Source organism: Lygodium microphyllum, chromosome 16 (genome assembly GCF_053477565.2).
Source record: "Lygodium microphyllum isolate KBCC chromosome 16, Lygodium_microphyllum_v1.1.10, whole genome shotgun sequence".
In the NCBI taxonomy this organism is placed as follows: Eukaryota; Viridiplantae; Streptophyta; class Polypodiopsida; order Schizaeales; family Lygodiaceae; genus Lygodium; species Lygodium microphyllum.
The window spans coordinates 53767150-53839238 of record NC_141150.1 but is presented as its reverse complement, the minus strand read 5'-3'; the positions used below and the strand labels follow the sequence as shown (position 1 = coordinate 53839238).

Sequence of the window (72089 nt, the reverse complement as noted above, 5' to 3'; positions counted from 1 at the left end):
GGATATGGAAAAAATTAATGTTTTATAAGCTTATCGTTATATTTGGCTTTAAATAATTGTAAATGCATTCTAAAGAAAATACATATGAAGTGCAACTTAGGAAAATGACCTAAGTAATAGAATAATTAGCTATTTAGTGAAAAGACTCTTTCACTTGGAAAAGGATTATATGCGTGTCTTTAAGAAAATATCATAGTTATGATTTATTTCGTGATATTTATTGTTATAATGACACATGTGATCATAATTTAAAAAAAAGTAAATAATGTTAGGAAAGGGAATATTTTATAATTTTTCCCTGAAAGTGACTATCTCTATTTTATTTTACGAATGATAAACATACACATATGAGTTTTATAATAATTTATAGAAATTTATTTAGATAATATCATGAAATAATCGATGCATTAAATGAATAAAATTTTATATAGAAAAATATATACTAGGCGCGCATAAATTAGGTGCGTAGTAATATAATTTGATGTCTTATGATTTTTGCATTGTGTAGAATAAAGTTTTCAAAAAAACAATCAACATTGCACTTATGACATAGCTAAATGAAAATTGATCTTTCTAGATAATGTTGAAAGTTCTGGTCAAACATCGTTGATTAAACCATAGAATATGAGTAGAATACAATAAAAATTATTTTCTTGCTGAAAATACACATAATGTTAATATTAATTATTATATTAGCAAGACTGTCAATGCCATGAATTGACCCATGTATGAATCAACAAGAAAACCTAACCAAAAATATCGAGAATGTTGAAGTGAAAACAACTATAAAATACTTAAAAACCCTGAAACTATCATTATTAGAAAATTAAATAAATATCAAAAGTTTACAAGACTTTTGGACGTTGATAAGAATTTGTCGATACAAATTCTAAAGTCTAAACAGACTTGGAAATGCATTTGAAATCCTATTAAGCACGAGTTAGGGCAGGGCCACGCATGAATTGTCTAAAACAGGTATAAATGTCAATATTATCTTTTAGGGTGGAAATACCAAATTTTTCATAAGGATAAAATAGACTTTAGATTCGCAAAATAACTTGCGGATCCCAAAAAAGAGTTGCAAGTAGGAAGCGAAACCCTAAGAATAAGGTAGGACCTTAAAAGAGAAACCCTAGATTTAGGCGGGGTTACTTCATATGCTAAAAACACTTGGTGTTGTTACTTTTTTATTTGTGCATGCATTGATGGTTGCACATGAAAGATTGATTGTGCTTGCAGCAGTTAGATCTCATTGTAAATATATCATCATGATAATAAGAGAAAAGATCGTGCTATGCCTCCCCCATGGCTAGATGCAAAACCCTACTCTAAAGGGGGATTGTTTTGTACCGCTGCAAGGAGCTTTGGACCGCCGGCCCCGACGGTGAAAGAGGTCGCTTGGTGAGGGATCCTTTAGATAGGAGGAGGCGGGAGTGCCAGGGTGGCTCTGGTCGTAAACCTCTTGATCGCTCTCCTAAGAACTACTTGACACTCACACGAATCAAGATGGGATCCTGGAGTCCTCGTAGGTACTAGTGAAAGGACAGAAATCTTGGAGGGTTTATTTTCTTCTACATAGAAAAATGGATTTTTCAGTGAACGGAGGTTTATCTTCTATGTAGTAGAAGGGGAAAAGCATTGTAAATAACTTTGCAAAATATGTTTTGCCAAAAGACTATTTTCTCTGTCTTTGTGTTGTGTCATGAAATTACGCAAAGGAACATGTGATAACGGGTTAATTAACAAAGTTGCTTTTATATGCCATAACTTAATGTAATAGGTAATTAGAAAACTAAAGAAAGCCATTTGTGGGAAGCAGGTGGGCAAGATGCCTGACGGATCCATTCTATAGATGGGTGGTTCCAATAAGCTGGGAGCTTCTCTCGAGAGATTGAATGAAATGTTAATTAGGAAAAATTAGGTAGAGCCGAGTATTGACTTACCTAGGGTCAGGTCTTAAAACCTTGATCAGAAATTATCTTAGCGGAAAGGTGCGGTAGCGCTATGCCAGAACTTTGTTAAGATTCCCTAAATCCTAACCAGTTACTGGAAAAAAGTGTTGCACTCTGTGAATCAAGGGTAACTACGATCTCTCCAATCGGATGAGAAGCCCTTGTGGGACACCTCCAATGGAGCTAGTTGATGTATCAAGATCTCAGTTGTCAAATTAGGACCCCGAGCTTGCAGGTTGATCCTCATGGGGAGGGCTGCTATCTTCCGTTATGGGGTGGGCTTTGGGAAACCTAGACGATAAATCTCGTGCATTCTCACGAGTGCCGGGCGAAGCCATCTAGGATAGTTCCACGATGGGCCACTAAAGTGTGTTGCCAGGGAATTGTTAGGCAGACACATGGTATCAGAGCATAATTGAAATTAAAAATATCTATGGTTTTTAAGACCAATTGTGCTAAGTAATAATCAGCCTACTAATTATTAAGGGATAAACTTTGGCAAAATAATGAAACCTGGAACCAGTTCCTTGTTTTCCGAGCAATGTACACATCTATGCTGAACTCCACAGATGACGAGTGGAGAAGAGAAATGATGAGGATACTCGATCACCTATACAATCCATCCCCTATGAATTGCAAAAGAAGATGGTTCTAGGATGAGCATTATTGTTACATCAAGCCCGATCGATTCTTCAACCTGCAGACTAATGTGAAATGCCTTGAATGGATGGAAAATTTAAAAGTAGTGGAGGCCTTTATCCTTTGTTCGTCCAGAAGGAATCCACTTATGATTACCAGTGGTTGGCAAATACGTCTAGACTGTTATGTCTATGACAAGGTACTGAAGATAATCCTAGCCGATAGGATTATAATCCAAGGACGTTGCAAGCATCGAGATTACCGTACCCATGGTCTTCCAGATCTGCCATTTCCACAATATAGGTTTCTGGACATAGACAACAATTGGCCTACTTTCTTCTACATGAATGTAACTGATATCTATCCCTGAAAAAGAAAGATATAACGACATCATGTCTTGGAAATTGTACATAGCATCTAGCCTATCCTATCGATGCTAATGTATCTCTACTTGTCAATATCTGTTGTAATGTTATGTTGCTATATCTACGAGAAAGCATTGATGTTCTAATATAATGATTTAATTATCACCTCCCACCTTAATGATTTCAAGATCATATTTAGTCAAATGCAAGCTCAAAGTTGATGTTCGAAGATGAGGTTAAGGCATATTCTGATGTGCTCCTTGCTTGCATAATGGGATACCTTTAGAATAGCCATTAGTAATTTAACTCATGATAGTGAATTGAAGTTTAATGATGGTATGGGTAGTTTATATGGCTAAAGAGATATGTGAAATTCATGGACAATGATAGAAATACTCATGCATTGGCAACTCAAAAAGAAAGAGGTAAACAACAATATAAAGGCAATAACCAAGACCATGGATCAACATGCAGCAAATATAGGTCTAAGAAAGACATTGAGTGCTTTCATTGTGGTAAAACATATCATATCAAGGACTATTACAAATGGATGTGAGAGCAAAAAGATAAGAAGAAGGAGGATAAGGATACTGATAAGAAAGAATGTAAATGAAAGGTAAAGATTGAAGAAAACAATGCAATGACTATGTACAATGATGATGATGAAGTGTTATTTACTTTTACTCTTCTTGCATATATGCTACTTGCATCAGATAGACAATTAGCTCAAGAGTGGATGCTTGATACTAGTGTCTCTTTTCATGTGACTCCTCGTAAGGAGTGGTTCTATTCATATGACAACAACAACATGCATTGTCATGACACTCCGTGTCTTCGAGTTGAAACCTACAAGATCTTTATTCCTATTGAGATTTCATGTGTATGTCTATGGGATGTGTATGTCAATGTTCCTGATAGTTGTACTCAATCAATCAGTGCATATCAAAAGTTTTAAAGTCATTTTACATGTTAGTTGGGATCAAACATGTAATGTATCCCCTTGCCAGACATCCAAGTGGTCATTTCGATGTGCAAGACCAAACATGTAATGTATCCCCTTGCTAGACATCTAAGTGGTCATTTCAATGTCCAAGACCAAAGTTCAAGTGTTGAAGGATGTGTTCATTTTCTTCAAACATGTAATGTATCCCCTTGCCAAACATCTAATTGGTCATTTCGATGTCCAAGACCAAGGTTCAAGTGTTGAAGGATCAAACATGTAATGTATCTCCTTGCCAAACATTTAAGTGGTCATTTCGATGTCCAAGACCAAAGTTGGGATCAAACATGTAATGTAACCCCTTTCCAGACATCTAAGTGGTCATTTCAATGTCCAAGACCAAAGTTCAAGTATTGAAGGATGTGTTCATTTCCTTCAAGATAATCCCCACTCTCTTTAGTGCAATTTATGGGTTGCATGTAGGTGCCTACAAGGCAAGGAAAAGTGGCAAGAAAAGCATGCCTTTTGTTATGCTAAAACTCAAGGAAGAGTAGGTAAAAGTAGGATGAAGACAAGAGAAGACTAGCAAATTCTTGGGGATGCATGTCTATTATAGATCTCGAGAAGATTTGGGACTATTTTACTACATACGAAGATTTGTAGGGCTAAAGTGATGTGATGATTAGAGTTTATAGAGGATTTTATCTTGACTTGAATAATATATCTTGCATATTATGTACCCAAAAAGAGGGTTTTTGTGGACAAATTTGGATCTCTCTTTTCCTATTAGTGAAAATACAAGGATTTTGAAGCCTTTGCTTAGGGCATACATTGTTTTTTGGGTTGATTTGATTCAAGTGTGCCATAGGGTTATACCGAGCATATTTTAAGATCCTACTTGCATTGTTTATGTGGAGATTGATGTATTTCCATCATTAAAGATTTTGGACTAAAGTGTTTGGGCTTGAGCTATCATTCAAAAGTATTACTTGACTAAGATATCATCTTGGTCACAAGATGTTAGTCTTAAAGTGATAGTAAAGTTGTACAAAGATTTAATAAAAGGATCTTTGCATACATGATGACTAATGGAGTGTTGTAGATAAGGTTACTCTGGAGATGAAAAATATTATTTTATTCTTCCAAGCTTTAGATCCACCATTACAAATTGAATTTAAAAAACTTTTGGAAGAGGATACAATAGAGCATGATCTTAAGAAGGAGTGGAATGATGTTTAGGAAGCTCTTTCTAAATTACCAAAACGATAGAAAAGAAGGGAGCATATAACTAGTCCATCACAGACAAAACCAATGCTAAGGCAATCGCAGATAGTGCCTTTTGTTGTTCCATCAAAGGATGATATAATTGATGATCTTGTCAAGAATAAGAAAGATTTATAGATTAACCTTGCAAACCTTGAAGATCTAGGAAGATATGTAGCTTCAAAGACTCTACCTAGGGAAGGATTTATTTGCAGATGTATTTGGTGTGATAGTCTAGATCATGATAGCAAAGATTGTGATTTGTATAGAGAGTTTTTGCACAAGAATCTGATTTTTTGGAAGGAAGGAAAGATTCATGCCAGTGAGATATGATTGGCCATTATTATGAATTTCAAAAAAGGAGGTATGCAAAAAATCCTTGATGTCTTATCTATGCAAATGCCTATGTAGTAGTGGATGTTACAACCTATGGACTCTTGATAGAAGAAGTTCTAGACAGTATTGCTAGTTCAAGCAAGAAATTTGAAAATTGAGCTCATGCCATACAAATTGCAGGCAACAAGAGAAAGATTCCTAAAAGAAAGTTGAATAATATAGGAAGAAATATAAGAAAAAGACTAGATGGTATTTGCATGTGGACTCTGATTTACTTTATGCATATTTGGCAAAGGTACAAAAAACTAATATTATTGTTGAAGAGAAGAGGAAAAGAGAAGACAATAATCTAGGAAATTCCAAGAGGGTATCTTGAGTAGTATATGCCTCCTTTACTAGACCTACACTAGAATATGTCATGGAGGATATTTAGAAAGAGAAAAATGGGAAATAGAAGGATCAAAAGCCAAAAGGGGAAACAACCAAGCTACAAGTTTCTTTCTGTTATAGAGACTACCACATTGTTGGGGGTTAAAGGCCACTTGTGCCTAGCCACCTACATTTACTTTGTATATAGTTATCGCACACTTGTACATTGCAAGTGGTGCCTTGACACCTACATTTACTTTGTATATAGTTCTCGCACACTTGTACATTGCAAGTGGTGCCTACCCATCACTATCACTTTATTCCTTATTATTTCTATGGCAATAGAATAAGGGAAAGTAAGTCACACATTATGACTATTGGAGTTTCCACATACTGACTTGCTCTCTCTTGCTTGAACCTGCATAGCCCTGGCATCCTCTTTCTTCCGCTTGTGCTATTATCTCTTATTCCACCTTTCAATTGATGTTAGAGCAAGCATTTGAGGAGCTTCATCGACATTCACTTTAGGTCGAGAAGAGAGCTTTATTCTTAGATTTCATGGTAGCCAATCATTGAGATATGCATTAGTCTTGTTGCTTCTCCGATCAGCTCCACCCCTTCCAACATTGATCAAGGCCTTTCTATAGAACTTTTGAGCTCTAATAAGTGAGCTTTAAGCTCAATAGCAACTAGTAGTACCCTAGTAGCAGCCAACATGATTTGTGCCTATTTAGGTTGCTCCTATCTCTAATATCCTGCATCTTTTCTAGCTCTTACTGACCTCCAAATCATTGATCACTTGGTAACTTCCTCAACATTGAAGGCTTTGATCTTAAGCATTGTTTTGAGTTTTTCAGTTCAACCATTGACCTACTATTCATGACATATGACAAGCCTACTATTCACTATTTGGGCAATAAATATTTGCTTGATTATTGCTCTATTAATGCTAATAGGGCCCATTTGTTATGCTCAAATGATGTATTGATATATTTTGGATCAATTAGAGCTTGTTCAGCTCAACACATTTGGTAGGTTCTTTGCTAGTGGATAGTAAACATTCACTGTGAAGGCTATTGTATTGAATGCCTATAGATACTTTGGGGATGCTATATGGATGTATTGATGGTTGGCAGTAATTATTATGCTTGGATATGCTTACGTTGAGCTTGAAGCTTTTTATTTGAGCTCTATTGGATATATAATTGCAGTGGCTACTTGCTTTGAAGCTTCATTGGTTACAGGCTTGGTCACTTATGTTACACATATGCTCCCAAATGTACATTTGATGCCTCAAGTTCTTGGATAATAAATTGAAATTTTGGATAACAATAATATTTTTTCTTTCTCTTTTTTTAAAAGATCACTTTCATTTGAGGTCATGTATGACAGTTTCCTATAACCTCCAAAATATCAGAATTTTGGTATCACCTAACTATGCTTTCACCTAGTCATCTAAGAGCCTAAGATATAAATATATTGTATTTGACATTCTTAGAGAGAGAGAGAGAGAGAGAGAGAGAGAGAGAGAGAGAGTGTGTGTGTGTGTGTGTGTGTGTGTGTGTGTGTGAGTATATGTGTATGTGTATTTGAGTGAGTGAATATGTGTGTTTGTGTGTGCGTGTGTATTCATCCCTCTATGCACATTTGAGTAAATTCTTGGATTCTGTCTTATTTTTTAATATTAAGAAGTTTCAAACCTTAATGATTTTGAATGAAAGAACATAAACATGAATTTTCTTTTGTTGCAATGTTAATTCAATGCATGTAGTATGGGTATTAGTATTGATATATGTCTAAGTGGGACCCAACTAATTGATCTACATCAAATTATTGATCCTTGGTTTAGTTGTCAAGTTCATAAGATATATATTCTTTCCCTTGTGCACCTTCTACTTCCTCTTTTGTAATAATAGAAAGGTTTCATGAAATAGGTGGTCTTGGTAAATAAAGGTTATTCTATTACTTAAAACTATATAGGTAAATTGTGCTTATGATCTCATTGTCTATAAAACATTTAAATATCAAATGAATTATTCTTTATGACTCAAGCTTTGATGGATGTAAGCATCCTTTGATGGTTCTTATGTGATACATTATACATAGATATTATTGAATTTTGAGTGAGGTATTCAGACTTGAAAGTCTCTCTCCAATTTACCAATGCATATTGACTTCATCTATTAGCCTTCATGTATACATTGATAAACCTCTTTTGTTGTTTCTCATAATGGCCTTTTAAAAGTATTAATTATATAATCATAACATTGTCATGGGATTTTTGACATATAGTGTGAAAGTGGGATATGCTTTATCTTATGTAAGAGTTAATGCTTTGTCTAAGAAGGGTAAACGATGGACTTTTTGATCAGTGGATTCTCTACCTTGCTCATTGTCATAATAGTAGAAGTTAGTCAAGTGGAATCTTGGGAGTTAATGACCATGTGGCATTGAGTAGTGATTAGTACAAAACAAGTCACTTAAGTGACTTCTTTTGTGGGCTATATGGTGGAGAATGAAGCATGAGATCAAGATGGCCATTCAGTGTAGATTTGGGGGTGCCAATAGGACTAATTGGGTGACTACTATCCAATGTGGCCACAAAGATGAAGGCAGTGGCATGCTAACTAGGAGAGGATACAAGAAAAAGATGGGGGAAAGAACAAAAAAAAAAGTAAGCAAGTTGGAGGCTCATGCACTAGAGAGGAGAGAGGGTTGTATTGGGACTATTTTCGAAGAGGGAAAAATAGGAAAAGACAAGATAGCAAGCTATCCTTGAAGTTCTTCATCTCTTACAAGGTCTTTGAGGTGATCTCTCACTTGATTCTTGATCCCGAACATTAGGGGAGCCTTCCTTAATCATCAAAGAGGATTTTTGATGGGTTTGTGCTCTTCATGTGGATTATTTTGGATTGTGAATAATAGTCAAGAACAAGGCATAAAACTATAATTACAGAGCTAAAGTACTTTTGAAGGCCCATAGAGGATATTTACAAGGATTTATGCATTTCGATTCATATGTCTTGTCTACATTGGTGCCACCTATCATCTTCCATTAGTAGATTGATGTATGCATGGGATTTTGGCGTGTTATCTAAAATTTTTGGATTATGTTCAATAGAAATTCTCATGTATTAGTATGTATACCAAGCCATAGTCTCTGTTTGTGCTGGGCTAACATCCAAAGTTTATGCATATGCCTTTGTCTTGGGCATATTTATCATAAGTATTACAAATTGATAGCTTTGTTGAACCATATGAAATGAAGTCACTCCATTTCACCTCTATCTGTCTCCATTAAATATTCCAAATTAAAAATTTTCTTTATTTCATCTTATTCCATCTCTCAATCTCCCTACACCCTTCTGTCTCTTACCCCTATGGTAAACCTTCAACCCTGCACCCTACATTGCTTGATGTGATATTTTTGTATATTGTAGATAATTCAACCATGGATGTATCTAAATCTCAAAAGGGTTTGATGGGGGGGGGGGGGGGGGGGGGACTATCTGAGCTAACTTCTGATTCAAAATCGAACTCTCTGTCTTCACTAGAAGAGGGTCACTCTCTTGGTGGTCATAGCTTAGAAGGTGAGTCCGTTCGCAGTAGTGGTGTTTCACTCGGTTGGCCAGGCCTGCCTGCTCGTAGTCGATTGCACATGTGTGCTCCAAACAAGTTTGATTGCAGTCCTTGTGTCTGAATCCTTTCTCTACTCTAAGGGTACTCTCCTTGCGTGGATTGGAGTCTACTTGTATTTGTTCAATTATACGTCCCCCAGTGTTGTATTCTATGGTATCAATTTCCCTTTCGTTCTCATCACTGCATGAACAACATTCCTCATATTTGTTGTCTTTGTCCGGTTACTCATCTTTGGACCATCACCATTCAGGCTCGTCTAAGAGGTCTTGGAGTGGCTTGAGATTCATGGCTAGATAACCATTCAATTTGCCTTCAGATATCCTAAGATCTCTAGGAGCTCTTGTCTATTATTCGAGGTTCGAAACATGACCGGGTTTGGTCTTTTGTATAGGCTTTTGGTCATCATGCAGATTGGCATTCAAGGTATGTCCTCGAGTTTGCCAGTTGCCTTGATGGCTTGTTCATACTCCTCAGTGTATGAGAATGGTAGGTCAATGGTAGCAAGAACATGCATCTAGTCTCACTCGTCTTCAGGGCACGGGATATACTTGGTAAGGGCCCCAAAGGATCCCCTAGTTTGCTGTCCGTCGGCCTTCAGTATGGTGGAGATGGCATCCAGGTCAACAGGCGTAGTCTTCCATGTGTCCATCTCCACTCTTACGGCCTCTGTTCAATTGCCTAGGAAGACAAGACCGTTGCCCCAGTCCTCCACAACTCTCATATTTCGCATCCAAGGTTGGCCTAGCAAGATGTCGTAGTCCACTCCCTTCATGACTATGAAGTCAACATAGAATTGGATTCCCGCGATCTTCACTAGCCAAATTTTCAACACTCCAAACGGTTTCACCTTCATTTCATTAGCCAGTGTGATGTTGAATCTAGCAGTCTCGACCGGTGGGTTACGCCAAGTTTGGAGTACCGCATGGCTTAGCACCCTCACTCCTATCCCTGTGTCCAAGATTCCCTTTCTTGTGACATCTCCCCTTGGCAAGACTGCATGCATTTTCATGCCTTCCCAAAAGGAATTAACGTGCAAGGATTTAGGCATGGAGTGCAGCGTCAGACTCGGTATTTGAGTTTCTGTGTCATGCTCAGGCAATGTGGCAACTGGCTCATTTGGTTCTTCAACCCACTGTTTCAGCTCTAGCCATAGCATTGAATGATGCCTAAGCAAGTAACCTAAGCATAGAGTTACAGGGGGGTCATTAGTACTTACCTCTCTCCTAATTCTACAGTTCTTGGCTAATGGCCTTGACTAGTTTGTTGGCTCGGAGCATTTAGACTTTGTCTAGGCAGCCCTACTTGAGGTGCCATCGCCTCCCTTGATTTTGGTCATGGGAAAGAGATTGGTGTGCTTATGCTTGAGAGATCATCGATCATGTCTTCTAGTACGGGCTCAACGTCCTTTAGGTGCTCCTAGGCCTCCTTCACCCATTCTTTCACCTTCTTCTTGGTGGATTCGAGTTGGCGCTTTGGATTGGGGTATCCCCAACCTTAGCACTTCCCTTTTTAGCCGTCCGTGGAGCTGACGTTTCTTCCTCTAGGTCAATGACTTTCCTTCCAACATGTAATGTTGTGGCACTTTCGGTTTTGAGGGTGACCTTAGCGTCTGATCTTTTCTTCCTTCGTCGTTGACTCTTCTTACCAATCGAGATTGCATCAAGGTTGCTAGGCCTTGGCAATAATATGCTGGCATGCTTCGATTGCTGCGGGTCATAACATGCAATGGGAGGTAATCGACAATGCATGGTGTCATGGCCAAACCTACCACAATTAGCACAAGTTCATGAGCTAGGGTCCTGACACTCAACTAACAATTGATTTGTGCCACAATGCACACATTGGACATGTGGGCGTGTTGGTCATCTCATCATCTCCTACAGTTTTGGCTATGTCCATCCTAATCTTTGCTAGCTCTTGTCTCGAATCAATGCCCTTCCCTTTGTCTTGCACACTTGGGTCTACTCTCTCACTCGACGTTGAGGCCCTCTCAAAACTCCAGGAATTGGACTCTTCTTGATTTAAGCCTCTGGAGCCTCTTTCCTTGAGCTGGTCATCCACTCTAATAGCTTCTTAAAATATTCTTGCTAGTGTGTCTCTTTGTAAGCTCGAGTTGCCGGCCAACACTTTGTAGAGCTCTTCACTTTGTATTCCATTGATGAATACCATGGATACTGCTCTTTTGGTTGGTCTCTCGCCCATGAGGATTCTCTTGAAGAGACTCCTCACATGGGTCATATAATCTCGAATATCCTCTTTCTCTCTCTACTTCATGTTCATGAGTCACACTAGCAGGTTATCGGAATACCCGGGTTCGAAAAATCTCTTAATGAAGAGATTTTTCAAGCCATCGAAATTGGCACACTCTACAGCATCCAAACTCATGTACCAAGTTCAGCCCTTGTCACCTAAGAACTGTCCAAAAGCTTGGGAGCATTGAGTAGGATTGGTGAGGCCTTTGGCCTCGCAAACTTGCTTGATCTGTTACACAAAGTTGTACATGTTGTCATTTGCTTGGTATCTGTCCAACTGCTTCGCCACCACATGAATTTTCGATTGGCTCTTAGAACCTTAGTTAACCCCTAAACCCACTAGTAGCAATGTTACTAATGCTACAGCGCTTTGCTCTATTGTGCCGTGTTATCTAGCAGTCGCTTTATCAGAAGCTCGCTCAGTGTGAGGTCCCCTTCTAGCACTCTCTCGCTCTCTGATCAATTCCTTTCTGCTAGGGCTAGCACGCTTTGGATCTCTCACATTTCCAAGTTCTAGCACAAGCTCCTAGTTTGATGGTCCTGGTTGTACGCGACTAGGCCTTACAGAGCCCTGTGCACCAGCTTCCTCTCTTCCTCGATGTCTGCTATGACATCCTCTATAGGTCTACCGCGGTGTTCTAACCGGGTTTGAGCAATATATTTGTTCACCAACTACTGGACAGCTTCAGGAAGGTCTCCTAAGTCAAGCTCCTCGTAGCTTCTACCATCTGAGCTGCCCTCTTCCATTACTTCATGTTACACCAAGTTGTCAATCAGGTTAATGAGGTCACGTAGATCTACTTCCACGATGGGGTCAATGGTCCTTGCTGTGTCTGGCTCTTTGGTCTCGTTATTCACTTGGTCCTACTTTTGAGGATTCGATCATCCTTTTATGTCTTGGGATCTTCTCCTACCGGTGGGTTCCTTCAAGGTTTTATATCTAAGTGAGTTTCTTGTTAATTGCAACTAGTTCTCAACTTACCCTCACTCCGTGCATGTGCGTGTGGGTGTATTCTTTTCAGTGTATTGTGCACAACCAGGCTCTTTGCTCTCCTTAAGTGTGTTTCGAGTGCTAGAAGTTAGAATGAGTGAGAAAACAAAGTGTGTGTAGCTCTAGCGCTCTTTTCTATGGGTTGTCTTGATAGGGTTGTACTGTCCTCATCGGCTTCTAGGGTTTTTTGTTGTATTGTTCTATTCTGCTCTCGTTCAAGGTCAAGTTGGGGTCTTACAATTATCCCACAACACCAGACACAATTTAGACTATTCGACCACGATTTCTAGGTCCGTAAGTACCTGTGAGGCTTTCAGTGGGTTCTTTTAGCGCGGGGTCACGCTTCTCATTAGTCGAGGTTTGTCAAATTTCTAGATTTTCTTTCTCAGGTTGTGTCCGATTTACCAGTGTCCGATTCTAGGAATCGTATAGGGTCAGGCCTGATTGTCACAATCGGACAAGGTGTGTCTCATTGGACGACTTGAGTTGGGTCCGATTGGGATATGTTCGATTCTCGGAGTCGAACAGGGGTGCTTGGTCCAATTCGAATATATGTCCAATCGGACAGGACAGTGGGTCCAATTTTGTGGTCCGATTACTGCGATCGAATAGCCGAGCATCCGATCGAATGGGGAGTGTGCCTGATTCCTTCTCCTCTAATTCTCAGAATTGGACGGAGGTGGTGTGTCCGATTTGGAGTTAGTCCGATTTTGAAAATCGGACAGGTATGTCCGATCGGACTAGATGGGCTTGTCCGAGTCCGATTCTAGGAATCAGACTGGTCACTAAGTCCGATTCTGGGAATCGAACACTGTGGAAAGCGTCCGATTTTGCCAGCCGAAAACACACGATGATCGTGTTTTGCCAAAAATCTTCACTCTAATGTTGCCATCGGAGCCCCAAGAGGAACACCAAGGAAAAGGGAATTCTCTTGCAAGAAAATCTATCTTGTAACATCAACGAGCTTGTTTATTAGGTTTTATATGATCATAATGAAGAAAAGAACACCAGGCACAACAAGTCTTCATGCAGCATCATGTAGATCTCCCACGGATTTGATAGAATCAACCATATTCTTCAATATCTTCACAAAATCCATCAATAGAACAAAGAAAGCAAAGGAATACACCATCTTTGAATGGAAATACATCACATAGTATTCATCTTCAATGTCTTCATAGTCTTCTCTCTCAATCTCTCATATACAATCACTCTGTTTTAGTAGAATTGGCTATCTCTGACTCTCTCTCTCTCTCTCTCTCCATCAATAATACATCATATCCTCACTACAATCTCTCATAATCACTCACAATAATCCTTCTTAGGTCGTGGATACCCCTCCCAAGGGGTATGTCTGATATGAAGAGTCACCAGAGCCACTACAGTGTCCTTTCATAGCTCACCACTGTCACTTCACTTCAGTCTTTACTTGAGTATTCAGCAGCTACTTCTTTCACTTCTTTTAGCTCTTTTGCACTTGTATTCACCTCTTTCCAAGGCTAAAAAAACTTTCCCAAGCTACACTTTCATCCATCAGAACACATACAAAAGCATACAGAACAGTCACAGTACAGTACCAGAACAACTACAGTACAGTTATAGTACAGAGACAGAAGCTCTACAGAAGATCTACAGAAGGTTACAGAAGGTCATCAAAACCTCATAATTCATACTCAAACCATTCCAAACTCTCAAAAACTATTCAATAAGCTTTCACAAGATCTCAATCTTCATCAATCAATACTCCATCCCTCCTTACAGAAGACAATCAGAACAAAACAGACGCTATACAGAAGGTTTACATAACCAATCAGAACCTATCAGAACATCACAGAACCTCATATCTCCACTAAAAATCATCATGAACTTCCAAAACATAATCAATATTATCCAAAACACTCTCAAACCACTTCCAAACCAATCAATCATCTCATAAAATCAACCATTCAACTCTCAAAAACAACAAAAATCAGCCAAAAATTCAGTCTTTTCAACACTCAACATATCCCCACACTTAATAAGGAAGCGTCCTCGCGACCCAGGAAAAAGGGAATACAAGTTCATTCAAAAGCTCAACTTTGATCTTCAATATATTTTCAAAAACAGTCCAGCCAACCACGACCCCAACTTATAACCTGTATCTGATATAAAAATACAACGAAAGGAAAACCCTTCATACATTAACACTTCTTATCAAACTGGAAATCACAACAAACTTATAAAGGATATAAGAGGTTTCTTCTTCTTCTGCATTAGCATCTTCAACTATCCAACCACGACCCCATCACCACAATTCTCCAAAAATGTAACTCGCACGAAAGCCAATCGAATAGGCAATCACCACAATCTTATTACATAAATTAACCCACAACACAAACACTACACACAACACAACCATCTGAATGACTCCTCCAAAAAGAGAGATTTTATTATTAAAAATCATCCACCATACATTGGAAAGGGTATCAATGAAGATGATCCCTCTTGAAAGATTGGTGATTTCGGAAACGATCCATAGACAAAGATTCATCTACAAATGTCTTGGGAGGATTCTGAAAAAACTGAAGGCAACACATCCTTTCCAACAGGACAAGGTATCTGCTAGGCAAACACAGGGCATGAAAATACAATATATCCAGTTACTGGGAATCAATATTCACATTGACATTCATGCACAACTTTGGAATAGGCTTTGAATCATTATGAGAATGCCTATGCATATACGCCAGATACCAAGCAAAATGAGCTGTCAAGCGCACAAAAGGATCCAGAGACTGTGAATACTACTGAGTAAAATGAATATAGTTCTGGTATGCTTGACTGGCAGTTATCCATTCTCCGGGAATTATGGGCCAGTTTATCTGAGGTCCTGTAAGAGAATCATTCGAGCTCCATCCCCTTCTTCTGGAAATCTGATGATCAAACACGTCATAGTCACTAACCAACTGAGGTGGTTGAGATATAGAAGTGGCAGGAGATGGAAGTGGAATAAGGAAAAGTGGATGAAGAGATGGGTAGGCAAAATCATAAAAGGAGGAATAATTTAAAGAAGGAGTGGTTGAAAATTTTAGGAAATCACTTAGAAAGGGTGTTAACTGATAAATAGACAAGGTAGAAGGTACATGAATGGATGGAGAAGGACATGGTGGAGAAGGGGAAAATACTCTATCCTCGATAAAAGAACAGTATGTAAATATGGAAATTTGAGGAAAAGATTGAGGTTGGAAAAGAAGGGGTAAGGTGGTTGTGGAATTGGTTTGATAGAGGGAAAGATATATATCATAACGGTGAGCCATTTGTTGGTAATACAGTAGGGTAGGAACAGAAGGTCCTAAGATAGATCTTCTCTGATAGGCATCAAAAAAGGTAGAATTAAATGGATTATGTTTGGAAAGATAAGCTAAGAGATCCACCCTCAGTTGATTAGTGCTCTGGACATAGGTAGGGACTGTGTTCTGTCTTTGATTCAGGACCACAGAATCAATCATGGTATGCCAGGAATTATCAGGGCAAGTAGTCACTTTGGAGGAGTAACGCTGAAACATGTCATCTATTCGCAACTCCAAATGGTTGACATACAAAACAGCTTGTAAAACCACGTCTCCCACATACCAAGCCATATCCACTTCATCTAGAATCAACAAGTCTCCTCGTATATACATATATGACATCAACATGGTATCGGTCGTGACAGAATCTTCAAACACCATACGGACCACCTCTGTCAACAACTCAGGAGACCAAGCCCCACTCCAACCATCCTTTGGAAGAGGAAGATCCATCGTTGAAAGCTTCATGTAGAAGGCCAACTTCTGTAATTGATAGTGGACAAAGAAAGAATGGTCCAAAGGAACATATTCCTGAAACTGCTCAAAAGAAGACCATAACAAGTCCATTCTGGACTGCAATCTTTCCACTTTATCTTGGAAGAGAGGACACAAGGTAGCCTGTCTTTGAAGAGCTGCCAAGTCCTGCTGTGAGAGAGAAGGGATCAAGGGAACATTAGGGCTTGGAGGAATAGACCGTGACTTTGCCAGTTGATCTTGCAACTGCTTGATTTGGGAAGCTTGTGATTCCATTATGTCATTAGCAGTCTGTAAGGCTGAAAGTTTGACATCTAAAAGAGTTTGGAACTCTTGCGCTTCTTTGGGTATCCTCTCCTTCTCCTCTGAGAGGCTAGTAACCTCTGATTGAGCCTCTATTAATTGAATCTTCAAAAAAGATATCTCTTCTCTTTGGGTTTGAATCAGGTGGGTTTGTTGCTCCATCTGCTTAAACAAATCTGCTAGGGTATCCTTAGCAGAGGCTAACTCGGATGTTGCCTTATGCAACTGGTCCTTAGACTGCATCAGTTCTTCATAAAAGAAAGCGTACAGCTGTTGAACACAGGCTGTCACTGACAGTTCAATGGAACTCTGAATGTCTTTACATAGGAAAGGAATGGCATCTCCCGAGACTAGACTGTTCAGTGAGGGGACTGATATATCCAACGAACCTTCTCGATGTGCTCTGAACAGGTTATTACATGTGAGATAACTAGGGAGATAACTGCCAGAGGTAGCATGAATGGGCACTGAAGGAAGAACTGAAGGAGCTTTATCTGCTACCCGCTTCAAGCGTTTGCGCTGTATGACCAGGGGAGGCGGAGAATCCAAATCCTCTATATCAATTGGTTCTGACTCATCTGAAGGTGGAGAAGGAGGTACTGGATCAGATGGAGGAGGTGGAGGCACACTCTTCTGTAAACCTGAGTAGGTCAAGAAGGCATACAAGTATGATCCATAGGTGACATTGGTAACATTTCCCCTGGTGACTTTGACGAAATGTTGATCCATCTTAGTGAGTAGGTAAGTGCTCCAATCAATAGCTACTCCTTTTAACACCATCCTTGAAGCTATAAAGAGCTCTTTGGACAAGTAATGGGATGGCGTTTTTGCAAGCATAAACCTGTCTTGGAGAAACTGACAGACCAACTTCCACACAGGATCAGTGATCATGGAAAAGGAAACTCCTGAAGAGTTGATCACCTTTTTAACATCCAGAATTTCCCTTGTCTGCTTTTGTAACAGCTTCAAAATCTCTTCGTTAGAGAAAAGCTGGCGAGTTGTAACAAAGGGTTCACCTTTGGAGGGAAGAGACAGAGCCTTCCCGAGGCCTCGAGGTGTCATAGTCATGGAAGTACCCTGGACCAGTCCCGACTTCTTGCTGTAGGAGGCCAGAAACTCGTCACACATCGATGGATCCTCTGGAAGCAATGGAAAGGGGGCAGCCACAAAAGGTTTGAGTCCCGCCTTCGTGAGAGGCTCAAAAGTGAGTAGGGAAGAGTAATCCCTACTGATTAGTGGGACATACTGGATAGGGGGAGGAGCGTGAGAAGGCGCCATTCAGATGGTTACACACTCCACAACACAGACAAACAAGGAGAATGCCTGCAAAGTAACAAACAAAAACCAAGGATAAGATATCAACCAAAAATGGTAAAACGTAACTCGACCCCAACTATCCCCAAGCAAACCACAACCTAGAAAAAAAATTCAGCATGACCTCTAGACACATGCGACCGAAAGCTTCATGCTATGCAACATGCAAACACCCAAATCCCTGTATCAGGCAATAAAGAAAAAACTACACACCGTACCCTTAACCATAACAAAGAAACTGAACCAAAACATAACCACAACCCACACATATCAAGACCACAACTTTGATAATCAGGTTTGACCATGGAGACAACTCCGAATACTTCGCGTACCCATCCCACGGAACGAGTTCATTAAAAAATGGGAAATTAAGTACAGAAGAAAGAAGACCAGGGAGCCTTATAGTGCAGTGCACAAAAACAAATCGTGCTTTGTGCATTGACAGGCCCATCCCGTGCGTGCAACACTTTATTCACACTTCTCACCTCTCATTTGATTTGAAGGGAAAAGACTGGTCACTCGCCCCACCCTCTGTCTCACACTCTGATAGATACAGAGGGCAACCCATACTCACTTCCCCATCTGGTTAGGATGAAAGATCACATCATTCGATTGTTTGTCGATGAAGATTGCGTCGTCAGTTGTTGAAGAGGCGTACCCAGGGAGGTAGCCATCAGATCGAACGGTGAGTTGGATAGGACATGTCGTTTGCTATAGGACAGTTAGACGCTCTGCAGAAAGACCCAGGACACAACGTACCAAGGGAGGCAGCTTCGGAACTGGATCCTGGGGATATCAATTGATGAATCCACTTTCTGGACTGCTGGGTGTTGCCACCTTTTCCACAGCCAGCTTCTCGCCCAAGGGTGTTTGCCACCTTTTCGTGGAACGAGGCCTGCTATGACATGGAATTGCTTCCTTTTCTCCCATAACAAATTTGTTTTTCATGTTTTTTTTTCTTTTTTTTCTATTTTCTTTTTCTCCTACTCCCGAGGGTGTTTCCACCTTTTCTCGAAGAATAGGTCGGCATGACAGGGACCTAAGTCCTTTTCTCCCATGACCAATATGTACATTTTTTTTTCTTTTTTCTTTTTTTTCTCTTCAAATTAAGCAAGGGAATGGTAGAAATACCATGTGTCAGAACCCACCTCGCCACTGTCGCTGGTGGAAAATATAGGATAAGATATCAAGGCTGGAAGAGGGGGCTGAGGGGACATAGGGTTGCATCCACCTCATCAGGAATGGCTGAAGAATGGCTATCAGAAGTAGCATCATAAGAGTGACAGTGCCACGCCAACGAGGGAAAGGATCAGGTGACCATGATTGTTAAGATTCCCAAGGAGAGAAGTACTTCTTCAGGCGATATCCATTGATCAGGAAGAGATCATCAGAGGCATCAACGGTCTGCACTTGGACAGAGCCATTAGGGTTGACGGCAAGTACCTTATATGGGCCCATCCACCGTTGTTGGAGCTTGCCGGGAAACTTGCCAAATCGTGAATCATAGGCTAGAACCAAATCACCTTCTTTGAACTCCTTGTGCTTGATGAAGCTGTCATGGTAAGCCTTGCGTCGAGCTTGCATGGCTTCCATGCACTGTAGAGCCATCCTACGAGTTTCGTCCAAACATTCCAGGTTGCAGAAGACGGCGTTGCAATGAATCATCATCCCCCAAACGCTCTTTGATAGCCACTCTCAAAGAGGGAAATTCCAGTTCAACAGGGAAAATAGCTTCTGTACCATACACCAGCTGGAAGGGTGTCTGTCCTATTGCTGCTCTATGGGAGGTTCTGTACGCCCAGAGGGCCTCTGTAAGTCGATCATCCCAATCACGATGATGTGCGGCAATTGTTCTTGTCAAGATCGAGCAGAGGATGCGATTCGTGACTTCGACTTGGCCATTGGCTCTAGGGTAATAAGGAGTGGACTTGCGATGGCGGATCTTATACAGCTCTGTCAACTCTTCCATGACTTTATTAATGAAATGAGTGCCTCTGGCTCTAAGGGATTGCCAAAACGGGTGATGATATTCTCGTACATGAACAGGGCCACGCTGTTACCATCGTCCCGCTTTAGGGCTTTAGCTTCACACCACTTTGTGACATAATCCGTACATACGAGGATGTATCTGTTCTGTTTCCTTCTGGTAGGAGGATCGATCGGGCCGATGAAGTCGATGCCCCACTTCTCAAACGGCTTCAAAGGAAGGATAGGTTGCAGTGGCATGGCACTTGTTTTGGTGGGTTTTCCCATTCTCTGACAAGCATCACATCTTTTACAGTAATCATAAGCATCCTTGTGAATGGTCGGCCACTAGTATCCTGCTAGCAGAGCTTTCCTGGCTGTGGCTTCTCCTGCAAAGTGGCCTCCACATGGCTCGTCATGGCAAGCCTTTAAAACAATCCCAATCTCATCTCCTGCAACACATCTTCTGAGCACTTCATCTTTGCCTTTCTTGTACAGTGCACCGCCTAACAGGGTGTAGGGGGCTGATTCTAACATAAGCTTCCTCCTTTCCCGACTAGAAATGCCAGAAGGGTACTGTTGGGTTGCCAACAGATTGGCAATGTCTGCATACCAGGGAGTTACAATTTCTACTAGGAATAGGGAAGCATCAGGGAGGTCTGGATCATCCTGCTCCTCGTCTGAAATTTGTGGGATACGCAACAGATGATCAGCCAGAACATGGGAACGACCAGGTTTGGTAATTACCTCAAAGTCAAACTCCTGAAATAGAAGGAGCCATCTCATCATTCGTCCTTTCATATCCGCTTTGTTCATCAGGAAGGACAGGGCCTCATGATCCACATAAAATTTAAAGTGGGTAGATAGTAGATAGTGGCGGAACTTTTCTAGGGCAAACACCATTGCCAAGCATTCCAGCTCTGTCACTATGTAGTTCCGCTCTCTATCCGTGACTTTTCGGCTTGCGTAATAGACGGGTTGATCCAGCTTCGAGGAGCCCTTCTGACATAGGACAGTGCCTAAGCCTTCAATAGATGCATCAGTGTGTACATGGAACTCCTTCGTCCAATCAGGAGGTTGGAGAATGGGTGCCTCAATCAGACACTGCTTCAGAGTGTTGAAGGCTATGTCACATTTTTCCGTCCAAGTAAACTCTGCATCTTTCCTCAGAAGCTTGTGCAAGGAGGTTGCCTTTGTTGGAAAATGGGCTATGAACCTTCTATAGTAACCCACATCCCCTCAACTGTTTGAGGTTGGTGGGTGCTGTCAGAGCTGCGATCTTTTCGATCTTTGCAGGGTCTGTTGATATCCCTTGTGCAAAGACAATGTGGCCCAATAGAACTCCAGAAGAGACCCCAAAGATGCATTTGTCGAGGTTGAGGGAAATCCCATACTCCCGGCATCGGTCAAAGCATTGTTCCAAATGTCCCCAGTGTTCACGGATCAAACTATAGACATAGAAGTCATCCAAATATACCTCAATAAAGTCGTGCAGATGATTTTGGAATGCGGCCATCATGACTCGCTGGAAAGTAGCAGGGGCATTGCAGAGCCCAAACGGCATCACTCGGTAAGCATAGGTCCCCCATTCTGTGGTGAAGGTTGTTTTGGATTGGTCTTCTTCTGCTATTTGGACTTGGTTGTATCCGCTGAATCCATCCAGAAGGGAATAAAGCTCATGTCCTGCCACTGTGTCTAACAGCTAGTCTGTGAAAGGGATAGGAAAGTGATCCTTCTTCGTTTTGGAATTCAACTTGCGAAAATCCACGCATATACGAAGCTTGCCATTCTTCTTGGGTACAACCACGATGGGTGAAACCCATTCACTATTTGCCACTGGATAGATGAACTCGGCTTCCAGAAGCTTCAACAGCTCTGCTTTCACCAATGTGGAATAATTCGGGTTCATTCGCCTCTGTCGTTGCCGAACTGGCTTGGCATCAGGCTCCAAGTCAATATGATGCTGACATATTGTGGGATCAATCCCCTTTAGGTCTTTGTAGGACCATGCAAACACGTCCAAATTCTCTTTCAACAAGTTGTACAAAGTTGACAACTCCTCTTCTGGTAGGCCGCTACCCACCTTCAAATGGCGTTCAGTGCCAGCTGCATCCACAAATGTTAACTGCCTTTCACCTTCTACTTCAAGGATGAAGGTCCCACGGACTGCTTCTGGATACAGATCCAACTCCTTCAAGGGAGTGGGGTCCTCATCCAATGTCCCACTAGAACCAACTTCTTCTTTTGGTGGAGACTTAGGTTGCCTCTTGAGATGTTGGAATGGGATTAGAGCCATTTCGGGTTTGGTTTCACGATCAGTTACCTCTTGGCTTGAAGACTCATCTTCTGATGACGCGTCCAGGAACATCACATAACAGGGACCCTCTGATGCCTGTTGGGTTTGTGAGACTGGTGCTTGTTGGCACGGTGCATCATCATCATCTTTCTTTGGCAAAGATGGGTGAGGACGGCATGAGCCACTGCTGAAAGACGACTTGTTCTTCTTAACCCAATTCTTATAAAGATTTTGCATATGAGAAGATCCATTTACCAGACCAAATGGTACCATTGCCATTCTGTCCCACAGCATGAGCTCGTCTGCTTCTGATGCTTCTGGAACTTCTTCTTCATATATAACCTCTTCGGGTGGGATAGATTCTTCCGTCTTGCTTTCATAACCTTCTTCTTCCATAGCATCTCCCTCCTTTTCTGTCTCTGGCTCTGTCTCTGTCTGTGTCTCTGTCTCTGTCTCTAGCTCTGTAGGAGCTCTGTAAGAGAAGAATAGGTTCTCTGTTTCATCTTCTGCCTCTGTCTCTAGCTCTGCTATGGCCATGTAATAAGGAGAGCAGTACATCCATGCTTCTATCTCACTCTCAGAAGTGATTTCGGAAATCGTTCCTGGTTCAGGCAGGAAGTATTCACCCATTGACAGGGACTTTGCATCTTGAGGGAGTTGGCTTACAGTATCCACTGATAAGGAACGTGCCACTGTTTTCTTGGGAAGGATCTGTTTAAGAGCATCTTCGTCTGCTGATGTTCCATCTGTAGCCTCATTAGGGGAGTCAGAAGACAATTCCAAGGAGGTGGATCCATGTCCTTTTTGAGAACCATATAGCTTCAGCACCACTTTATTAGGTCCTCTACCCAAGGTCAAGGTTCCTTTGAACCAATCCGTCCTTGCTCTGGCTTCAAAAAGCCATGGTCTGCCCAGTAACAGAGGGTAGGATGTACCATAAGAGTTTGGCTTCACCACCAGATAGGTTAGCCAATAATCTTTTCCAGCCAATGTAGTCTGCACATATGGGAGAATGCCCAAAGGCTTAATTCTTCTCTGATCCACCAGTCTGATGAGCCATTGGGTTGGTTGCACACCTTGTAGGACTAGATCCTTCATTGTCACACCCGTCATAATGTTCACTGATGACCCACCATCAATCAGTGCATTTGCAATGAAGCAGTCTTCTATCCACACGCCAGTCTCTGGGGTACCCGGATCTAGGAAGGCGTTAGCCACATCCACTTCTTTGACAGGCTCTAAAGCGTTGTTGGACTTTGTTGCTGTTGATGGAGCAATCCTTAATCCACATCTTCTTGTCAGTATACTTTTGAACCTTTTTCGGCAACTGGGAGAAAGCATCAATAATTGTCGGAATGTGAGGTTTGGTTTAAAGGTATCTAGATCTCTGACCAGATCGTATTCCTTAATAGGATCCACTGGCTTCTCTAACCGATTAGGGAATGGGGCAACACCCATTTTCATTTTCCTTTGTTCTTCCAACAGGGGTATCATGATAACTTCTTCTGCCACTTGTGGCACTTTCTCCTCTTCTATCTTTTGGACCTCTGGTCCTGTCTCTAGAACTGTCTCTGTGACTCTCTGTGGCATTGTGGTGCTCTGTACGGCACTGTCAGGCTCTGTTCTATTCTGTTCTTGTGGTGGAAGATTAAACTTTACTTTTCTGGCAGGAGGATTATTTTCTTTCTGGATAGGTGGTTCCTTCCTCTTTGCACGCGTGATGGCAGCAACTTCCAATTTCACTAAATTGGAGATAGGCTCTTGGGTCTTGGCCGGACTATCAGTAGCACTGTTTTTCACTGGGACTGGACTTGGACAGTCTTTTGCAGTGTGGCCTTCTCCTTTGCATCGACTGCATAAGGGCTTGTAATCCACTGACCTTCTGGGATTTGGACAATTTGGTGAAATGTGTCCCTTTTCTCCGCATCTGTAACACTCTACTTTTGATCTCTGACCACCGCTTGACTGTCTTCCTCTGTAACTTTGGGATGGAAATCTTCTTGGACTGAAATTAGGACCAAACTCTCTAGGCTTGGGTCCAATATCCTGTGTTGTCATTTTGGATTCCAGCAAGTTGAATCTTGCGTCTTCTTCCTTCCTTCTCCTATCATGCATCTCCTTCAGAGAGCAAATATCCTCTGTATGGTTCTTCCGCAAACAGTAGGAACAGAAGGCTCCAGGGATTGGTTGGTTTTCGTGTACATTCAGTGGCTAAATAGCCTGCTTGATGACACTTACCACACCAAGTATTTAACCGCATCACATCTCTTCCTGCTCCTGCAACGTTGGATATGCTAGCGGTATTCAGTTTCAGCGTCTTAGCTGCTCTGTAATCACATCCATCAACTCCTTTTTTATATTTGCAACTGAGTTGGATAAGTAATCCTTCAAGCTTTCTCCTCCTAAGGTACTAGCAGTAGGGTTTTGAGGAGTCTCTGTAATCACTGCATAAACAGGTTAGGCTGGTGCAGAGGGGTCTCTGTTCTGGTTCTGATTCAGAGCTCCTGTTTGAACTGTTGGTTGTTGGCTCCAGTTGGTAAGGTTCCACTATTGCTGCTGATTTGGCATTGGGGAAATTGGTTGGGACCATTGTTGTTGTGGTTGAACCATCATTTGAGGCATTGATTGTGGCCACTGTGGATTTGGTGCACTGTACTGTGATATTGAGGGCATCTGTGGGTAGGGGTAGGGGACTGTCCCTGGGACTGCATTTGTTGGGTACATCATTCCTGGAATCAGAGGAGGTAGGACTCCTCTTCCTGTATTCATCGCCAATCTAGCTTCCACTTCATCGTACAGTCTTGCACCTTCTATTGCAGCTTGCAGTGTGGCTGGTCTTTGCAACTCCACAAACTTACGGACTTCTGGTTGTAATCCTCTGAGAAACACCCCCTTCTGAATGCCATCATCTAGATTATGGTTAGTCCATCTCTTTAGGATGGATTCCATTCATGAGACATAAGCTTCTACTCTTTCTCCAGAGGACTGACTTAGGTTCATAAATTCCTCTCGCATCCGCTCTTCAAAACCTTCACGCCTGAATTTAGTGAGGAAGGTCAACTTCAGGTCGTCCCATGTGCCAAAAGTTCATGTTGCTTGTCTCTCATACCACTGAAACGCCACGCCCTTGAAAGTGGCAGGGAATATTGCTAACCAATGCTCAGGGGTTCTGGCATTGTTAGCCACACATGCTACCATAAACTCTGCTACATGAAGATCGGGGTCTTCATTGTACTCTCCCTTAAAAACTGGCAACGGGACTACATTCGTTGGCCTGTCATTAATATTTCCAGGATGGATCTGGCTTGGAAGTGGACCTCCAGCAGGAGGAGGAAGGGCTTGATGTGCCATTGGGACTTCTGTAAAGAGTTCCGCAAGGGCGTCAAAGGCGGCTTCTGCTGCGAGCTCATTCTCAGCTTTGATTTTTGTTTTCTCTCTTCTCATGTACCTCTGGACTCGTTCTAACGCTTGCCTCTTTATTGTGTCATTCATCAGGGGGTTAGCTCCACTCTGTTGTTAGTGCTTCACAGAGGGTTAACAGAAGGCTTTTGTCTCTGGAGGACTATCTTGCCAACATTTCTTCTACTTCTTCCTTTTCAACGTCTCAGAATTCTGCTTTCATGCCACTGCACAGAGGAATGTCTGATGGTTTCAACATGCATACGTCTGAGCATTGTGGTGGTGCCATCATCATAGTAGTGCCAGCTTCTGATGGTTTCAACAGTGTATGTTGTGAAAAACACTCTGTCTACCAACTTCCAGTGGGTTGCCAATTGAACAAACAGAAGATTGTCAGAACACCAAGCATCCCACGTATCTTGCTGTTGAGCATCCACGAACAAATTCCAACTCTTTTCCTTCTTGTCTCTGTGAACCTCTACAGACCAAGACTCCTGAAGCTTCTTCACAATCTCCCACTTGATGATGTCTGGAAGCTTCTCAATGAATGCCAAATCTTCCATGGATGGTCATTCTCTCTATTTCTGCTCTTCAATTTGTTCCCAAACAGTTTGCCACCAAGATGCAAGTTTGTGCTACTTCAACAGAAAGAGGAAACTATCCACTACATAGAGCATGCATCATGATGGTGATGTGTTTCCACCATTGTGGGATGAACTTCTTGTGGAAAGTGGCTTTGATTATGAGAAGTTCCAACTCTTCAGTGGAAGAAGGAACTTTACAAACATCCATTGAATTCTTCTCTTCTTGGCAATGCCATTTCCTTCATTTTCAGCCTCTTCTGGTGGTTGTTGATGGCAAGTTTCCCCGGCTGCACACCAAAAACATGGAGCCCCAAGAGAAACACCAAGGAAAAGGGAATTCTCTTGCAAGAAAATCTATCTTGTAACATCAACGAGCTTGTTTATTAGGTTTTATATGATCATAATGAAGAAAAGAACACCAGGCACAACAAATTTTCATGCAACATCATGTAGATCTCCCACGGATTTGATAGAATCAACCATATTCTTCAATATCTTCACAAAATCCATCAATAGAACAAAGAAAGAAAAGGAATACACCATCTTTGAATGGAAATACATCACATAGTATTCATCTTCAATGTCTTCATAGTTTTCTCTCTCAATCTCTCATATACAATCACTCTGTTTTAGTAGAATTGGCTATCTCTGACTCTCTCTCTCTCTCCATCAATAATATATCATATCCTCACTACAATCTCTCATAATCACTCACAATAATCCTTCTTAGGTCGTGGATACCCCTCCCAAGAGGTATGTCTGATATGAAGAGTCACCAGAGCCACTACAGTGTCCTTTCATAGCTCACCACTGTCACTTCACTTCAGTCTTTACTTGAGTATTCAACAGCTACTTCTTTCACTTCTTTTAGCTCTTTTGCACTTGTATTCACCTCTTTCCAAGGCTAAAAAAACTTTCCCAAGCTACACTCTCATCCATCAGAACACATACAGAAGCATACAGAACAGTCATAGTACAGTACCAGAACAGCTACAGTACAGTTACAGTACAGAGACAGAAGCTCTACAGAAGATCTACAGAAGGTTACAGAAGGTCATCAAAACCTCATAATTCATACTCAAACCATTCCAAACTCTCAAAAACTATTCAATAAGCTTTCACAAGATCTCAATCTTCATCAATCAATACTCCATCCCTCCTTACAGAAGACAATCAGAACAAAACAGACGCTATACAGAAGGTTTACAGAACCTATCAGAACATCACAGAACCTCATATCTCCACTAAAAATCATCATGAACTTCCAAAACATAATCAATATTATCCAAAACACTCTCAAACCACTTCCAAACCAATCAATCATCTCATAAAATCAACCATTCAGCTCTTAAAAACAACAAAAAACAGCCAAAAATTCAGTCTTTTCAACACTCAACAGCCATTACCTCCAAGAACTTTCGGGAATCAAGCAAGGTGTAGGCCAAGGGTATTCTATATCTGAATCTTGTAGAAAGCTCCAATATGCTCTGATCGATCCGACATAGACTCATGACCTACAAGCTCTCTCCCTCTATCTCTCTCTCTCTCTCTCTCTCTCTCTCAAAAAGCCAAGATTGTAAATGAGGCTTTCCCTAGTCACCCAAGACCTTAAACCCTTGCTAGCCAGCACCTTAGCCTTCCCAATCACTCTCTTGTGACTCCTACACATCTAAGAACACTTTTTTTTCCATTTTTTCTTGTTAGTGCTCTGTTCAGGACTGTTTTACAGCAATGAACCTTAAGCTTCCCACTCCAATTTCTCCCTCTTATCCTACTCTAAATGCAACAAAAGTCAAAAGCAAAGTACTGAATTGATTTCTCCTACTCAACTAATCATCAAAAACCAAAAATACTTACTTGTAGCACGAATTAGACCCAAAACCTCCTATCTATCTCAAGCTTTGAGTCGGGGATGAAACCCTTACTTCAATGCTCGATTTGAAGCACTCAAGCTTGAATCTGTTGGTCTCGGAAATGGAACCAAAATATATCACCTTGATGCCCGATTGAGTTGCTTCCCCTCTCAAGCACTTCAATAGCTCCACAATTCGTGATGCAAGCTTAAGCATCCTCAAGCTTCTTCCTTCAAGCTCCATCCTCCATAGCCACACGTGAGACGAGAGAAGAGAAGAGAAGAAGAAGATATGAGGTGAAGGAGGGCTTCACCTCCAAGATCCCTCACTCTCACACACTCACTCCCTCACTCACTTACACTCCCTCTCTCAAGCACTCACAAGCAAGCAAGAGAATAGAAGAAGAGAAAAAGAAGAGTCCACTTTGCCACACACCAAAGAATGAGCTCTCATTCACTTTTTGAAGTTTATATACAAAACCCAAAATCCCTTTTGGATGGGTCATCCCCTTATCCCCTCTTTTACGTGGCCGGACTTAGGCCCTTTTTCCCATTATCCTTCTCTCTTCCTAGCTTGGTCCTCTGCCCATTCATGGTTACAATTTGCACAAGAGGGAGCTTGGTGCTCTTTTATAGAGGTTTTGGCTGCGCCTTTATATTTAAAGGTGCACCTTCTTGCTTTTGGCTTCTTGCAACTTCCATGGTTGCATCTTGGACTCTTGGTGGTTGTTCCCATGCTTTTAGATTTCTTCTGGGCCCTCTCTTATAGGGCACCTTTTCCTTTTTTTTTGCCTTGCACTTTTCCTCTTGATGCCTCGTTTTTCACTTCTTTCGCTTTGCAGTAAACAACAATAAATATATTCATTTGCTTTGCATATAGTAGTTCACTAACTTGCAAATGTATTTGTGGATTTAGTATTTTTTTGTAGTTTTTGTAAGAAGTTCATGCAGTACAATGTGAAATATATTAGTATATTAAAATATTTTATTGTTAAAGTTTGAAGTTTAAAATGAAGAATTCTTAAAAGGAATAACATCTATAAGTAATAAAGCAATATAGAGCTATATCTTATGGACATTGTGGAGCAATTGCTTGCAAGGGTCTATTGTAAATGAATGCATAACTTCAATCCATATGTAAGCCTAATCAAAAGAGGAAGAGCGAACAATGTGCAAGTATAAGTGGATATGTTTTTAGTTTGCTCGTGTTTGTAAAATTAAAATACTAACATATCAAGATGTAATTATAAAATACGTGCAAAGAAGGGAGAGAGGGGGATGTGAATGTATATATAGTGTGATGTCTCATATATATGCATAATTGAACCATTAACATTGTGATAGTATTATTATCAAAGATAAGCAGATAAGATTAATCTAGTGATGTAAATAAGTTAAGGAGAGAGAACTACTAATGCATCGTTGGAGAGAGAGAGAGAGAGAGAGAGAGAGAGAGATGATAAATGACAGAGTTGGGGGTGAAAAAGAGAGATAGAGAGAGAGGGTGTTATCGAGGGTAGGAGGAGAGGGAGATGCATATTGTGGGTCTCCAAGATATGAGAGAGAGAGAGAGAGAGAGAGAGAGAGAGAGAGAGAGAGAGAGAGAGAGAGATGTTATTGAGGGGAGTGAGATATTGGTGGTTGGTCTCCAATAGATGAGGAGAGAGAGAGAGACGAGAATCGATTGTGGTTCTGATGAGGAGGAGGAGAGTAAGATGTAGTGGTGTAAGTAACGGTGCTATTGGTAGTAATGTTATTGAGGGGAGTGAGATGTCGGTGATTTGGGTCCCCAAAATATGAGAGAGAGAGAGAGAGAGAGAGAGAGAGAGAGAGAGAGAGAGAGAGAGAGAGAGAGAGAGAGAGAGAGAGAGAGAGAGAGAGAGAGAGAGAGAGAAGAATTGGTTGTGGTTCTAATGGGGGGGGGGAGTAAGATATCGTGGTGATGGTGGTGATGCTAGTGGTGGTGGTGGTGGTGGTGGTGGTGGCAATGGAGGAGCAACATTGGTGCTTGATATATACCCAAAAGAAAAAGAGGACCAAGTGGACTATGTGGAATAAAACTCAAGGTTGCCAAAAAAAGCTCGCTCCAAAAGCTCGCTTCTTGCATGCATTCATGATAACCTTTGAGAAGATCAAGGAGCTTATTGGTGGAAGATTATATATAGGGATGTATATTGGTTTCTAGAGTCTTGTAGGATGTGCTAGATGCACTCTTCAGTGAGGCACAAAGATAGTTTGCTTCCTATATATCCTCTTTCCATGCATCATAAGTGGGTTGTTGATCTTGTGACTATGCATATAGGTTTGTGGTAAATGAGATACATATTGCTTACATGAGAGGACCTAACTAACCAAGTTGAAAGTCGAGCTTTGAGAATAAAAACCGCCAATGCAATTTGCAAGTTTCTTTTGAAGGAAGGATTTTGCAAGTAAAGATGTGTTGGGAAAGTCATTTTAGATAGAGAAGAGCTTGATGTTAATGAAGATTCTTCTCTAGATTAGGATTAGATTGGCATTGACATTAGCATGTAATCTAGAAGGAAATGGTAAAAGTGAAAGAGAGTATTCTTCCATTTTTAAAGCTTTGGCAAAGGCATCTAAAGACATAGAGATTGCAATGCAAAGATTGAAAGAAGCTAGACTTCACAACAAAGAGATATTGCAATGCATAGATTGAAAGAAGCTAGACTTCACAACAAAGAGAGATTTGATAGAAGACATAGATTGAGATTGAGAGCCATTCATGAAGGTGACTACATACTAGTGTTATTTGACCGAGATATCATCTTGGTCACAGAGTGTACGTTTGAAAGTGATAGTGAAGTTGTACAAAGATTGAAGCAAAGAATCTTTGCAAGTAATATAGGATACAATTTGATTTTTCTCTTACTTTTTTTTGCCTATAGTTTCTTTTTTCTATCATCGATCAAATCATATGAGGAAGTCTTATTTTATCACATTAATTGGTGAGGCAACTAGAAAATATTGGCTTTCAATATGGGTAGGAAAGTTGAGGCTTTGTCTTGTTTTTAGATATTTCCAGCATTTGTAGAAAATCAATCTAGCAAGATGCTTAAGTGTCTTAGAATGGTGGAGAATATGTCTCTCATGAGTTTGGAAATTTCTTTGGGCTAAGGCTATGGTAGTTGTTTACATTTGATAAACAAGTCACCTAATACCTATTTGGATGGTGGTATTCTTGAATAGGATTTTGGGCTAAGGCTATGGAAAGTGGTGTACACTTCATAAATAAATCACCTAACACCTTTTTGATAAAGAAGCCCTCTTATGATCACTTAAGAGTATTTGGTTGTGAAGCTTATGTGCATGTTCCAAAGGAAAAGCATAGTAGCTTAAAGCAAAAATTCACTAAATGCATCTTTTTGGACTATGGAAAGAGTGGAGAGATGGGTTATCGCCTTTAGGCTCTAGAAGGTAGAAAGATTGTCCATACTAACAATCTGATCTTCAATGAGAAGAAGATCCATAAGCAATCTCTTAGGAAAATGAAAACAAGGAAGCTTACTTTCCAAGATATAGTGCCACCTGTTATTTGGCCATGTATAGAATAGTAAACCAAAATAGAGACAATCATCTTCATTTATACTCGATACACATATTATATTACTTCATGAAACATAGAACTTTTGACTTCATTGAATATCTAGGCTAAGAATAAATATAGATAAAAGTATTTTTGGTTACATTCGCATAGCTCAATTCGTAGACTTAAGAAGGCACAACTATTAAGACGTCACTCTTGACTCTTTGATCCATCCAATACTCCTTAGCTTTGTCTAGTGCCCTAAACAATGCCTAACACATGGCATGCATGGAGGACTCAAACCCACTACTATAGATAGTCTTCAAGATTGCCTTGGTCATCTAGAGCACCTAAAATGGGTGTTAGGGGATAGAGCAGAGCAAGAATAGGAGTTGAAACTTGCCCTCCTTGTCCTTGATGTGCAATCTTGCCAAAGGGAATGTGAGGCCAATTTCTTATTGGAGGAAAACTAGGAGGAGAACATAACAGTGGTGGAAATGGATGATGATTCACGTGTTTGTGATGCATCCACAAACACGTGTTTGATTTGTGATGCATCCACAAATCAATATATGTATCCATAGAGGCAGTTGTAGAACATTGTAGAAGATCATGTTAAAAGCCAAAGCCTTAATAAACCTCATTGCATTCCAAGCATCCTATTGCAAATGATTCTGTTCCACACAAATAGTAATATAATGCTGCTCTAGATGTTCAATATGTTGCATTTGTCTTGTGAATTGGTCCTCCAAGCTATGAATATGCATCATGCATCTCAAAGATAGAGCCTCAACCATGGTAGTTAATCCACCCTGCATTTGCATTAGTTGTGAATGCTTCCTAATATGTAACTTGGCCTCATGGCTTGACTAGTGTACCTTGGCCTCATGTACTTGCTTCTCTTCTTTTTGTTCCTTCTCAGCAAGTTGTTGAGTTCCCTGGTCACCTTGTTGAGCCTACCCAAACCCTTTTCTTGATGGTTTTCCATGGCATGTAATTGGCCGAACCCTTGTGAATTGAAGAATCTAGGACCTAGTCAGATGAACATCCTAAAGATGGGAGAGCCAAAGGAGTTTGTTGCATGTGGGTTGCTAGCCTTGCAAAATCTCTAGCATGCTATGCTTGAAAATATGTGCCACCTTGGCTTCTACATCTGCATGTAATTGAAGGGTAATTCTCCCCAAAGTACATGGAATCGGTGGTATAAGTTTGAATAGTGGAATCCCATGTTTGAGACTTCAAAGGTGATACAGCTTTTGGGAATCCGTCCGATCTTTATTAAAATTGCTTACCAAATGCTACCTTTGCTGCATCAAAAGGAGCCCCCCTTGCTCCCTTTCCAACCACACAATCACCTTCTTCCACGTAGTAGATTCAAATACCACTTCCTTATGGGTCAGATCATTTTTGGGCTTGAAAATTTATGCCATAAGCCATCTTGAATTTCCAAACAAAGGCATTCGGATCCTGTGACATAGACCCTATAAACTTAGGAAAAGGCACCCAAGCTGCCATCAAGACACTACAACATAGTGTAGAAGGAGCTACATTTGGTGTTGTCAAGGAGAAGAGTTAACCAACAAGATTCAACAGTGTCTTGGGAGCGATCCATGAAGATGATGGGGATCCCCAGACCAAAGGTAAATATCATGATTGTTGCAGTTTGGGATTCCTCAAGAATCTCATCCTCACTTGAATCCTCATCACTATGGGAAGTAAATAATCTTGAAACCTCCAAAGTAGCTCCACTCAACCACAAGAGTAATGGAAGGTGTTGGTAGACCTTAAGAGCACATGTGCATGCAAGTCACAATCGAGGGAAAGATCATCATGGTCACCAATTATAATTGAGATCATATGTACTTATAAAAAAATAGAGAAATCCAACATATTCGAACCTAAGACAGGAGATCACAAATACTACTACTTATTGCGATAAATAATAGAAATAGGTACAAAATGGTAAACCAAAATAAAGACGATCGTCTTCATTTATATTTGTTATAAAGAGTACATTGCTTTGTCATATACAAAACTTTTGACTCCATTGAATATCCAAACTGAGAATGAATACACAAACAAGTATTTGTAGTTATATTCGCACTACTCAATCAACAGATTTCAGAAGACACAACTATTATGAAACAACTCTTGACTCTTCGATCCATCAGATGCTCCTTAGCTTTGTCCAATGCTTGATGGTGCTCTGGTTAGTGCCCAACAATGTGCAAAAAGAGAGCACAAGTGATGCTTTAGCTAGTGAGCAAGAAGTAAGGAGATTTTTTAGTAGTAGATTGAGAACCCTATGTTGCCTCAAGAAGAAAGAGTGGAGGCTAAAATTTCCACTCCAAGTTATCATGTTGTATTATGTAGATCTACTTGTTTCTCTCATCACTTGAAAGATTTTGGCTTGCAATTAACTATGTGATTTTGATAGATTGTGGGAAGCCATCTTATACAAAGAGGCCATGAGTCATGATGATAAGCTTAAGTGGGAGCTAGCTATGCAGTCTAAAATGGATTCCATTATGAAGAATCCAACTTGGTAGTTGGTTCATTTTCTAAAGGGTAAAAATGCTTTGCCATCCAAGTGGATCTACAAGTTGAAGGTTGCATGTGATGCTAAACCAAAGTACAAGGCAAGGTTAGTGGCCAATGTTTTTAAGCAAGACAAGTGCATGAACTTTGATTAGATTTTTTCATATGCAGTGAAATTGACTACTCTTCACACAATGCTTTCCTTGGTGTCTAAGGATGATATGGACCTTATACAATTGGATGTCAATACAACATTTCTACAATTTGACCTTCATGATGAGATCTACATGCAATAGCTAGAGGATTTTGTGGAACATGGCAATTGTCTACAAGCTTAAAATGAGTCTTTATGGATTAAACTAGGCCCCATGGGAATAGTTACAATTAATTTGATACCTTTATGGACTCTGCCACAAGAGAAGTGAGATAGACCACTACTTATACATTAGAAAGACTAAGGATGGCAACTTGATAGTCATGTGATCCTTTATGTGGATGATGTATTGAGAACTAGGAAAAACAAGTATGGCATTGATGCTTTGAAGAAAAGATTATGGAAACCTTTGAAATGAATGATTTTGGATATGGAAATCACATTCTTGGTAGCATAATCAAGGATGGGACAAAGAGAGTGCTCTATATGTCCCAAAAGGATTATGTCAACAAAGTGGTGTTGTGTTTCAATAGGGAGGGTGGGAAGGCAATCAGTACTCCATTGTCTCCATGTGAAACATAGTACTAATGATTGTCCCAAATTTGATGAGGAGAGGAATGAAATGGCCAAGGCTCCATATGTATTATGTGCGGGTAGTCTCATGTATGCTACGATTGCCACTCACTTGGAGATTACTTTTGCAATGGGAGTAGTAAGCAAGTACATGTCAAATCTTGGCAAGAAGCATTGGAAAGTAGTGATGAGAGGCATCATATGTCCATATGATTTGGGAGGAGTAGTAGTAGTGTACTTGGACACATAGATGCTAACTATGCAAGGAATATTGTCAATAGAAAGTCAACCACATGATATGTTTTTACCTTATATGGTGGTGCAATCTCATGGATGTCTCGTTTGCAAAAATGCACGAGATTATCTTCCATGGAAGTTGAGTGGATTGTAGCCATAGAGGTGTGCAAAGAAGGCCTGTGGTGCTTTGGTGAAGACATGTCATTATTGCACAATGATAATTAGAGTACCAACATGATGGGCATCAAGTGAGGGTAACTCTTATGCAATTTATACAACAAACCTTGATGCATGAGTGAAGAGGTCTTAGGTCTTTATGCAAATGATGTACCTACCTAGTGTTGTATATGCAACCCTCATTGAATGCAAATCCTAAGCTTGTTAGCAAGTGAGAGCCTATCCTATAAGAAATATGTGTGAATGTCTAGGGTTAGTTCTAGGGGAAATTTTGGAGTTAAGATGTGGTAAAAAAAAGGGTTCTGAAGATGCACTTAGCACAATGGGACAGAACCTAAGTTTGAATGATAAAGTGTCTAGGGTTAGTTTTAGGGAAAAAATTGGAGTTAAGATGTGGTAAAAAAAGGGTTCCTAAGATGCACCTAGCACAGTGGTGTGACAAAACCTAAGTTTGAATGATAAATTGTGTTCCTAAAATGAAGCATAAGTGTGTTGAAAACAGACTTAGTCTAAGAGGTGTAAGTGTATGGACCTTGGAAAATTTGTAAAGGCCTAAGGGTGAGGGGCTTTATGGAGTTCCTAGGACCAAGTCCTAATGGGTTGTCAATGCTTAGGAAGAAAATTTTGGATTAATACTAAGGGAGTACTAACTGTAAACTAGAACCACTTGCAACTTGAGAGATGTGCCTCCAAGGAAGTATGCCTAATGTGACAATAAGAGGTGGTTAGCCTTACTAGCCTAAGAGGCTATGCATATGCAACTTAAGTATGCACCCTATAAGGACACTTAGAAGAGTGGCTATGTGCACCTAAGTTCAAGTGGATATGGGGATAAGATGTGTGCCTAAAGGTTGGTTGTAGGTGTTTGGGAATCTAAGCTCACACCAACAAGGATGTGTGTCTTACCTAAGTTCCAATGCATAGGTGTGAGTGGGGTATGTGCTTGAAGCAAGGTACTTATTGAGTGTAATTGGTCAACACTAATTGGATAGTTCCTATGAGAGTATGTTCTCTGAGGAGGTGGATTCCTATGCACAAGTGTGTGTGTGGCTGAGCATGTGAATGAGCACTAAGAGCCTAAGAATGTGACTCAGCCTGTGTGCTTGCGTGGCCTATACTAGTGATGCCCCTAGCTAAATATAGATACATGATGGATGTGAGTGTAACTCTGTGTGTGTGTGTGTGTGTGTGTGTGTGTGTGTGTGTGTGTGTGTGTGTGTGTGTGTGTGTGTGTGTGTGTGTGTGTGTGTGTGTGTGTGTGTGTGTGTGTGTGTGTGTGTGTGTGTGTGTGTGTGTGTGTGTGTGTGTGTGTGTGTGTGTGTGTGTGTGTGTGTGTGTGCTCACACATATATAGGTGTTAATGTGAATGGGTCCTAGACCTATATGTCTATGTGCTTGTTACAACTAGTATGTGTAGGAGTGACCTATGTGCACTAGTGGCCATTAGTGTGCATGTGCACAAGGTCTAAGTGACTTATGTGCATGAATGACCTATGTGCACTAGGGGTCATTAGTGTGCATGTGTATAAGTACTAAGTGACTTATGTGGGTGAATAAGGTGTGACTAAGTGTGGATGTAGCCCTAATGATTATGTGCATTAGTGTATGTTGTGTGTGATGGTATGTAACCTAATGCTATCCTATGTGGTTGAGTGCTTTATGCAACCAAGTGATGAAGTAGGTGTATGTGATCGTTATGGTTGTGGGTGCAAGTGAGTGTGTGCAAGTGATCATGATGGGTGTAACAATGCTTGTAACTGAGTGTGTTTGTGTGTGTGTGTGCATGCAAGAATGCCTATAAGTGTGCAAGTAAATTTATATGATCTAGTGTTGGCCTTATGATCGAGTGCCTAATGGATTGAGAGGTGTGTAACTCAATGTATGAAATCAGGTGTGTGCGTGTGTGTGTGTGTGTGTGAATGGGTGTGTGGAAGCTATCAAGTGTGTATGACCAAGTATGTGTAGGCCTATGGGTGCTCAAGTGCACATGTGGTCGAGTACATGAATGATGATTGTGTGGCCAAGTGAGTAGGTGATGTGACCAAGCATACATGTGGATGAGTGGTTTACAACCAAGTGTGGGTGGCTATTGAGTAGTCTTCGATTGAGTTTCAATGGAGTGCTGATGTTCAAGTATGAGCAAGGTGGCGAATGTGTGGGCAAATGGGTGATCACTGAGAATTAGCACTTGACTGCCATCGAGTTGGTCGATGACTAGATGATGTGCAATCAAGTGGAAGAAGTCAACTCGACTACTTGATAAAAATGTCAAAATGCCATTTTTTTAAATTTCAAGTGCCATATGATACATACAGCTCAATTATTTTAAAAAGTTATGTAACTCGCATGGAAAATAACATATATAATGGGTGTCACTAAATTGATTGCTTATTATGCATTCTCTATTTAGTAAATTTATATCAATAAACTAATGACTCACTTTTCTTCAAGCGTTGATGATGATCTAGCATGGCCATGAGACCATTTAGAGACCAAAATTCCTAGTGCATCACTTAATGGGGTGATCAGAGCACTGTGACGGGGATATCCGATACATGCAGTACAAGTTATGAAGGGGGGCGAAAGTGTCTGCCAAGTGTAAGAGTGTACACAAGAATCAAGGAGTTACACATAAATGAAGATGGATTGAGTTCTAAGAAGAGGAAGTGCATTAGCATTGTGTATATGTATTTATGTGTGCATCCAGGGATGCCTCGAAACATTTACTTGTGTGTAATGAACATTGCATTCATTTGGGGTCGTCCTCTCCCTTATAAGTCAAGGTTTAAGGTCTTTTCTTTCATTAAGAAAGACGAGAGTGGTAATTCTCTCACTCAGAAAGACGAGAGATGTGATCCTCTAGAAGAGAGGAGAGAAGTGATTTTCCCTTTCTAAGGTCTAAAATGACACAAGCTTTTGTGTGGAAGTCAACCTTAAGGATGTGGCCCAAGGCAATCTAATGAACTCTCCTTATCTATGGCTCAAGGTGGTTGCATGGACCATAAGTTAAGAGTAGAGTTTAAAAAGTTACTTTTCTTAAAATAGACAAGTTGAATCCATTTTTAAAATATCTCATGATAGAATGTCAATCTCTAAAAATGGTATATGTGGCTTATTGGAAACAATGAGATCTACAACTTTTGTGTTGGACGTTTTTCCATTTGAGCAATGCATAGAGAGATATCTCAAAATTGGTGATGCATAGTAGGTCTTGGAACAGCCATATCTTGCATGAAGATCAACCTTTCCAATCTTGGCACTCAAGTCTCTCTCCAAGAAGATAAGCTCTTTAAGCCTATAAAAGAGGAGGCTCTCCTTGGGTGTGGGAGAGATGAAGGAAGCATCACTTTGCATGCATCCAAGAGGAGAAGAGAATGTGCAAGTGCTGCGGAAGCTCTGCTGAAATCAAGTTCCAAGAGGAGAAGAGAAGGTGCAAGTGCTGCAAAAGCTCTGCTGAAATCAAGTTCCAAGAGGAGATCCCTATACATATTGTGTAGGAGAGAAGGTACAAGTGTTGCGAAAGGTTTGTTGAAATCAAGCTTCAAGAGGAGATCCCTACACATATTGTGTAGGAGAGAAGGAGAGACTCAAGAAGGACCAAAAGGTGCCAACTTCCAAGTTGTGTAAGTGTTAGATGATTGTATACTGTGCAAAGAACCGTGATCTTGTTCCCAAGATCTACAAGTAAGAATTGGTTTATGTGTAATGGAGGAGCTTACTCCTTATCAATAATATAACTCCACAAGGGGGGGGACTGGCCCATCTTCCAGTCCCTACTGTGTTGTCAATCTCTCAATCTCTCTATATCTTTCTTTTCTCTCATATATTCTCTCTTTGCGTCAGCATAATATTCACCATAAACACCATATTGGGGAATATGGAAATTTTCCATAAGTTTGGGATACGTGGTCAAATCTTTGTATTTGTCATAACTTGAACACTATAACTCCAAATCGAGTGCTCTATAGCTCAATAGATTCCATTTTTCAAGCACTTTCTAATGATAGGTCACATCATATGGTTTTGAGAAACTTATGGGCATGTTATTTGGGTGCCACCTTTTTAGTATTAAAAAAATGGGAATTGGGAGATTCCCAAACTCACTAATATTGTATGCATATATCTTTTAAGTATATAAGAAAGCTGAATGTATATCTCAGATCTTATGACATTGGTATCAAAGTAGGTCTCTTTGCTTTTCTCAAAGTAAAGGCGATTCTTGCAAGAAGAAGGTAAAGATGGCAATTGATGAAGCACCTACAAGTGAGCAATTACAGGCTCAACTGACAGAGTATCATAGCTTGTTGGAGATTCCCGAAGTACGTCAATTGATTGACAACTTAAGGGCAAGGAAAGAAGCTACTTATGAAGGACCGAATCCTCCAAAAGATGGTGATACTAGAGGAAACACCATTGCATCACTTGATGGTGAAGGTGCAAAGCATCCAATTGTTGAGAAGCTTCCTAGAAGGAAGAAGGACTCTCGGGTCAAGAAGAGTAAAAAGACCTCACCTCGAGTGAGGCGGATAAAGAGGGAGTCATCTTCCTCAGCAACTAGCTACTCCCCTGATTACTCAAGTTCCTCCTCCTCTTTCTCATCTTCTAGTTCCTACTCTCTTGGTTCTAAGTCTCGTGTAATCCACAAATGGACAAAGAGGGACCATAGGAGAAGCAAGCTTAAGAAGACTAAGACTTTCAAGTATGGGGATAAGGACATAAAGTTTGACTCTTACTCTGGTAAGAGAGATTTTCTAAGGCGTTAGCCTTTGTTAGGCAATTTGAAGTTGCTTTTTCTAATGGTAATATCTCAGAAAAGTCCAAGCTTGGGCATGTAGGCATGCACTTGAAAGACACTGCTAGCAATTGGTGGTTGACTCTCATTTTGGAGGGAAGGAAACCTATGACTTGGGAAAAGTTCAAGAAAAAGTTTTATACTCAATTCTTGCCTCCTGATTTTGAGAATGATGTCAAGAAGGAGTGGGATTGGTTGGGCCAGAAAAAGCATGATAAGGTCACTAGTTATGTGGGCAAGTTTTGGTCTACTCTTCTCAAGGTTACTCCTTTCATGGAGATCAACGATGAAGAGAAGAAAATGAAGTTTGAAGCTAGCCTACTCCCTCATTTACACAAAACCATGAAGGTATATACACATGAAACCTTATCTCGCATGATGGAGTCTGCCATCATAGCTGAAAATTTGCATACACCTGGTACATCTCGAAAGTTGGAGATGAGTTCTCATAGAGCTAAATAAGAGTAGCTCTATGATCAACCAAGAGATTGGACTAATCGAAGAAGACCTACCTCTACCCATGACCAATATTCAAAGCTAGAGGGTAACAAGAAGAAACGCAAGCATCTCTCACCCTCTAAGATACATAAGTATAAAGAGGAAGGAAGGTGCTTTCTTTGTGATAAGTTAGGGTATATGAAGCCTGATTGTCCTCACAAAAGGAAGGTAGTAAATGTGGTTAAATATCCTTCTCCGCCATCCTCAAATTCTATTCCGGATGTGCAAGCTAACACTCATTCAAATGAGAAGAAAATACAAATCTTAAAGGGTTGGGAGACATTCAATAATCAACGAATTTTGATACTTTTTGATCCAGGGTCCACAGATAATTTTGTGTCAGCAGATACTGTTGAAAGGCTACAAATTCCACCGAATCGATTAAGAATACCAATTGGATCAGGTTTGGCATTTGAAAGACTTACAACCAATTCTACTCCTATCCAGGGGAAGTTGAATCTTAGAATTGGGGATTATCGCGATCAAGAATATTTTCTACTTGCACCCTTTGGTAACTATGATGTTATCTTAGGCATGCCTTGGCATTACAAGATTAGATCTCTTCCCAATTTTGTTAAGAAGATCCTTACATTTCAATTCAAGGGTCGGAACATAGTATGCATTGTTGATGCTAGAGATTGGCTTGTGCCAATGGTTAGTCATGTTAGCATTTCTAAAGAAATGAAAAAAGCTATTTCTGCGTACATGATTTTTGTGAGAGAGTCAAAAGAAGATGCCTCTAATGAACACACAATACCAACTAATGCTTCTAAGTCTCAGACTTTAAAAGAACCCCCTCTTTAATTGATCAAGCCATACATGGTTTTTTAAAACAATATGAAGATTGTTTTAGCGATTCACTCCCAGGAGAGTTACCTCCTAAACGTCCAGAAGATCACACAATTGATCTTATCCCAGGTAGTTCACCACCTAACCAATCGCCTTACCGAGTAAGTGCAAGTCAACAAGAGGAGATCCTAAAACAAGTAAATGAATTGTTGGAAAAAGGTTTAGTTCAACCCAGCTCTTCACGATACTCCTCTCTAGTCTTACTTGTTCAAAAGAAAGACGGGTTCTTTCCGTATGTGCATAGACTATAGATCTTTGAACAAGATCATAATCAAGAATCATTTTTCTATCCCAAGGATAGATGATATCTTGGATAAGTTATAAGGGGCTAGTATCTTTAGTGGCATTGATCTCAAGAGCAGCTATCACCAGATAAGGATAACACCTGAAGATGCTCATAAGATAGCTTTTTGTACAATGTTTGGACTATATGAGTTTTTAGTCATGCCATTTGGTTTGACTAATGCATCTGCCACATTCAATCGAATGATGGAGAGAATTTTCAGACCTCACTTAAAGTTCACAGGTGTTTTCTTTAATGACATTCTAATATTTTCACGGTCTGAAGAAGAGCATAGAAAACATCTATGTATTGTTTTTCAAGAGCTTCACAAGCATAGACTATAGGTCAATAATAAGAAGAGTGAATTTTTCATTTCAAAAATTCATTACTTGGGCCATATTATTTCTCACAATTTGGTTAGAATGGGCCCTGAGAAGATTCGAGCCATTGTTGAATGGCCTACACCTACTTTTGTACATGAAGTTAAAAGTTTGTTGGGCCTATGTTCATACTACATGAGGTTCATACGAGGTTTTGCATATGTTGCATCTTCTCTACATGACTTTACTAAGAAGCAAATGCTTTTTGACTGGGGATCAAGGCAACTACAAGCCTTTGAAAGAATTAAGTTTCTTGTGACTCAAGAACTAGTTCTTATATTCTCGGATCTTCAAAAACCTTTTGAAATTCACTGCAATGCTTATGGGGATTGCATTGGAGCCATGCTTAGCCAAGAGCATCATGCAATAGCATTTGAGAGCCCCCGACGCCTCAAGGACCATGAGCTACATGCTCCAGTACATGAGAAAGAGCTTATGGCAGTGGTACATGCTCTTCAAGTATGGAAACACTATTTACTTGGTGCATATTTTGTTATTAAAATAGATCACCAAAGTCTAAGATACTTTCTCACTCAGAAGAAGCTCTCAGAGAAACAGATATGTTGGGCAAATTTCTTATCTATGTTTCATTTTCAAATCCTTCACACATCTAGAACTAAGAATGTGGTAGCAGATGCTCTATCATGGTGACCTTGAGTGAATGCAATCACAATTGTTTATCATAACGAGTTCATGGATTTACCCAAATGTATGAAACTAATCCCAACTTCTCAACCATATGGGATCAACTTAACTCAGGTCAGTCAATTACACCTTACTCGATTCGAGATGGTTATTTATATCATCATCAAGCAATTTGTATAGCATTACCATTGCGACACAAGGTAATGGATGAAGCACATGCATCTCCATATGCTAGATATAGGGGTATTCTACCCACTACTCAAGCATTGGAAAGATATTTCTTTTGGCCCACTCTTAGAGCTTACATTGAAAGATATGTCTGCGAGTGCAAGATATACCAAAAAGTAAAGTATGATAGGCATAAACCACCTAGTCTACTGAAGCCATTACCTATTCCCAATGAGCCTTGGAAAAGTATAGCCATGGACTTTATCATAGAGCTTCCTCGCACACAAGCAGGCAATGATGCAATTTGGACTATCACTTATAGATTCAGTAAGTAAGCTCACTTTATACTTGTGCGAAAGACAATCAAAATTGATCGTATGTCTAAGCTATTCATTGCTTATATTTTCAAGCATCATGGCATGCCTAAGTCCATTATAAGTGATCGAGATCCCCGCATGACCAGCCTCTTTTGGCAAGCTCTCTTCGAGAACCTTGGGACAAAGTTAAAGTTTTCATCCTCTTATCATCCTCAAACGGATGGGCAGAGTGAAAGTGCTAATTCTACTGCTTTAGACCTTTTGAAATCCTATGTCTCTGATAATAAAAGAGAATGGGAAAAGTATTTGGCTTTAGTAGAGTTTGCATACAATAATACCGTGCACTTTAGTACTTGTAAGGCACCCTTTGAGATCATCTATGGTAAGCCTCATTTACCACCCATTCTTCTTACGAAGAATAAGATCTTTGCAGTACATAAGTTTGTTAGAGGCATGGATACAACTTTCACTCGAGTAAAAGCTACTATCCAAAGGATATAAGAGAAGCATAAACGCGAAGTTGATAAGCATCGTCCTAAGTTAGATCTCAAGTTGGGACATTATGTTCTTCTTAAGTTTGAGAAGGCTTGCCTAAAGAAGCACAAAAGTCAAAAGGGTAAAGTGGTTAAGCTTTCTAATCACTATTATGGCCCTTTCAAGATCACAGATAAGATAAATGATGTGACTTTTTGTTTGGATCTACCAAGTCATTAGAACATTCATAATGCTTTTCATATAAGTTTGCTACATCCCTATATTGGAGAACCTCCAATGGAACCAACCAAGGAAGATTTACCTGACATAGAAGAAATAGAAGAGTTTCTTGTGCCTGAAAGAATTTTACACCATCAGGACAATACTCTAAGGTCAGGTAAGGTATTGAGGAAGTATCTGGTTAAGTTTAAGAATTATCTCCCATTGGACGCTCAGTTTATGACTGAGAGAGAACTACAATACTTTCCAGATCTTCTTAAGGATTATGCATCCCCTTTACAGTTGAGGTCAACTGTTTAGAAGCCACAGGGATGTCACTAAACCCTACTTGCACTTTAAGTATTCTCTCTCCTACGCAAAATCAAATTGTGAAATCCTTGGTAATGGGAGCCATGAACTTGATTCAAGTTGGGAGCTCACCAAGCATGGGTAGATCTATACCAAGAATGGGTAGTTAGATCTGGTAGAGCCCGAGACTTTCCAAAGCATTGTCTCAAAATGGAACAACTTGCATCACACCATGACTTTGACCAAGAGGACGTGTAGAACATCATCAGGTTTACGCGTGTCACAACTCTAAGTGGGTCAATTGTGAAGGTGTATTAATTGAAGTAGATTGAGTAGGGAGGATCTTGCCTAGGATGGATGGTTTGAGTCAAACGCTGAAAAGTTATGGTGGTATTAATTAAATAGGATGGAGGATCATGCTCAATGCTCATTTGCCTTTGATGGTGGATGGGAATCGGGATTGAATGAGAGGGCGAGGTGTCTTCCTTGCTGAAGTTAAAAATAAGGCCGGCTCAAGACAAGGGGCCTTCCACGTGGGCTTGTTGGCTTGCCATTGTGGAGATACCAATCATCCATTATTCCCTTCGAGCGCTTATCCCCTCTACTGTCTATTGAAGAGGGAGACAGGACATAATACTGTGTCGTATTCCACCTCTCTCTCTCTCTCTCTCTCTCTCTCTCTCTCTCTCTCTCTGTGTCTGTGTCTGCCTACCTGTTTTCTGTCTGTGCTGTGCATTTGGCAAGAGTCTTCTTATGGCGCTTCAAACAATGGCTTCTTCCAAACTATTATCCCATCAGGTAAGCTCAACGCTAGTCTCCCCCTTTTCTCATTAGTATGCCTGTTGAGCTCCTTTTCTCCCGGTTCCTATTGAAGTTATTGTACTCTTCTGTCATCAATTTGAGCCCTCTACATGAATGAATTCAGTCTTCTTTGAAGGGAATTAATCTCTTTTCAAGGGTTCTTCTGAAAGCACATAATACAGGAGGGTTGCCTTGAATTGCACCTCTATTATGAACTTTTTTGTTGATCAGTTACGCTCTACGTGATTTCTCGTTCTACATGAGAGAACCTGTTCTTAGTTACTGAACTCTGATCAGGTGGAAGCACAGCTGGGCTCCTCTGACTCCACATTTTTCAGCAGCAGCAAGCTAGGTATGACCCAAACACCAGATTCTATTTGCAAGGATATGACTGATTCTTGTTCGTTATAGTCAACAGTATTTTGCTGCTTTCTATTATTCCATTTCATTGCATTATCTAGTGTGCGCTTGCAGCATTCGACCCAGCAAATATTAACTACTCTCATCCAAGCTCGAACAGTATAAGCACAGTATCATGGCATAACAAAACCACACATCGTCATGTCTTGAGGGCAGGGTATCTACATATCTTTTGCATGGCTCAATCAGTAAATTTGTTTGTATCGATTATGATCATTCCGTGGTAGATTGTTTGTGTTCTTGATGTGCTGCAAAAGGGCAATCTTCATTCGCCACCACCCTCTAGTAGGAAACTATGGTGAGACTTATTTTCTTTTGATCAATAACACCATGGGCAGTGTTGACGATTACAATAGCAAGAACTGTCAGTCTTAGACCTGGTCTACATATGCTAACTGATGGACTTAGAACTTTTGCTATGCTGGTGTTATGTCCATCTTTCCTGTATCTCAATGTGTTACTATACGCAATAATATAGTCTTCTAGTATCAATAAGCCACATACGATATTTGCAGGTGCCTGCAATAACAAAGAGAGATCACACACAAAAGTGCATTATGAACGACTGTCCCCACAAAGTGCGAAATGTTCTGCGGCAGGACCACCACCTGCTTGGCCCGGGAGAGCTGTTGCTGATGAAGCAAAGAAGAAATGGGATGGACCAAAGCCTCTATCTTTGATAGGATCAACTGGCTCAATAGGCACTCAAGTATACCTCCATCTGGATTTTTTGACATCCATTCTGGAAGTTGGTCTCAGCTTTTGACACAGTTTTCAAAACATGCATTTGCAGACTCTTGATATAGTGGCTGAACATTCTGACAAATTTCGAGTTGTTGCTCTAGCAGCGGGCTCAAATGTTACATTGCTTGCAGATCAGGTGATTTCTATTGAACCTGCTAACTTCATGCTGTATGCTTTCTTTTAGTAAAGCTGGTGATTCTTAAGTGGATGTGCAAAATCTCTGCACAGGTGAGGAGGTTCAAGCCTCGTCTTGTGTCTGTCAAGAATGGAGCATTGGCTGCTGAGCTCAAAGAAGCAATTGCTGATGTTGACTCACAGCCTCAGATTGTTTGTGGGGATGAAGGAATGGTTGAGGTACTGCATTTTAGGTCTTCTTAATTGTGTTGCTGGAGGTTTGTTGGCTGAAAAGCTAAATTTGTTCCTTACTTTCCGCATTTTGACTTGGAATATTTTTACAGGTTGCTTGCCATCCTGAGGCAGTCACTGTTGTTACAGGAATCGTTGGCTGTGCAGGGCTGAAGGTTAGTTGGCTTTTCTGGAATGCAATGCCAAGGATGTATTAGTTTTTAAAAATCTTTTTTCACGAAGTAGGCTATTAGAATAGTGTAATCGTCCAGCTAACAGATGTACATTGTCTAATTGTACAGCTAACAGACATATTGAGTATGTTGCAGGCTCTCTGTTTTCTCTCTAAACCATGCTTGTAGCTTTCTGCAAATCCTAAGCAGAGCCATTATCTAAATCATCTTCAGTGGCCTCTTGATTCCCTCACACACTTCTGATTTTTTTTGCGATCCATCTCAATAACATATTTAAAGATTTTTTACATGCTTCATTGGCTTAATACTTCACCTCCCCATGTTGTATTGAGCAATTTGAGCTGAAAATGTGCTTCCACACACTTATTTGTACCTTATCTCTGGAAGGTTATGATTATGATAACCCTTACAGTATCATTTATGGATTTCGAAGCTACAATACCAAGTTTTGCAAATGTTTCTCTTCAAGCCCAAAGCCTGTGCCTTGAGTTCTGATGAGGAGCATATCACATAATACAAAAGAAGAGTGATGGGATGATTAGTTTATCCAAGCTTCATCACCCTGGGCTGGGAGGGCGCCATCTGTGCAGAAATTTGGGCCATTGTGATTTATGAAATCTGAACGTGGGAGAAGTTTAAGTAGACGACTGAACACAATCTGAAAGACATGATGCACCACATGAGGATTACAAGGAGTGGACAAGTGATGGCAGATTTAGACAGCTGGAAGGGCAACAGAATGGAACTGATGCCTGAACCCACTGTTGCAACTTTTACTTTTCTGAGGGCAATGTTACACACATTTAACAGGTTGAAGACATTACAAACTAGTAGTGCTGGAGGTCCTCAGGACCTGGGATTGAGTTAAGTGAGGTAGGAAGGATAGAGGAGGGCTCAGTTGCAGAAAAGACAACTTTGGGCATTTGGTTGAAAGCTAGTGAAGTGTGTCTCTACAGCCCAAGTAGGAAACACAGAAAGGGGCTTGTTGGTAGAAGTTGAGACGATTATTGTGCTTGCCTATCACCTCTCACATACCACAGTCACAAGGTTGAATATGTGGGCTGAGGCCTGAGCAGCTAAAAAATGCAGATGTGAAGACCACGGCCATATGCTTGCACAGGAATGTAATATTTAAGTACGGTCTTCTGTTACAGCTGGTTAGTGACAGAAGGACCCATTCGATCACTAAAATAATCTAGTAGCCGAGTCTGTTATCATCCATAGGAAATCAATGCCTGTACTACCTCCAGGCAAATGGCAAAGTGGTAAACATCATTAAGTTCTATGCATTATTACAACCAAGACAGTGTAAGACAGTTGTATTGATTAGGAGCCAGTTCTGAGACAACCCTGGGGTGCCAAAACAGTGTTAAATGCCTGGGTAGAGTTCTGAACCTTGTAAGATCACTACAAACCATCACCTGAAACTTTTGGACAGACTGCATATATGACTTGAGCATGCAAAGAATGGACGAAGTAAGATGGGGTAGGGAAGATGTGGGTCTTTTAGTAAAGGAGAGGCTTATGCCTTGTCTTTTTGAGTTCTGAAAAACAATATGACCTCTGAGATGAATTGTTTGTTCTTCTTCCAATTCACAAAATCAAACCTGCCCTTTTTTGGAATCTTTCTTGCAGGGATAGGACTCAATTTATCTCAACATGAGGAGCACCACTTCAAGATGTCTGTGGTTTGCATTAGGCTGGCTACACACCATAGAAATAAGAGGAGATCAAAGTATTGAGATAAAAATGGCGAGTGTATTTGTGTCCAATGGTCTTTGCACACTGGCCACCTGCCACTTTAGCCTTTTTTCTTCAGTGATTGGTGGAATTTATCCCAGGGCCTTACCAAAAAGTGCATGAAAACCTCATAGGCAGGGAAGCTTCCCTGTGCAAAAGAAAATGGAATTTGGGTAGGCAGTGCAATAAATGCATTGAAGGAAGCCAATTTGAGCTTAGCCCTGTGTGTGAGGGGGGTTGTACCCTGCCTTAAAAAGGAGGCTTTGCATTGGTCCTTTGAGACACGCCTGTGCATAACTGCCTTTAATACATTGAGCACTACCCATAGGTTGTTAAAAAGATGGTGCATATTTTCTTAACAAATATTGATTGGATAAGTTATTCCTGTTTTGTTCAACTCCGCAGTTTATTTTGGTAAGTCATAACATATCCTCCTGACAGCCAACTGTAGCAGCAATTGAAGCAGGAAAAGATATAGCTCTGGCAAACAAAGAAACTTTAATTGCTGGTGGACCATATGTTTTGCCATTAGCCAAGAAGCACAACATCAAGATCTTACCAGCTGACTCTGAACATTCGGCTATTTTTCAGGTTACATCTCTCTCTCTCTCTCTCTCTCTCTCTCTCTCTCTCTCGCATTTGCATGCACACATGCACACACTTACACTCCCACAAACACCCATGTACACACTCGCGGGATAGATAGGCGATTGGATTCATGGGTTCACTGATTTTGCTTGAATGTTCCTGAATTGGCAGCTATGTTGACAATCTCCTCCATTTTCTTTTTGTGATTTAAAGGTTAAATGATTGGTCGTTATATTCCTAATTTGTTTCAATTGTTGTGCAGTGTTTACAAGGTCTACCTGAAGGTGGGTTGCGCCGAATTATCCTGACAGCTTCTGGAGGAGCTTTTAGGTGAATCACAGTGAATTTTATCTCTTCAAATAATGCAGTTTTCTTTTGAATATATGATTACCATGTAGCCCTAAGCACATGGTTTTTGATTGTTCTAAAACCAGCACCGATGTTTGCCAGTAGAAAGGTTGACAGATTGGAAGTAGTATCTGACCCTAATTAAAGTTTCTAAACAGAGATTTGCCAGTAGAAAATCTGAAGGACGTTAAAGTAGCAGACGCTTTAAAACATCCAAACTGGAGTATGGGGAAGAAAATAACTGTTGACTCTGCCACACTTATGAACAAGGTTAGCTATGTTGTATGCTTAATTACAATCATCTATTACTTGTTCAAAAGCAGCTCAGGATTGTAACTGGTATCATGTGGCATTTAAGGGCTTGGAAGTGATAGAGGCACACTATCTTTTTGGAGCAGACTATGAGAATATTGAAATAGTCATTCATCCACAGTCCATAATCCATTCCATGGTAGAAACACAGGTAATATGCTTTGCATTTGTTGTCTCTAATAGACACTTTGTTTGAAGAGTGGTGATTCAAAGACTGGTGTTTGTGTTTGCAGGATTCATCTGTTTTAGCTCAGCTAGGTTGGCCTGATATGAGATTGCCCATTCTATATACACTCTCATGGCCTGATAGAGTTCCATGCTCAGAAATAACCTGGCCTCGACTTGATTTTGTGAAGTATGTGGCACTTTACCAATCTCTTTGTAGAATTGCTGATGCCAGTGATTTTTTCTGTTTTTTCTGAGAAATTTCAACTAGCAAGCTTTGTATATTGGAGTATTGAAATTGCCCAGGTAGTCTTTTCTGCAGTGCTCTAACTTCAACACATTTACTGTTCTTAGTACTGTGGAGAAAACTGGTTGCTTAGTGTTTGGAATATTCATCATTTGAACCGGAGATTGATCCCTTCTGACCATGTTGGTGTTTAGTTGTATTGAACCTCTGCTTGTGGTTCTATGTAAGTGAAGTTCTATTCTATTCTGGTGCACTTTGTACTTTTTATCCTTCAAAAAGTCTGTCAAGGAATGAGGGACTAGAAAGGAACTAAAGTCAAGTGAAGGTCCTGTTGCAGGGCCAGGTGTTTTGACATATATTGCCAATGCTTTCACACAAGCTGCATTCGGATAATGAAAAGGCTTTGTTTTTATCATTCAGCTCCTAATTAGAACCAGAGTTTCTTGTCTTATTTCCAATAATTGCTTGATTCATCACATGCTGTGAGCTATAGTGCTAAGAAGCCAGATTATTAAGACACCACCAGCGTATTAACTCTGGATGGATCTTATAAGGCTGAGAGAGGAGCTTATATATAGTTGTCGAAGTGTATAGGCAGGTGTGATTTTCCTTGGGTTGCCTGCTTCATGCAACCAACCTGCTGACTTCCTGGTCTAGTCGCTGACATGAATGCAGTAATGTGTGCTACATTTGCCCTGATCAAAGAGGAGAGAGACTGGAATTGAAAGAGAGAATCATCCTTCTGTATGTTATGCTCACCAGGGATGCCGAAAGGAGCTTCTTATCTTGAATGCCTATGCTGGACTGCTGATGGATTACCTGTACAAGATGCACTGTTAGTCTTACCCATAAACTAGCACAGCTTCTGCATCCCATGATGGTAGAGAATAAAGCTGTATTTATGCTAGGAGTTGTGTTTCTGGTTCTGTATGGGCAGCACATGCATGGACCAAGCGACATGCCACCTGCACACAGACTAATGTTTTGGCAGTCTGGACAAGCAAAAATATCTTGCAAGATATTTTTAATGAGAGTTTCAATGCTGTGCACTTCTCTGATGCACGTTCAGGTCTGGAGCAGCTGACTATAGATGACTCCTGATTGTCACGTTGTCGCATCAGCCCACCTTAGCACCTATCACATCCACCTGGTGATTGCTTGCGTAGGTCTGCTTGTTGCTGTGGTTTCTGAGTCCTGTACCTAGGTATCCATTTTGTCCAATCAAGAAATTTGAAAGTCCTGGAACCATGTGTACTGTTGTGATGGATTTCTCATTTATATTGTTTAGGCCTATTTCAAATTTTGGCAGCCTAAGGTTGTGTTTTAGCAGCTTTTCTTAATCAGCTTTCCTATGTATATTTGTTAGCTCGCAATGAGCTTTGTTTTTCTGCAAAAGTTGTCACTTTCATTGCTATTCTAAGTTTCTAAATCCCTTCCCGTCCATTCTCGGGTGTCTGGGAAGTTTTTACTACATCAGCATACAGTGTGAGCTGATATGGCTTCTTCTTGTTACTGATCTTCTTTGGATAATCCTGCAGAATGGGATCACTGACATTTAGGAAACCGGACCATGCAAAGTATCCATCCATGGAGCTTGCATATGCTGCGGGTAGAGCAGGTGGTACAATGACAGGTGTTATGAGTGCAGCCAATGAAAAAGCAGTTGAGCTTTTCCTAGATGAGAAGTATGTCACTTTCTCATAGAATGAATGTGTGCAAGCATTTATTTCTGGTTTAGTTTGTAATGGAAGAGTCTGATTGTGTTCACAACCTTAAGCATTTATTTCTGGTTTAGTTTGTAATGGAAGAGTCTGATTGTATCCACAACCTTACATCAACTTTTGGTGCATATTTTGGCAGGATTGGTTACCTTGATATTTTCAAAGTAGTGGAGCAAACCTGCAACAAGCATAGAGAAGAGCTAGTATCTCAACCCAACTTGGAAGAAATTGTCCATTATGATCAATGGGCTCGAGAATATGCGGCACAATGTCTCTCAAGAAAATCTGCTCCATTAGCTATTTAGCAGGTCTGAACCATTCTTTTGAGCTTCCTAGGGAGCAAATATGAGGTGGAATGAACACATGAGCAAGATTTAAGTGCTACATAGTCCTCATTGAAGTTGGGCACAGAAGCGACCATTCTTTTGGGTGTTTACTGCAGTTAAAGAAACTCGTCTAGCTGGTATGCATGCGACTAAGAAGCATAAGGCTGACTCAAGTGGAAAGGCCTGAAGCTTAACCAGTCGAGGCATCTTCTTTGCGGAGATGGTTGTGTGTATTATGCTGCTGAAGCCCACTTTTTATTTTGTGTGCAGTTCAGTTGCACTTTCTCTCCACCATGAATCTAGTTTTATCTCTGCAAGCATCATATTGTAGGCAGACATTTTTATGGAATGACAGAGTGTCGATTGCACTGATCATTGGCTATCAATAGTCTTGATGCCCAAAATGATATGGGTCTATCAACAATGTAGAATAACAGAACAAAAAGGATGGAAATATCATGGTACTGGTTTTGAGATGAGATTTTGTACTGAAGCTGTTATTGTCGTTTTAGTCACTAACTCTCCCAGCCCTCACCATAGCTCATTTTTAGCCTTCTGCAGTGATCACGGTCCAGGTTTTGTGGGAAGAGGCATTTGGGTTCTCAACTCTGAAGGGGGCTGTAATGAAGAATGTAAATGCACGGTTTTATACTGATTTGCTAGCAGTGAATGTGACGAAAACAAGAGTTTTACATGTTTGCAAAATACGGGAGTGTTAACATTTAAACGCAGGAAAATTTCAGCCATTGGACTCTGCAGCTGAAATATCGAATGGAGGAGACCCATCTTACAACCTTGGCAGCTGGTAGAGGAGACCCATCATATCAAATGTGGGGGACGAGGGGGGGGGGGGGGGGGGGGGTCTCTTGTTTATTGTTCATTCCTTAACATCCTCACACCTCAATGCCACTTCTTTTTCAGCCTTGAGTATGCCCTTAACTTAAAACTAGGATAAAGGGGCCAATGGAGTGTCATCTAACATTCCTCAATTATAATTGTTTATTCCAAGTGAGTTGAATAAATGTTTTCTAATAAATGTTTTATTGAGTATTAGTTATAAACTAAACGTTCATAAAAGAGTGATAGTGAGGGGCCAATAGAGTGACACTCAAGGATACGTTGCTTTAGGGTTTTGTGAAATCCAAAATAGAAAAAAATTTACAAGGCTTAACTGTTTGACTTAAGATTATCTATAATTTTTAAAAAGTCATCATAATGTTAAGTGGTTAAAAAAGTCACATCTTTTCAAAATTCACTCAATTGGGCGGGGTGTATTTATCTATTTGAGGGCACTACTTTATTGGCCCCTTTACCCTATTAACAATAATAGATCAAAAGCTTCACACCTTTTTTTTCTAGGTGAAACTATGGGACGAATGATATTACACCAAATGTATATAGACATTTAGATGTTCTCTCTTTTTCTCTTGTGAAGGGTGATTTTATTAATTACCAAAGCACACAATTAAGAAGTACAACATGACTAAGTGCAAGCAGTCTATATGATAAGGGCCGGGAATAGAGGGAACTACATGGGGCCAAGAAAGCAAATCATTCGGAAGAATATTTTTTCTAGTGCAATGATGCCAAGTTGCCAATGGAGAAGGCCTCCCAAATGGGTTATATAACCCTTCACTCCAAAAGTGAAATAAAAGGTCATGCATTTTGTGTACTCCATATACGTCAACAGCCTTAGAAGTGCAAAAAATGAAAGGGAACTTTCAACAAAGACTAAACTTTTCTTGCCACCAAATAAGAAAGAAATCAATGATGAGAAGTTTCTTCACATTCTCTCTCTCCATAACGGTCCATCTTATGCTTTACATTTCCAACAATACTTAGCTTTGCGTTTCTAGCACAATCAAAATGTTTCAAGGGAACTAAAATGTGGATCTAGGATGAACCTACACTAGGACCCTTCAACTCAAAAGTGCTACTCCATCAAAGTGTTAAGATAAAGGGTGCTAGAAAAGAGGGCAAATGGCTAGTTTATTGGGGTGGCAAAGCCATCATAAAGGAGTTTTGAAAACCTAAACATTGAGTTGCTTTAGTGTGTCATGATATATTGAGTAACTTTATAGGTTTAGTAATTGATTTTTCTTATTGTGGCAATGGCATCCCAAAGTTGATTTCTTTTTGCACCAGTTTCGAAAGCCTAAACATTGAGCTGCTTTAGTGTGTCATGATATATTTAGTAACTTCATAGGTTTAGTAAATGATTTTTGTTATTGTGGCAATGGCATCCCAAAGTTGATTTCTTTTTGGACCAGTGGCATCCTCAAGGCATCTTATAGGATGTTAATACAACTTTCTTTCTTTTTTCTATGCACCACTAGCAATATAACCTTCTCTCTCTATCTCTCTCACTCTCTCTCATACATTTGTATCCCCATCACACAATATTATAGCCCACCTACTCTCAAATAACAATCAGCCTCTACCTCTTGAAGAGTATAACAATTAGTGTGCTAGCTCTTCCTCTTGAGTAGTATAATAGTTAATCTCTAGCAACCAAGTTAGTCTTCTTAGAATTAGCCCCTAATACAGTATCTCATCATTTTCATAACTCACCAATTTCACCATTAGTTATTTTCACACAACCTTGTCTATCTCCTTGGCATAATCTTCATAGACTAAGTCTCTCTCTATCCTAGCCAACCCCTCTTACTCTCTTCTTTGTTTTTTCTCTTTTAAGGAACATGGCTGTACATTGTTACTTTGATATGCTATAATAAAGATACACACTTAGTTAACCAGGCCCTATCATCTCAACAATGCTTGCAATTGAGTATGCATGTCCTCTTAATATATATCCAACCACCCAAAATCCCAAGGACATTGTCTTTAATGGTGCTAGACTAGTTGACTTTGTGAAATAACCAATGTAAATCTATGGCATTATGTCGTTGTTCACATCACTTCGCAAATATTCCCATGGCTTTGTCTAATGCTCCTATACACTTAGCCATTTTTTAATGGCTAATGTAGGTTGGTGCCAACAAAGCCAAAAGCCCATGCTGGACTACTTAAGGCGCTCTTTCCTATGCCAAAAATGCCTATAGCCATGCATTAACAAAATTTCTTGTTGGCTTATGGTTTGCTAGTGTTTATAGGCATTTAGGATGCCTTTGTTCTTCCCTTGCTTAGGAAGCTTGTAGATTTAGAAACTACCCTTGCTTCTCATATACTGGTATCGCAATAGGATCAATGGTAAACAAGAAGTAACGGTTGGGTATTCACATTTTGGAGAGTCCTTTGATTGCTAGCAAAAAACTTACCATGTTTCATCGCCACTGTGGTATTGTTGGAAGGGGTGGAGGGTCAACTCCATAGGATCAAGTTATGGGCCCTACACCTTCTCTACCACTCCCCTTACCTCTAGTGCCACCATGTCATGGTCCTCTAGACAAGCACACCCATGTTCGAGGACCAATAGTTTACATGATATCTTAGCAACACTAGTTAATACAACCACTTGCATAAGAAGATATGGAGAGGTTGCACTTAGTACTTGCATAGTTCATCAGTGAGGACTAATACAAACACACATGTTGTAGTTGTCCATGGAGCAACTTGGTTGCCATCCCTTTCACCATATCCAACCATATACATTGTTTATGTTTATTAGATGTTATGCTTTGATGTCTCAAACCATAATACCTTGCCTGCAATACTTGTGACACAGTGAGGGTGTGTACATTGCTTCCATGTAAGAAGACTTTTGGACTGTAGCAACAAAACAACAAGAGATACACATCAACCGTAAAAAAGGATGCTACAAACTAAGAAGGTATACTAAAAGTACATTAGGAGAGTAATAATTATGAACCCTTTGAGCCGACATATGGTAGACTATGACATCTTTATAAAGGCATTGAAGATACTAGAATCTAACTAGCAGCCCATCATAGTTTGCTGGCCATCGTAGTCTAGTCACAAGGGGACTCCAAGCATTCTCTAATAACAAATGTAAGAGTACATTGCATGTGTCAACACTAGGAGCTTATGGATTGTCAATTGTCCAAGCATAATGGAAATGGACAAAGGTAACATACAAGAGGCTTCATGCTAGTACCATCTAGGTTGGTGCTCGCACTACAAAAGTAGAACTATAATCATGTCTAGGTTGATGTTATGTGTAACTTTCAACATGTTGTAATTGAACACTCCTTTCGAAACCTTGATTGTTTTGCTGATAAAGATGAGTTATTAGTGCAACTTTCTTATCATGTATTGTTATTGTGTATAGCACATTGCTTTATTTTAATACACTCACTCATGGGTATGGTATTATAGCTATAGTTGTGCCCTGTAAGCTAATGGTATTGCCACATATTGTTGCTAGTATGTGGTATGGAGTAAGGCTCCTAGTCCCCACCTTTAGATGACTCACAATCTACATCTCTACAAAGGAGCTAAATAGTGTGTTAAATGCCTTTTTACAACTCCTAATGATATCTTGTTGACTCTTAGATCTAATATCCCTTGGATACTTCACATTACTGGTTGGCTAACTTTATTATGCAAGCATTGCATTTAGGCTATTATACCATTGAGCATTGTGGATATCTGAAACAAAGCGGTATGTATGCTTACACAAATGTCAAAGGTATGGCATTGCATAAAAAGTTGATACACTTGGTTACTCCATATATATAATAACATATGCTTCTTATAATAAATGATTTAAGCTTGTTGTGGATGAACCATATGGCAAATTACTACAAGATCATATATGATCAATTTGATCTGCAATTGTCAATCATGGTGTGTACCATGGGACTACCACCATGTACGAAGTGGGCCCCTATGGTTCCACATACCCATACAGAAGTCCCATTAAAATGATGGTATGGGATGTATAATGGGTTAACCTTTTCTACACACTCACTTCTATGTAAGAAAAGGATGTATATTGTTACTTTGATATGTTCACACTTGGCTTTGATAAGATTAAGAATGTCTATTAAATTTGATTGTTGAAACTTTTTTTGATTCAATGGTTTCTACATGTATGTTTGACAATGCTTTTGGTAATATATGGAGTAAATCTCAAAATACAAATACCACTAATTTTTTATCATTACACTTATGTGAATGGATTCTTGTACCACTAAAATAAATTTTATGTAATTGCACCTTATAGAGCTACTGCTATGAATGGAATGCATGCACTCCCATTTATGGGATATCAAGGAATTTAGTCCACATTAGTTGCATTTAAAGAATATTTCTATTGGACTGATTTGAAACATGATGTTATTACGTATAACTGAGTGTATTTTTCATCAATATATTAAATGTGCCTTTGCTTCTGGTTTACTTATGGTTTACTTATGCCTTTGCTTAAACCATTGGGCCGTGGGAGAAAATTCCCATGGATTTTATAACTGCTTTACCTACCACATCTGCATAGAATGATATGATTTGGACCAATATTGATAGATTTAGCAAACAAGCATATTTCACACCATTAAAAAGCACCTCATGCTACTAAATTATTCATACATAAGATCTTTCCTTATCATGGTTTTCCCAAGGTTATCCCCACTAATTGAGATGTCCATTTCTACAAACATTTTTGGATTTTCCTTTTTAGAAATTTAATGGAATTTATATTTGTTTTTCACCGTAAAAACAATGGCCAAACCAAAGCCACCGATAGTGCAACCTTGATCTACAATCAATATCCACCAATCCTTCAATTTGCTTATAACAAAATACCTAATTTAGCTACTATTAGTTATGCACCCTTTGAGGTTGCATATGGTAAGAAATTACCTATACCTATCTCCACTATATCCACTGATGCATATGCAATTGATTATGTCTACCATATCTACTTATGTATTCCACCATTGATTCGTTAGCCAATGACCATATGATAATATTATATGAAGTCATTGGATAAGATTCGACAATCACAATTATGGTATACTACCCAAGCAAATAAAAATTGTAAATCTATATCATTCAAAGAAAATGATTTAGTATAGCTTCAAATTGAGAAAAAAATATTGAAATCTATTGACAATATCCTAAAATTAAACTTGCTCCGAGATATTATGGATCTTTTAGAATTATTCACACGATTAATGACAATGCTTTTTGTTTAGGTATTCCACCTCATTAGCAGACTGATAACTCTTTTCATATTAGTTTACTAAAACCCTTTAAAGAGGCAATCCTCCTATTACTCGAGTCGTTGATGATTCACCTCTTTTGAGGTGGAGATTGAGGTTTTAACCCCTGAGACAATCGATCATGATAAAACTACTACTAGTATTATTCATGAATTCCATCGTTATTTAGTCAAACATAAGAACCATTCAATGGAAGAATCCCAATGGGTTTTGGAAACATCTCTTTCTCCAGCTTATGATAATCCAATCTCTACCTACCACTCACAAGCACATTAAAGTTTTAATCAAACACCAATCCACTACATGAGGCAATGCTTGTAATCCATGGTCACTGATTCTTATGCTAATTTGCTGCATGAGGCAGTACACTTATTCATTGTTGTAATTAGACACCAATCCACTACATGAGGAAGTACACTTATTCATTGTTGTAATCAAACACCAATCCACTACATGAGGAAATGCTTGTAATCCATGGTCACTTATTCTTATGCTAATTTACTACATGAGGCAGACACTTATTCATTGTTGTTTTTTTTAAAATTTATTTGGGTTTATTTCTTTGTTATTTCTTAGTTAACTTAGTGTCGATTCACCACTTGAGGCAATCTTTGCATGTGGTTGATCACCCATGTGGTTTTAAAAAACTTGTCAATCGAGGATAGTTTTTTTTTCCTACCCCTAGGGTAATATTATGAATGTTGCCTTATTTTATTATTAATTTATTCAAGGTGATTTTATTTGTTATATTCTATGTGGATTCTTATTTTTTGTCAATTCATTGCACAATCATGACATTGCACATATGAATACATAGCACCGATCACATAGCGCAAGGTGGAGATCATGAGAACTAATGTGTTTTATGTTGTTGGTGGATAGAAATTTAGATTGAAATTTTGGAGAAAGCTATGGAAATTACGATTCTCTAAGGGAAGCATTGGATTGAGCACGAATAATGATTTATAACATTTTTAAATATTACTTATGCAATTAGAGCACACAACATTTTTATTACATGCTTCTAAGTTTGGGTGTTATTATTATGTTTGATCCCAAAAATTTTGAATATAATTTTAGATATTTTATTGATATTAGAAAAAGGAAATCCATTCACAAAAAGAGAATAATACATGGATACAATATGCTATTTTGGGCATAATATCAATCAAATTTAATAAACTTCTGCATTGGGGACAACCCTCCTAATGCATGGGGAGTGCTTGCACCCAATTTTATTATGCTCTACTTTTTGCATTTCATTCTCTTCCTTTCTTGTATTTGTAATTTGAAATTTTTGCAAGAGAAAACTGGATTTGTGGTTCATAGTGGATTTTTTATAAATAGCATGGTTCACTTGTTGATCAAGCTAGAAAAGAGAGTATCTTTACATACTAATTCAAAAGTGATTGTATGGGTATAATAATCAATATTAACATTGTATTGATGAACAGAAAGGGCAAACAATAGCAAAATACTGTAAAGGCTTTTCCTTATTTAAACCCATGGATATTTTCCAATCCTTCTATTTTCAATGTATCATTAAATCAAAATCCTTAAAAGATAGATTTAACGTTATACGTGTGGTTTCTAAATGCAATCTTTGAACCAACTTCCCAAAAATAAAATTGTGTGAGTTACCATCTTCATGTAGAATACAAAATCGAAATCATAACTATGACCTTTTGTATGAAATAATGCATGTATGGATGTGGAATTACCTATTGATGGTTTTTCTTCATTGGCTATCTCTTGTTGGAGTCCATTGTCCAATCGAGTGTGTGATTTGGTACCTCTTCTATGTTTGAAGTTTTGTTATAGTAGTCTTCTTGGGAAGTATCTTTATGCAAAAGTGCCTCATACATGGCGAGGCTTCATGCATTGGTAGCTAGCAACATGAGGTTGCTTTTATATTTGTACTATGGGACTTATCTTTGGCTTCAAAGGGTTTTATTTCAGCTCCCCTTTTAAGTGATACATTAGGTTCACGTAGAACTATGTTTGTGTCATTACAAAAAGAATCGAAAGACCTATTGAAGTTGGGATCATTACTTGCAAATTGAGTTATTGGGGACAATATTAGCCATAGTCTAGAATTCTTTCTCTACATCATGAGCATAAATTGAAGAAAGTTGAAAAGTGCTTAATTTTGCTTGAATTCTTGGCTTCAAACCATCTTCATATTTTTGTTGTAGTATTTATCCTTAGTAATGTCTTCCAACATTTGCAAAAGCAGAAGGCATTGCCAAAATCTTTTAGTGTATGTGGCTATAGTATCTCCGTCTACCATGAGAGGTTTACTAGTAGTGTCTAGCCTATAGATGGAATTAGGGAGGCAGGAATGATTATCTTACCTTTGATTGGAAATCATACCATGTAATGGCTCATTCACATTGTGGTGACAGAGAGGGTTCCATCAAAGAGAAGCTTTGTCGTCGGAGAGGTAGTTAGTAGCACACTTAATTTTATCTTTTTTGGCAAAGCATTCTTCCGCAAAGTAGCCATAAAATTGACTAGCCTAGAACAAAATAGGTTTGTCAAATTTTCAACTATCCAAATTTGTAAATTGAAAGGACTTAAGGGGCTGATTCTTTTCTCTTTTTGTACATGCTATGGATCAAAGACACTAGAAGGATGTATGCAATGTGATCATCTTCATCTTGGGATGCCTAGGTCCATTGTTGTTCACATTTCTATAGAATGCATGTGACCTCAGCTAAATTTTGTTGAAATACTATCCCTTGCTATTGCTACTAAAGAGTAATTTCGAGCAAATGAGAATAGTCACCATAGCTTAAAATTTTGGAGAGGTATCATTATGCAAAAACCTTTCAATATTGTAGAACTTGGTGCAATGACCGTGAGCTAATAAAAATACGAATGCAAACCTACAATTGTCAAATAATTGTGTCACTTTTTGTGTGCTTGGGCCTTCTTGCACAAGAATACTTTGATTGTCAAGTGAAGTTAATCATATGATAGCCACATTAGACCACAAAGAGGAAAAATAATAACATGTAAGGCTTATGGCTTAAGAGAAAAAGAATAACGTTAAGAGGCTTAATATAGTGGCCTTAGTGGCTTAGTTTGAAGCATATTTTTGTGGCTTGTTTTAAAGGGTATTTTCCTTCTTTTTACAACAATTGAATTTAAATAATTACCCCTCCCTAGAGAGCATCAATACAACATGTTTTGTAATTGGCCTCCCCCATCAATATGCAATGCTGATGTTAAGATAGAGTAGACAAGATGGCCTAGTTCACAATATGTTTGTACCTTCTAGACTTCTTCTACTATGGCGGTTATGAGCCTAACCTGTCGATCTATTGGTAGACTGTAGGCATTAGTACCTATAGTAACTATGGGGCCTAAAGAATAGGACCCCCTCCTCAATCCAAGATGAAGACATTCAAAGGAAGGCTTGAATTAAGCCTTTGTTTGCAAGACTTGCTATCTTATTAAGCCCTTATTTGAACCCAAGACTTTCTTGGGATGAAAGAAGAATTGAATCCCAACTTTAATGAGGAGAGAGAAGCTTGTATTTTGAGACTAGTGGACAAGAAGATTGTCCACTAGACAAAAGGGTGAATCCTCAATGATGAGGATGTTAAAGATATCGACTAATCTACTAAATCAATCAAAATCTCAACTTTGATACTAATGCTATCTTTAAAAATCCACTATGAATCACAAATTGATAGCTTTCTCTTGCAAAAAACTTGGATTGCACATATAAGAAAGGAAAAGAATGAAATGCAAAAAGCAAGGCATGATACAAATAGGGTGCAATCTCTCCATGCATTGGAAGACCTCTTCCTAATGTGCATATATTTATTGATTTTTATTTATCCTTGTATCCAAAATAGCATGTTGCATCCATGCTTTAGGGTAAAGGAGCCAATATAGTGGCAGCTAACTTGCCCGCTTGAAATCTCAAAGAAGAAATTGGCAATCGTGTGGCACCTTTGGATACATCTTGTCACTTTGTGATTAAGCATTTGTAGGAAGTGTTGTGAAGAACTCCTGCACAGGAGTGCATGTTGGAGATTTTCCAAAAATTCATATGCGAGCCAATAGAAGAACAGGTTTTGAACATGTGTTGACCAATCCCAAGCCTTATTCCCTTCTTCGTAAACCAATATAATGACATTGAGTGTTTTATTAAAGGCCCCTGTTTGTAACAAAAAAATGCACTTCTATTGTTGGCTGTCTTTTTACATGTCCCCTTATCCTATTCTCTTTATGTGAATGGCTACACTTTTCCTAATATCTAAACAATATCTAAAATCCTATATAATATCTTTGGGCTAAAAAAATAACAACACCCAAACTTAGAAGCATATAATAAAAATGTAATGTGCTCCAAGTGCACAAGTAATAGATAAACATGCTATAAATAATTGTTTACGGTCCATCCCCAAGGCTTCCCTTGGCGAATCATAATTTCCATAACTTTCTCCAATTCTTCAATCTAAATATCTATCCACCGACAACACAAAACACATTAATTTTCATGACATCCACCTTACACAATTTGACTAATGCTACAAATTTATATGTAATAAGTCATGATTGTATGGTGAATCGATAGAAAATGAAAATCGATGTAAAAAATAAAAATCAAGTCACTTTAAATAAATCAATAATCATAATAGACCAAGCCTTACAATCTAACTTTAATTAAGCTCTATTGGCCCAACAACCCTTGTAATCAAGTATCCATATCCTATTACATCCAACCACCCAAAGTCCTAGGGACTTTATGTTCAATGCTACTGGACTCGTTAGCAATGTGAAATAATTAGTGCAATCTATAACATTATGCCCCTACTTATATCATTTACAAATATTTCTCTAGCTTTATCGAATGCTTTTATATACTAAGCCATTTTGACTAGGCTAGTGCCAACTAAGCTCATGATAAACTAATTAAGGCACTCTCTCCTATGTCAAATGTGCCTATAGCTCTACATTAACAAAACACAAATGAAGTTGGCTTGGTAGCTTTTTCTATGCATACCCTATTTATCACCTTTATATAGGCAAAATGGCTCACACACTCAGCTCTCTAAGCATACACGTGTTTGCACACTAGTTGACAAAGTTGTAGTAAGCAGAACAGGCCACAAGTACTTGTGGGAAGAGATTCTAGTACTAGCTCATGGAAAATATGGGTTCATTTGTGGTTTTTTAGCCCTAATTTAGTTGTTGCAAGAGTTTAAGAAGCATTTACATGTTCTTTCCTTGTTTGAGAAGCTTGCAAATTTAGAAACTACCCTTGCTTCTTTGTCTTGTTTTCTAGTCCTACAATAGGATCAATTATAAAAAAGCAATAATTATTGGATATTTGGATTCTAGAAAGATGGTTGGTCTCTTTCAATAGCTTGTTGATAGATCTTTGCATCATATGAAGATCACAAAAAGCTTGCACAAAAGTTCATAATAAAACTTATTGTGTCTCATGGCCACAATGGCATTTTTTGCAAGCATGGAGAGCCAACTCAAAGTCAGGACCAAAAATGGGCCAGAAACTAGCTCTAGGACTCTAGTCGGTGGGCCTCCTATACTCACCTAAACAACCCCATGACCTCGTGGCCGTCCATGAGCATATAGACACTATGAACTGATTTATCGAAAGAACACGTTTGTAGATTCAATCTCTAGATTGTAGTCCAATATGATGCCCTTCTCGACTCAAAGCAAAAGGAGTACCCAAACATATCAGTGCCTAGCACCTCGTAACACAAATAAAGGGAGCACCCCCTAACTTATTGTTGTGGCCCCACTACAGCTCTCATACATCCTAGGGATTGGCCCCAAGATGTGTCGTCTCAACATATAATACATACCACAAAGTCCACTCTTTACAATATTCATTCTAGGAGATAGTATATTCCTCACCAAATTAGTTCCCAAGGAAATGATTATATTAAGCCTACAGCATAGGGAGTCTCACACTCATTGTGGGTCAATAGTTTGAAACCAAGTGCTATGCATCTAGGAGATAGCTCTCTTTATACCATGTCAATACAATGCAATGCAAAGTGGATGAATTTGAGTGCACAAACATTTTACTTAAGCAAAATCAGCATTGTGAATATGCTTAACCATTCTTTCCATGATTTTCCTTCACTAACAACTTTGCTGCGAGATGATAAGGTAGTGGGACTACTCTGTGTCGCTATACCTCTTAATAATTAAAATAAAATCAGAACCTATGTGAAAAGTGCAACAAAAAAATCAAATTTTGATCCATATTTAGCACATAAAAATCCCTCTCTCCCTACCAGTTAAGGTTTTGCTTACGATGGTGGGTAGATTAAGATGTGTTTCCACGTATGTTTATTCATAATGTAAGCAGTAAATCCGTACTAAAACATACAAATGGTGGAAAAATGAGACAAATACTCATGCTTTACCTTCATTATATTTGCACAAACATAGCCCTAATTTTTCATATGCGATATCTAATTTTTCCTCAATTAAAACTCATATTTATTTATTTTTTAATAATTATTTAAAATTAAAACTTTTATTTTTGCATTTTTTGATATGAAACACTTAAGAATACTGAGATTCATTATTACTCCCCATTTCTCTCCATGGGAACACAATTTGCCATGATGGAACTCATAAAATTGATGATTTATCATAAAACCGCACTTCTGCGTGTTTTGAATAAAATGTACAAATGATTAAGAATTGCTATTCATATTGATATTTTTTGTTTTATGTATCATTTTCAAGCACTAGAAACCAATTTCAACCATAGGAAACCAATATGCATCATGAAACTGAGAGGAAGTTCACTTACTTATAAAACTGTATACGCATGCCGCATAATTTGAAAACAGGAAGCTGCTAATGCTTGTTTACAGGTTTACGCTTTGTTGATCTATCTCTTCCATTCTATCTCGCAGATCGGCACCCATTCTCCCTCATTCTCTTAGCCCATATGAACCCTGTTTATGGCGAGAGAAAAAGATGAAATAGAAAGACTGACTTTTGATCTTGCTGAATACTACATCCTTCTTTGTGAGAATCAGACTGATAGAGAGTGAAGAATTGATGGAACTCGGACCCAAGAGTAGGAAGGGAATGGTGACAGCCTTGAAAATGCCGTTTTTGGAGGATTCCCCTCCCCCCCCCAAAAAAAAAATCATGTTTCAGTTTTTAGACTTTTTAAGCCTTAAGCTTCATTAGTCCTCTTAACCATTAAAAAAACTAGTTCCAAACTTTGTGTTCACACTTCGAGCAAGTGATTTTGGCCTGTATGGAGGGGCAAACAAGCTTAGAATTGCAATCCGATTGGATGAGTGGCTTTTTGGCATCAAAATCAATCAGCTTGGCCTTTGTCACATGCTTTTCAACTTGTGAGTCTGGTAGCTCCTTTATAACACTAAACTTTGTGGCCATTAAATGGGGGTTCAAACAAACTCTGATTGACGAACGGGCACTCGCGTTGGATTCCTAGCATCAAAGTGCATCTGAAGACTGAAGCCCCCAAGAGAAACACTAAGAAAACAGAGAATCTATTGCAAGAAAATCTATCTTGTATCATCAACAAACATATTTTTCATATATGATACGACCACAACAAGGAAAAGGATACCAGGAATAAGAAATCTTCACGTAGCTTCATAGAAACAATTCTCTCATGGCTTTAACTTGAACAAAATTGATTATGCTCTTCATATTCTTCATAGAATTCATCAAGAAACCATAAAGACACAAGATAACACACCACTTTGAATTGAAATCATCACCTAATATTCTTCTTCAAAGGTTCCATAGCTTTTTCTCACAATGTCTCATTCATATATACATTGTTTTGCATAGATTTTTCTATCTCACACACACACACACACTCATACATACTTTCTCTCAAATGTACAATGGGATAATCAAGAATAATAGACCATAACCCCTCTTTGGTCGTGGATACCCCTCCCAAGAGGTATGTTTGATATGAAAGGTCACTAGAGCCACTATAGTGTCCCTTCGTAGCTCAATAGTGTCACTATCACCTCATCTTTACTTTGAGTCTTCAGCAGCCACTTCTTTCACTTCTTTGAGCTATTTTGAACTTGTATTCATCTCTTTCCAAGATTGGAAAACTTCCCCAAGCTACATATTCATCTCATCTCACACTTACAAAGGCATACAAAAAAGAACAGAATAGACTAGAGGCTTTACATAAGCTTAATAGAGAGCAAAACCATCAAAAAGCAACCAATAAGCCTCCAAACACTCTCAAGCACCATCAATCATTATTCCAAACCCTCATATAGAAGGAAAAACTAAGCAAAACATAAGCCCAATAGACTCAAATAGAACCAATCAAACACTAAAAAGACATCAATAGAACATGTTAGAACATCATATCTCCACTATGAAACATCATGAGCTTCCAAAATATAATCAACCTCATCCAAAACATTTCCAAACCAATAAAACAAAATACAAAATCCATCAAAAATCAACCATTCAATCCACAAAAATGACAAAAAAATAGCCAAAAAATCAAGTCATTTCAACCCTCAACATATCCCCACACTTAATTAGGGAGCATCCTTGCGACCTACGAAAAAGAGAATAGAAGTTCAAAATATAGCTCAACTTGATCTTTTTCGACATCTTCAAGAAACACCATCCAAACACGACCCCAACGTATAACCTGGATCTAAGAAAGAATCATAATGAAAGGAAAAAACCTTTATCCATTATCGCAACTTTGAAAGAAAAAAGCATAACAAACTTTTAAAGGATATAAGAGGTTCTACATCTTTTGCGTCTTGAGCTATCCATTCAGCATCATCACTACCATGAATCTTTAAAAAGATAGCTTCTTGAACAGTGTTGAATCTCCAACCACCACAACCCCAACTTAGAACAAAATAACCATCACACACACACAATAACACAAAACAACCATTTGAATGGCACCTCCAAAAGAGAGATATCATTATGAATCATCAAAAATTACATTCATGGGCATCAATGAAGATGATCCCTCTCAAAGGCTTGGTGATTATGGAAGTGATCCATAGATAAAGATTCATCTACAAAAGTTTTGGCAGGATTTTGGAAAAATTGCAAACAACACATCCTCTCCACTAGAACAAGATATCTGTTAGGCAAACAAAGGGCATGAAAATACAAGACACCTAGTTGTTGAGGATTAATAGCCATATTCACCTTCATGCTCAACTTTGGTATCGACTTATGATCATTATGCAAATGTTGGTGTATATACACCAGATACCAAGCAAAGTGACTAGTCAATCTCATTGAAGGATCTGAAGACTATGAATGATGTTGAGAAAAATAAAGATGGTTCTGAAAAACTTGGCTATCAATCGTCCATTCTCCTAAAAACAATGGCCAATTGATCTGAGGTCCTATAAGTGAATCTCCAGAACTCCATCCTCATCGTCTAGGAATCTTTTGATCAAAGCCTTCATAACCACTAACCAACTGAGGGGGATGAGGGATAGAAGTGGCAGGACTGGGAATAGAAACTAATGAAAGAGGACAAAGGGATGGGTAAGCAAAATCATAAAAGGAAAAATGAGCTAAGGAGGGATCAATTGAGAACTTAGGAGAATCCGTTAAAAGAATGTTAATAAATAGGTTGGAAAGTGGAAGGAATAGTTATAGATGGGAAGGACAAGACAGAGGAGGGGAAAATACTCAATCCTCAATAAAATAACATTGAACGAAAATAGGAATTTGAGGAGCACCTTGAGATTGAAATAAAAGAGGTAAAACAACTAATGAGTTAGATTTATAAAGGGAAAGATAAGCATCATATCTATGGGCCATCTGCTGATAACAAAATAAATCAGGAATTGATAAACCTAAGACAAATCTACGATGGTAGGCATCAAAGAAAGATGTATCAAAAGAAGGTTGTTTTGAAAGGTGGGATAAAAGGTTAGTGTTCTACACATGAATAAAGACTTTGTTTTGGCATTGTATTAGGATCACAGAGTCAATCACAGAAAAGCTGTTGGATACATGTAGTAACTCAGAGTTCAATAGAGCTCTAGATGTCTTTGCATAAGAAAGGAATTGTGTCTCCTATCACCAAGCACTGCACAAAAGGAATGGAAATCTCTAGAGTACCATCTTGATGTGCTTTGAAAAGATTTGGCGTTGTGAGAAAAGTTGGAGATGACTACTAGACTGAACAGAAATTAAGACTGGAGGAGGAGGAACTGGGGCTGATTCAACCACTCATTTAAGTCACTTCCTTTGAATCACCACAGGAGGGAGGGGATCAATATCCTCAATGATAACATCAGTACTTTTAGTAAGAGAAGGAACCTCTAGAGGATCAACTGGTAATATAGGAACTTCCTTTGCAGGGGCAACATATGCCAAGAAAACAGAAAGATAAGAACCAAATGTGATGTTAGTCACATTATCCCTTGTGGCTCTAACAAAATGATGATCCATCTTTGCTAGGAGATAGGAACTCCAATCAATAATAATTCCTTTTAACACTATTGGAGAAGTTGTGAATAACTCCTTCGAAAGGTAGTTAGAAGGGGTTTTGGCAGTCCTGAAGGAATTGGCATAATTGCTTCCAAATAGGATTGGAGATCATGGAGACACTAATGCTTGAAGTAGTAATAGCCCTCTTAGGGTCCAACACATCCTGGGTCTACTTCTGCAACAACTTTAGAATATCCTCATTAGAGAACAATTGTTGAGAAGTAGAAAAAGGTTCTCCTCGATAGGGTAAGGACAGAGCTTTGCCCCGGCTCTCAGGCGTCATATGGATAATTATGCCCTTAACATGACCAGATCTTTGATTGCAAGAGGCTAAAAAGTGATCACACACATCAGCATCCTCTAGGATAAGTAACAATGAAAGTGTCACAAACTTAGATAATCCTGCCTTACTAACAATATCTTAATCTAGCACTAAATAATGAGTAATCATGAGATACCAAAGGAACATTTTGGACCAAGGGAGGAGTACGAGGTGCCATTCAGATGCTTTACACACACCACACTCACACACGGACAATCACAAAGAATGCCTACAAAACAACCAAAATAACAATAGATAAGATATCAGCCACAAAAAAGAAATTCACACGAACTTGACCTACTGACTAACCACCCCAAGCAATTCACATCCTAGAAAAATTTCGGCATGACCTTTATACTTGTGCGACCAAAAGCTTCATGCGATGCATACGATCAAGCAGCCAATATTTCCATAGCAGAAAAGAAAAAGAAATAAGCAATCTATCCTCGACTCCAATCAAATAACCAATAAAAATTCCAAACCAAAATTAAAATCGGCTGTTGACCAAACTCAACTAACCAAAACAACTGAGAAGGAGCTCGACTGATTGCCACCACGTTACCCACCCCACGTAATGCTTCATTGAAAAGGGGAATCTGCAACGTGAGGAAAAATGGAGATTTAATTATATGTTCATTTTATAAATTAATTATCAAAGGATGAAATTTTTATTAGGTGATAAACCTTATAAGAAAACGACGGTTAATTTATCCATTAAAAACTTATCAGGTTGATGGTGCTTTTTAATGTTCCTGGACTATGTCCCCTAACTCTGAGTCTCTAAATGCAAGTTCCTTTTACAAATTTATGTGTGTGTAGCACCTTTTTTTTAGTGTGTGCACTTGTGATCACGAGTTCATTTTATTATAAATCAATAAGGTGTGTTTGGCACACGAACCGTATGCTACGTGAACAACTGGTTCTTTTAATAATTATTATTTGTGATGTTTGGTACAAAAAAGAAAATAAGAAAAATAAAGAAAGGAATGGGGTACTTAGAGGGTGTGTATGCAAGTAAAGTCTAAATGTGCAATCACTAACTGATGTGATATAACCACAATAGAATCCAAAAAGAAAATCCAATGAGATGAAAAATTTTGTTAATGTAAGCTTAACAAACCAAACACCATAGCGAATATTTTTTTGATAAATTTTGATGTGTTTTTTTCTCTGTTATGTTTTTATTCAATTATGTCCATGACATATATTGAATTTGGGTTTACTATGTGTGTTTTCGTTTGTTTGTCAATTTGGGATTTTTTAATGAGTTTTTGTCTATCTTCTTAATCGGTTTTGATATGGATGTGTGATTAATTATTTACTTTTGTTCATTTAGCAACACGTAAGTTGAAAACTAAGCATAAAGGGCTGATAGATTTTTTGTATTTTTTGAAAAAAAAATCTAGCCATTTTTCATATTTCAAAAAAAACTTTTCAACAATTTACACATTTCATGAGGGTTTGTCATTTAAATAATTTGCTCCCAATTAATTTTGATAATTTCAGGACATGTGAATGATCCAAAAATATAAAGGGAAGTTAGTATGATTTTTTTTAGAATTTTTGGGAATTTTTCTTGATTTTTTAAAAGTAAAATTTCAAGTATTTTTTGTCATTTCGTGTTGGTACAATTTTTTCTATTTTTTGTTGGCATTTCGTGTTGAGAAAAACTCTTAAAATTTTCCATAAGTGTAAAATTGTACCAACAAAATTTTTAAAAATCTTTCCATATTTATTTGGACTTTTTATGGATTTTTATAAATTTTAATGTGTTGTTAAGGTTTTTCAATTCTAAAAGATTGAAAATTCAAGAATATATAGCCGAAAATGGGTTGCATGTTAGCTGCATGTGAACAACAAGCTCTCCACCTAGTGGAAGAAACTGTATGTGCATCCTCGCATGTGAATGATCGCAATCACGAATGGCCGCAACAAGGTCCAAAATCCCCCGCATGTGAACAAGACCATAGGAATTATCAACACGCACGAGACAACAGAAAAGGGGGCTATCACGTGTGAAAAGAGTAAAGAAGAGATGGGGGAAAGGGGAAAAAAAAATGGAGCGGGGTAGGGGTGTCAGGGGGAGGGAGGGAAGTTTTTTTTTTGGGCCTTTTCTTGTTAATAATAAGGTTTTGTTTTTGTTTGTGTGTGTGTTTTTTTTTCTTTTTAGTTAAATGTGGAAAGTGAGGATCCCCTCCCCGCGCATTGCACATGAACGCAGGTTTTGGGGGGGGGGGGGGGGGGGGGGGGTATTTAAATTGTGACAGTGGAGTCAACATGATAGATGGGGTGTACAAACAAGGGAAGGACGAAGGCATGGATGCATCAACACACAAAAAACTGCGAAAATGTAAGCAATTGCACGAAAGCACGCAAAAGGTTAAAACACAAATTAAAAAATAATTAATAACAATTAAACCAAGCACTAGATGAACGATTAGCAAAAAGTAAAAATATGTGAAAGATGAGAGAAAAAGGGCGGAAAAGTGAAACGGGATATTTGGGGACAATTAAGGGCATTCACGTGGGAAAAACATAAAAATCGAGTCGAAAAACACACACAAAAATTAATACCAGCAAATATGTCGGCCAATATGAAGGGCGAACAGAAGGAAAAATATCCAAGATGATGTGTCGAACCGACTTATCACATCAGAACGTAGTTTTGACAAGGATAAGACCCGTTTGCATGGGAAAAACGATAAAAACACACTAAAAAATGGGAAATCCAATCATCGAAACAAGGAAGAATGA

General features: G+C 39.2%; 1 protein-coding gene across 1 annotated transcript; it reads left to right on the top strand.

Moving 5' to 3' along the window:
* Positions 1-44883: 44883 nt before the first annotated feature.
* On the top strand, positions 44884-52849 carry LOC148022837 (1-deoxy-D-xylulose 5-phosphate reductoisomerase, chloroplastic-like). Its single transcript, XM_087695764.1, has 14 exons — positions 44884-45217; positions 45518-45572; positions 46156-46349; positions 46434-46520; positions 46613-46738; positions 46843-46905; positions 49105-49254; positions 49514-49581; positions 49758-49869; positions 49958-50062; positions 50145-50266; positions 51862-52008; positions 52184-52352; positions 52487-52849. The coding sequence occupies exons 1-13, from the start codon at positions 45173-45175 to the stop codon at positions 52347-52349; spliced, it is 1440 nt and encodes a 479-aa protein (XP_087551890.1). The 5' UTR covers positions 44884-45172; the 3' UTR covers positions 52350-52352; positions 52487-52849.
* The last annotated feature ends 19240 nt before the right edge of the window (positions 52850-72089 follow it).

Bases quoted from the DNA above. Each gene is read 5' to 3' on its own strand.
- LOC148022837 (XM_087695764.1), top strand. From the start codon at position 45,173: ATGGCGCTTCAAACAATGGCTTCTTCCAAACTATTATCCCATCAG. The intron at 46,906-49,104 runs GTTAGTTGGCTT...TCCTCCTGACAG, and splicing joins TTGGCTGTGCAGGGCTGAAG to CCAACTGTAGCAGCAATTGA. The intron at 50,267-51,861 runs GTATGTGGCACT...ATAATCCTGCAG, and splicing joins CCTCGACTTGATTTTGTGAA to AATGGGATCACTGACATTTA.